Here is a 72089-nt window from a genome sequence, read left to right on the forward strand (position 1 = left end):
TAAGAGATGAAAAGGTTGACAGCTGTGTTTCCCCAACTATTTATGAGTCTTTTTACTCTAAGAGTCTTTATGAATAGAACAGATAGACCCAAAGCTTCTCTGTAATAATTCAAGTACACATGTACATCGTAATTTATCTCCTGATATTTTTTGTGTGTGTTCTTGATTTTTTTCTGCTATATGAATAAAAAAGAAATTGCAAGTATGATATAAGCAGGCATTTCTTCTTGCTCTATCTTTGTAATGTTTTAAATTAGATATGCGTGTTTTGACCTGTTGGGGAGATTCATTACTGGCACACTGATGAGGTTCTCTGGACAGCTGGAAGTTCAGAACGTTTATTAACGCAATTGCTTTGTGCAGAAAAAGTTTGGCTCCATGGTAGAGAAGATCCTCTCTGAAGAGACTGTGGAGACTAGGAACTTAATTATTAAGGAGGATGTTACAAAAACATACGTCAATAATGTTCAATATGTGGTTGGAAGATAATTGAAAAAATTATGTAGACTCTGACTTAAAAGGAGAGGGAGTCTCATGAACACACACTGTAATTCCTGGACAGAGAAGCAACAATTAACCTGACAATACAGTCTGACTGCAAAGTAATACTGATTAGCTGGAAAAAAGCCAAGCCAAGCCAATAAGGTATAGATTAAGCATGAAGGAAACTGTCAGGGAACTTTAGTTGTTTTTCACTTCTATCCTGCATTACTTGCACTGAAGAATAGGAGGCCATGGTTCACCAAAGCATTTCAATGCATGTTTAATCAATTCCTATTCAGAAATTATTTACATATGCACCTAACTTCATATTCCATTAAACCCTACACTTGAATACCCTACACCCTGCTAGCTGCCTGAGGTAGCTGGTCACTGTGTTCATTTTCGTGCATCTATTAGATGTGCCTAAGGGTCCTACAATGCTTAAATCTCACAACTACTTACAATCTTTTTAAAGCACATTTTAGTGTTTTTCTGAACAGAATTTGTGTGGCTAATCTGAGATTAACTACACATTTCTTGACTGAAATGATAAGTGAAGAAGATTCCCATAATCCAGTTCTGGGCACAAATGTCATCCAATACTTTCTTTCCCAGGTGAATGTAGAATTGAATCTATATTAATCTTAAATAAAAAAGGAAAGGTGATACTGATTTTGACTGTATAGGTCATTGCTATTTCGCTGGTTTGACCAAAGCTTTCACTTGTTTTTCCATCAAAGTGCCAGTGAAGGTGTCCTAAATCGAATTTGAACTGAAATGGATTTTTGAGTCCTCTAGAGAAAACTCAGTCTTTTCCATCCTCAAGGAGTAAAGTTGAAACCAAAAATTAAAGATTTTGTCTCCCAGAAAAATGAAGTAGTTGCAGAAGACTGAGGTAGACCTTTTCCCCAAATTCTTAAAGCGGCTTCAGTGCACTAGAATATATCCTGTCTATACAGGTTGCTTTACGTGAACTACCAGGAGTCTGACCTTACCTTTCTTTCTGCTAAACAGCTCATTTTGTAGAGGAGTGAGGCTGTTCTTGCTCTGTTTCATATCTATTTCACATCAATAGTATAGTAGTACAGAACAGTTTCTTTTCACTCTCTCTCAAGCATGGCACATCTTTGCAATCTGCTCAGCAAATCAACTTGCCACAGTCTTGGCTGAGTCTGCTATTTCGATGCAAGGCTCGAGGAAATAAGTACATTTTCTGCACAGTCATTCTGTTTTGCATTTCAGCTGGCTTGAGTTTACTGTGATTACTTGAAAAAATTCCAAATAGCCCTATGAGAATTTGGTAAATACTTATAGAAAGCATCTCTCTAAGTGTGTGAGACATTAAGTGCATTAAAAAAAAAGCTCAGCAGTTCAGCATGTTGTTCTGATTTTGTCAGCCTTACCACTATTTTCACAGAATGGTGGCTTTGAAACAAAATGACCATAATAAGCAGTAGTAATGCCTACTACAGGGAATAAAGTCTGAAGGTATAATCTCTTGCTCACATATTTAGGAGTCAGGATTTCTTTAACTTGGCTAGCCTAGGCAAGGAACACCTATCAATGTGCAGCACATTCACTCCCATATAACTGTTCTTGTAAATGCTAAGAGACTGTTTTCTTTCATTTTTATGTTGTCTCTGATCCTGAGAATATTCAAGCATAAGAGTAACAGACTCCTAACTTCAATCAGATTGTAACTGGGAGCAGAGTAGTTAGGCATGTGCAGCATCTAGTTGCACAATTAAGATCATTCATCTCTTGAGTCTTCTTAGGTAATCATAATATGAGATATGTGCGTATGGACTATAGGATTCATGCAATATTTTCATGCTCCTTTAATTGAGATGAGGAAATTAGTTTTCAACAAATAGAGCAGTTTCTGCAGAAAGTATGTCTGCTCCAAACAGCTGTCTTATTCACATACTATGGCATTTAGACAGATGAGGAAATACTCTAAATATATAAAGATCCATTAACCAGTTCAAACCAAATGTAGGCCTATGTGCTGCATCAAAAATAAAGATATTTTTCAAATCCCCCCAAAAGACAGTTACATCTGATATCTGACAGAGAACCATATCTCACAAGACCACTATTTATGTAGTTTTTCCCCATTGTCTTGATAAAAAATCTGTGACTTGTTTGATATCTGCTAATTCCATTAACAAGTGCATGGACTCATGACGTTAACATCTTTAGCACAATATGTCATATTAGAACTTAATTCCTCATGGATTATCACATGTATTTTTCTACTTCATATATTTCCAGCAGTAAAATCATATTACTATTTTTTACTTAATAAATTAAAATAATCTTAGATTATATTAATAATTAAATATCATAGGAGTTAGATATTCAAACTCCTTAGAACAGAGTTTTACTTTCTGAATATCAATAGTAATATCACATGATGGATTTTAAAAAAGAATCATTGTGGACTATATTAGAAGAGCTAAAAAATGTGAGCTTAATATGTTAAAATAATACATAAAGAGCAAAAGTTTCCTAAATTTTCCTAGAAGTTGTTTTTAGTATATGCAGTCATTAACGTGTTAAAACAAGTATGAAAATACATTAAAGGATCAGGAATATTTTCCTGCAGGTACTTAGCACCTAATAAATAATGAATGTGATGATTAACTACATGGGCATAAGTAGAGTGCATTACTTAGAAAAAAATACATAAAACCTGGCCTTTGAACAAGAGCACACTATTATATTTAATACATAAAAACACTTGAATATAGTCAGTTGTGTGTGAAGAGAAAACAGAAGTAAGCAAGCTTGAATTAACATTGTATTTTCAAATGAAACCGATTTAAATATTGCCAAGAGCAATCACGGCATCTGGAGTTTTGGTGGAACGGCAGCAAAATAAAGTGAGCGGAGCAACGACACCGTTTAGTGCTGTTTGAGCAGCCACAGAGGTTTGTGCAGGTCTAAAGAGCTGAAGTAAGACCACCACCAGGGCTTCTCCCTCGCCTGCGCCGATCCCCCTCGGGGCTCGGGCTGCGCGTGAGGGTCGAAGAGCTCCAGCGGGTCGTGCGGGTCGTACGCGTCCTCCATGGGCCTGCGGAGCAGCTTGCTAGGCCAAATTTCCACAGGTCGCAACACGAAGTCTACGCGGCCGGCCCGCTTCATCTTGCCGGGAAGGATGACCCGCTTCATCACCCGGCTGTAGCCCACAGCTTGGGCGCTGATTATGTACGTTCCTGGAGGCAGGAGTCTCCAATAATCCCCATCCGCAGCTTAAAAGAGGCAAACGTAATAAAACAAACCTTAGTTTTCCGTCTTGCATGCTTTACAGATACGTATCCGTACGCACCCGCGCGCACAGAGAGCACAAGCGCTCGAGGCAGACCTCAGGATCTAGGCAGGTCAGATTTTTTTTAAAAAAAGATCAGACATAAACCCTTGAACGATGAAAAGGGAATCCACCTGTGAAAATCCGGCTTTGGGGAGCTAATGCAGTAAAATCCACGTGCAAAATTTTCTGTAACTGCTGTGTCTGTACCGCAAGGAAGGGAAGCCTTCCTTCACGCTGCCTTCCCAGGGGTATTGTGAATAACTCCAAAGAAATCAAATGAATTAAAAACCAGGTGAAACTTAAGAAAGCACAAGAAGAATCCAATATGCAATATATATGTATCTAAGGACCTAAAAAGCCCTCTTTTTCTTATATTACATTCTATCACTTTGCAAATGTTATAGAGCATCTGACTACGGAGTCAGAGCTGCAGCTGGTATAAATTGCCATTAGTGTAAAACGGGTGTAAATTTTCACCAGCTGAAGATTAGAGCCTGCAGGCAAAAGTGGGGCATTTTAAAATGGAAAATGTATTCTTCATTTTCTGTTTCCTTTATTTTGAATGGTAAGCTTCTTAACTCAGTTAATGTTGCATTAACGTTATTTTCTCATGGAATTTCTCAGTCTTTTTTTACATTAAGATTAAAAGACATTTCAATTCTATGACATTCTTAACCCCACCTAAAATGAAAATAAATACTCCTTTTTCCTTCCTATGTAAACACATTTTTTAATTTCATTTCATTCATTTCAGTCCACCGCCAATGGAAAGCTATTGTCTGGGAAGGAGTTTGAAAGAGACCCTAATTCATGCCAGAGTCTCCCACCAACCTCAAGAATCTGTATCATCTCCACTATTGTGTCCCCTCTAATATTAGTTTTTTGAAAGCTGGAAAGCATCCACTGCATTATAAGCTGCTCTGACTTTCCGAATTGATTCAACAGCTACCATTAGAGTAAAATGCTACCATTCATGTCTTCTATTTTGCACTGCTATGGTATACCCTGTTCTCTCTGAAATCAATAATAAAATGAGAGCATTGATTTCAGTGAGAGCCTAAAAGCTCAGAACTTTATGACTGTGAAAATTAACGGTTGCATATGCATTGATACATGTTTATCAGCTGATGACAGGTATATGGTGAATTTAAGCCTATGTTCTAGTCTTTTAGCATTTGATATAAATATTGTCAACAAATCACTCATATTTATTTATACTTTTTCATATGAACAACAATAGTCATTGTCTTTCATGGCTAGCTGACTCTCTTGCCAGAAAAAGCTCATAATTTATTGTTGGTTCATGTAAAGTACAGTTATTTTTAGGTAATGTTGTAAAGCCCAGTGTAATTTAGTTATTTAATTAATTAAAAAAAAATGGGTGGGCATCCCGTTTTTTGTTAGGTAGCATGTTGTTCACATGTTGTCTGTTACAACTGGTAGTGTCTATGTGAGGCTCTTGAACAGTCATGCAGTGTTAGCCTCTGAAAACCACTTGTTGTGCTAGGAGATGATATGGATAAAATATCTTTTATCCAGGCCTAACAAAAAAAGCAAGAAGGGTCAGGAACGGTATTTTTTCCTGAGCACTCACAACCAACAGGGCAGTCCTTTGAAGATAAAAGAGACAACCGTTGAGTTTGTCTCATAGGAGCACGAGGCCACCACATCAGGCTTAAACCTTGAAGGTAGTGTATTGGTAAATCACCTTTACCTTACTCTACAAGGTAATAGGAAGGGACAATTATTTTCCCGTATTTGTTCTTTCTTTTAAAGAACAAAGAATTTCTTCTCTAGCTTGGTGTTAAGCCTATAAAAATCCTAAATTGATAAACACAAGAAATGAGGTGGGATTGTCACTGTGTTACTCTTTAAGCAGGAGGCTGATGAGGTTCAGGGCACATATATGACCCAAAGAGAAGATTATTCACAGCAATAAGGCTTCATTCACACGGTTTTAACATACTTACCGCAGAACGTGCGCAGATATATACGAAGAGAAAAATGGCAATAATATAAAGGTCTAATTTTAGTCTATGCAAAGGATATTTGGTTTAATTTGCAAGAAATGTTACATGCAGTTAGCAAAGCTCTAAAGCTAGGTGGCAAAAGGTGGGCTTAATTGTATGCATGAAGCTACATTAGTTCTGACAGATCTATATATGTATAACACTGTATATAAGATGTGCTTTGATGTGTCTTCTCTGCTGTTATTCTAGAAACAAACTCACAGTTGAGAGCTGAATTCTCCATTAATGTGATGTTCAGCTTTCAGTGCTTTCATCCTTATCACAGCAAAAAGCTCCAGCTAAATATATTACCTGTGGTGACATCGTGCTGGATGCCCCTGACCGAAATCCGAGCATTTTTTATCGGGTTGCCAAATTTATCGGACACAATTCCTTTTATCCCCCGATGAACCTGACAAAGCAAAGCAAAGTTAGATGGATGTTAATTTATTATGGTAGCTCCTCCTCATCTTCTACCAGGAAACCCATATAGAGAGGAAACTACTTTTGTGAAGTTTGACCCACTGGGGAGAGTCACAGGTACTAATGGCCCCTCCAGATCACATTTTTTAAGCTCTGCAATGGTTACTCCTTTTTGGAGAGAGTGGAGGAAAAGCAAGAGCTGAACAACTACTTTCTCAGACTAGGTATGTGACAAGCATCAAGGGCCTGTTCTGTGCACAGATCAACGGCACCTGATCATCCGACCCCTGTAGTTAAAGAATGTTTTTGAATGTCTGTCCTAGATCCAGAACCACAAATAAATGAAAAATTAGGGCTTTAAAAAACAGGCTGATTGTCTATACACAATAAAAAGGGATCGCTGGTGGTATGTTTGAAGTCGATTCGGCACCAAACGGTGGCCCTTTAATCTATGTAAAATGCAGCATTAAAAGATGTGTGAAATAAATCAAAATAAAGTAGAACTATTTGCTTTCAGACAGTACCATTTACCAAATAATACCCTGCCATCTTGGCAGTAGAAATAATTAATGCAGGTTGCATAAAGAAATTAGGTCTTTAGTAGCAGTTATAGTACCTACTTTTCATTTTCTTCTATCCCATATTAAAGGATCCCAAAATGCTTCAAGATAAAAAGACAAAATTGGTCAATTATCCTATGATAGACATGCTGTTATTTATTTAAGATAGAGCAGGAGCATAAGAATAAAATAAGAATAAAACAGACCCTTCAAAGTTAAGAGGTTAGAATAACAAGTGCTTACAAAACATCATATATCATTCAATTTTAATATTAATATTTAATATACAGTCTTTAAAATATGCATTAATCATTATCAAAGCATAACGGTTAATATTAATATATAATATTTAATGTAATTGTTAATATTAATCTGTTAATACTCTGATTTAATATTAGTGAATAGGAATGATGCAGTGAAATCTTCAGCTACTTTGGACTCCTCTTCATCTTTCTGTTGCTTGTGTGTCACTACATGTCAGACTGTCATGACTGTGATGTGCACAATATCCATCTTCCTCTCTCTGCAAGCAGAGACCTCAGCTGCTTGAACTGAGGAGAAAAGTGCTCGGTGACAAACTAAAGCACAAGGTGAATTCTGCCACATAAGAAAGTGTACAACCAGCTCGCTATATTTGTAGTTTGATTAAAAAAAAAAAAAAAAAAAAAGGAAAAAAGTTTTTAAAGACTAAATTTTTCTGCGTAACCTTCAGCAATGGAAAAGCTTTCTATTGGGAATTATATATGAACTTTTTAACGGGCTAGTAATTCCATTTCAGTTTTCTCCCTGAATCACTCTGACTCACTTGAGCTGTTCTCCTTTCCCTTCTTTTTTTTCCCCCCTTCTTTTTCTTATTCTCATTTTTCCTTCCTCATTTTCCTTTTAATATGTCACAGAAGGAGAAGAATGGGAAAAAAAGCAACAAAACAATAGAAAAAATATATATATTTACTTTTCTAGTGACAAATGGAAAAGTTTGAAATAAGTATTAAAATATCTAACTTTAGAGTAATTCTTAGTAAAAAGCTTGGAAAAAATCAATCATCTAGTCTAATGACAGCAGACTCTTAATTTAAGGTGAGACTGTGTATCACGACGCTTGTTAAATATTCATTCTGTATTGACTGGAGCTATTCATTGGAGGACTAAGGTAATACTCAATATAAAGACTTCAAAACTGTCCCTTAAGAACTATTATGATGAATAACTGCAATTTTCTTTTCAGCATGGACTTGAGGATTTATCATATGGATAGTGGGTAAATCTGGTCAGAAGAGTCATCTCAGACCCAAATTAAATTTATGGTGTAGACATACTCAAAGTGGAATGACCTCACCCAATTGCAATAATAATCTCACAATTACCACATGATTTTATAAAAATGACAAAATTGAAATTTCTTTAACTATGTTGGGTTTGTTTTGCTTTAGTTAATATAATTTTTGTTTTAGCCCCAGGTCTGCACCACAGAGGTTTGGGAGGGTGTTTTGATACCACTTCCAAAGGCAAGAAGAGTCAGCATTTATGAAAACGAATTCTACTTCTATGAGTTAAGCCAAGTAGATTTTTAAACACACTAAATATCCTGGTGTATATCAGAATAAGAAAAGTTTGAATTGGTTATGGCAGAGTTAATCCTTATCAGGAGTAATTCAGTCATCCTTATCTGCAAAGTTGTTTTGCCTACTGCTCTGCATTCACTCAAAAAGCTTTTCCAGCATAGACTTCTACAGTATCTCACACTACAAAAATCTTTACATCTTGAAGGCTTCAGCTGCAATATATATGGATTTAACCCAGCTCCATTTGGATTCACTAAAACTCATTTTCATCAGACAGCTGTAAAATGAAATGAGTTTGGTGGTCTGTACTGTAGACTTTATTGAATGATGATACTTACCACAAGTAGCAAGAGGTTGCCTAGAAAGGCCATAAAAACACTCCTAACAATTTTAAATTACTGCATACTCTATCAAAATAAGGCATGACAGAAAGCTAATCTACTAATGGCTGAGAGAAAGATGAGCAACTTGTGTTTCTGTGTTCACTTACTTATTGTCAATGAGGTATTTGTTTTTTCTAAGCTCAAACTTATTATTAAAAGTGACTCTTAAAAGAGATTTTCAGGCTCACATACATACAGTTGCTCCTGTAAAATATCAGGATTCAGACGACTGTTAACCACTTTTGTCCAAAAACTGAGCTGAAAACCATGGAAGCAGGATTTCTAATAAGATGCTTTGAACTTCCCGTTTCCAGCTGAATCTTTAAATCTCCCGTTGCCATATAGTGGGGGTTTGGGCCAAGAACATGGGATGTGAAAATCAGGAAGTTCCAAGAAGCTTCCGGAAAGTAAATCTCGTCAGTTTATTTGTCAAGAGAAAGGCTGATTCGTATTTTTCTGAATATATATATATATTTTGTGTGTGGTATTCAATTTGGAGGAGTGGATTCATAATGCTGCACAAAGTATTTACAGACAATTACTTTTTACACTGCTTCCAAGGCCTTTACAATCCTTAGGCTCCATCGTTTCTGCAGGATAGGGAAAATACTACCTGAATCACCTGTTTGACCAACTGAGGAACTGGGGCCCCTGGTGGAATGAGATCATTGATTTAGTGCTAACTTGGCGATGACTAAACGGAGAAACAATAAAGAAATGAATATTGACAAAGAATGAAGAAGAAAAAACATAAGTACTAAGGTTTGTAAAAGCAAAGCTGTACCATTTCCATGTAATTCAGAAGGGAGTCTCTGTTTTCATGCCAGATTGTAAACAATTCTTCCTCCAAAGGAAACTTTTCGCATCCTACCTCCACGGTAATTTCAAAACAATTTGTATGAAGGTAGTTAAAATCTGCCATACCTACATATTAAAAAAAGAAAGAAAGAAAGAGAGGGAGAGAGACCATGAACCACTAACTAGAACTTTGCTGTTGCACTTAGCTGAATGCAATCCCTGCAAGTGCAGCTAAATATACTACAAAAAGTGCATATGGCCAACATATTAAAAGTATTCAGCAAATTCAGAATGCTACAAGACTTAGTTTGCCTATGAGTTAATTAATGACCATGATGCTACTTTCAGGTGAAAAGCATCATTTTAAATTATTATTCACCAGACTCAGAAGAAGCAATAGAGAGATAAGGATTGATTAATCATAGTAATTGGATAATCAGCACTATCAGAGATCATTGCCTAAGGTTGCCAGCAAAGATGATGGCCTTTTGCGATTAGTATGCTCAAAGCTATTCCAACACAAAAGATATGTAATTTTCAGAAGAATGTAAGCCTAAGATGTTCAAATGTAATTCTCACTCATGCTCTAAAGCTTTCTAAATGCCTAGCTTCAACAGAATTGCTTTGGGTCCAGCTGAGTCCTTTTTGAAGATAGACAGAATTGCTTCTGAAAAATTTATGAGCATTGATATTTCATCTATGTCAGTATTTCAGAAATCCTGAAGAAAAAACAAGTAATACTAACGAGAAAATCGAATTAGCTACCTAAGCACAAATGAATGTGATATTCTTCTCTGTTGTTGTTTTCCTTAGCACTCTTAAGTAAAACTTTATTTCAAGAGCTCAAAAAGCAGCATGAGGGTGTAAAGCAGAATGTGAATCCAGAAGATGGATCAAAATTCATGCTGCTGTTAAGGAATAAGAGCACCATATTAAACATATATCTCCTTGTTTTGGATTATAAAACTAAGGTGATATTATATACAATAACAAATTCAGCTCCTGCATAACTTGTCAGCTTCTCTCAGCTTATATCAGGGCTGAATTTCTCCCATAGTATTTGAATACAAATGTTAACAACATACATTTTACTACTTAAATCCCTCTCAAGCTCTTTTTTCAGGGATCTGATCTAAAGTAAACTGTAATGAATAAAATTGCTTCTTTCAAACCCTTGTGTCTCATAAAGGTCATATAGAGGTTTTACCTCACTTGATATGACGGTAAAGTGGTTTTACCTCCAGTGAAGCTGTACCACTCAGCACCATTTATAATACCTCCACGTTTCACAAAATTTCCACCACAACGAAGTTCTGATCGGTCTGAGATGACTGGGTGTGCATCTGCATATGCCTTAGCCAGCATTTTAAACATCTGTAACAAAACAAAAGAGTTTGTCATATATTAAATTTTGCCAACTTTAAACACTTTAGTGTTCAGTCATTAATGTTGTGCCTAGTAACTCTCGCAAGACCAAACTTTGAGCCATCTTGCATCCTCGAGGGCTGTGAGCAGAGGTCAGCCTCCAGGCAGGTATATTCCTCCAGGGAGTGTTGAATTGTCTTCTCTGAGGTCTTTTTCTGCACTTCAACGTATCTAGCTAAGGATGATGTTAAATATGGATGGATTTTGTGGTGCTTGGGTTCAGGTTTGTCATTTGGGGAGGAAGAAGGTTTGTTTGGTCACACTTTAAGTCCTAGGCTTGAAAGTGGATATTAGCTCTCTCCATTATGTTGTAGTTCATGGGTTTTTTTACTCTTTCAGAAATATCTTACAGCAGCCTTAGCCCAACCTTACAAACCAACCTTTGTAAGGGCAGCTGGGGTTTAAAACAGACAGTGTCAATTTGCTTTGCACTTATCACTTGCACAGGACAACCTGTCAGTTTGATCTCAATGGCAGATGCTTCTTCACAGGGCAGAAAGCCTTCCTAAAAAGTGAAGGACTAGGATGTCATGATGGAGAACGGTACCACTGATTTCCTAAAGAGCATTAATACTGATGAAGAGCAGATGAGTCCCTACCCAAGCAAGAGAAGTGATGGATATATGCAGTGGAGACAGAGGAAACAGCAGTGATCTGCAGAGAGAATTTCCTTGATTGAGTTTCTTGCTATTTTCCTCTGATATTAATTACAAATTTGTACTGAACTTCCCCCTGCCCCCACCTTTTTGTTTTTAATCTAGACCTCTTCTACATAAACTATAATTTCAGACTTTAACACTAAAATAATGACAATTGTCAGATACTCCCGGTTCAGCTCAGCGATTTGCATATTGTTTAAGGAAACGTGCAAGAAGATGAGGAGTTTAAACAGTACTGTTATAAGAGATCCTAATAATAACATGCTGACATCAGAAGTGACTTGAGGAGCTGTGAGGCAAACCTCACAGTGCAGAAAACTGACTTAGAGGTTAAATCCAAACACTTAGCCTCCTAAATCAAATGCTAGATTAAAAAAAGGGAAATTTTAAAAACTTGCAATGCATCTATCTATCACTTAGCAGCTAAGGTAGGAATAGCTATAGACCTCAGAAAACTTACATATTTTGGCATAATGCAGAGGAACAAAAAGGGAGAAAATAAATCAAAAGCAAAGCCTTTTTTTGATTTTGGAAGCATGATGCTTCATTTGGTAAAATGAGGTAAACTCTATTACCTCGGGCAGCACTTTTACCTCGCTGACTTTCATACATTGGGTTTTTTTTCACGAGGCAGAGGGAAGGGAGCATTTCCACTCAGCGAAGGAAGTGAACTCACCACGGTCGGTAGCTTTCTGCTCTGGTGTACACGGTCATTGGTGAAACCTCACAAGAATCACAAGGCAAGAGGAGCCCGCTAAAAAATCCATCTCCACAGAAGCCAAAAAATGGGAAAGTTCTGAATTAGGTGAGCTGGACTGGACACAAGAACATGAGGGTAAAGACATGGGCCAGCTGTGAGACTCGTTCATCCCAGCAGGTACCAGCCTAGGCTGTGACGCAGGTTAAAAAGGCCTGAAACCTGCCATATCTTGGACCAGCTGCCAAGTGCCACCACACATACGCTGTGAGGACCATAAGGAGGTGGCATGCAGGTGCATCTGCAAACAGTGCATTCTGCCAAGGGGAGCCATCACTGTTTAAATCAGATTTGAATGTACTTTGCCAAATTCAAGTCTTTAATTTCTAGCCACTACCTGCACTGTGGCATTTTACCCTGGGCTGCAGCCAAGGGTGCAGATTTGCCTTGTTCTCCTTCCAGGGTTGCATCCACAGGTCAGCAGGCAGAACAAGGGTTACAGCCAATACAGCAGCAGCTGAAACAAGCAGCAGTATTTTGGGATGCAGGTTTCCCAGCAGCAGCAACTGCAGATGAGATCAGTTAAATTCAGGTCACTTTTAACCAGTACAGGTTTTATAACTTTCTGGGCAAAATTGATATTGGTAGCATCATTAAGTTTCCTGTGCTGACTCCTTTGAAAAGCTGGATTTAATTATGGAGATCCACTGCCCACCCCAATGTATTTTAAACTTCAAAGTTTGTAGTTTGTTTCCTCAGTTTTACAACTACATATTATATGTAGCAGCCACTTGTGTGAAGTCCTGTCTTCCACTGTCCCAAACCAGCGGCACACCTTGGGGCTCACCCAGCAGCACATGGGATTGGGGTGGAGCACTTTGCATGTACGACCACATCTCTTCTTTCAAAGCGAACATGCTGTCACTGCCTGGAGAGAGCAGAGGGACTGCAATCCTTCAAGTCCCACAAGTAAATGACTTGGTAAGACAAATTTAGCCACACTCCTCTGCCAGCTAAGTGTAAATCACTGTGCCTCTGGCACAGGCTATGAGTAGAAAAAATGCAGGGGAAAATATAATTCATATATGTGAATGTACTTGTTACTGATTTCTGTAGTCCTCACCAAGACCTTCTGTAGCTTTCATTACCACCCGCTAAATATTCGCTCTGCGTGCTCGTTACTGTGACGTCTGGCCTCCTTTACTGCTAAATCACTGTTATGCACACATAATCAGTAGATATTGTATAGCTCAGAAGAAACATGTTGATATAGGAATTACTTAATAGTGATAAATACTGAAATACTTAATAGTTCCTGGTGAGAACTGCCTCTTCATAAGAGACGAGCCAAAAGATGTGCTCAAAGGTAACTGGTATATCAAGTTAAAGATCAACTGCTGTCTATTTTCAACTGCTGTTTGACTACATAAAGAATCGCTTTCTCTTAAAAGGCCAGAAACATTTTAACATACGCTACAAGGCTAAAGAGCTAGCTGGTCTCCTAGTGGACATGTTGACAATGAATACTAGACTGAGAAAATCAAAGGGAGACAGGAAAGATGGCAAAAAATTTCACAGAAAATTTACAGTGAGTCCCAAATGAGGAACTTCCCAGGGACAGAGAAACAGGAAACCCACTCGAGTTAACTGACCTGGAATAAATGTTACAACGCTGCCACCATATGGCAGCCAATCTTTTTATTTCTACAGCCCTGGATTGCAGCAGAAAATAACACTGCTGGTCAGGCTTGTTCCACTTCTCCTGGCAATCAGTAGTAAAAATATCAGACCCTTGGCTCTTTAAATGTAAGAGCCTGCATTTTACCTAACCTGTGCCTTGTGGAATCATGTTTGGCATCATAAAATGTCTGTAAATCATTACAGATCAGGTTATGTAAATGATCATATATTTGAAAGTATATTAAATAGACATAAATCATATATCTATATATACATACATACATACATATATATATATATATGCATGCATGTATAAAATCTAAAGTTTGTTTCTTGTTAAAAGAAAATGTTCTCATGGTTCCACATGCACAAAACGGAATGCTCATCCTACAAAAAGAACATATTACCTTCTCATCAGGCGTAGGGGAGAACATTTTTTCTTCCAGAGGATGCCTTGAATAGTCGTAAGGATAGGTCACAACCAGCTCACCCCCGTGGAGGCTGGCAGAAAGCACAAAGGGGATAGACCTCATCCACTTCATCACCGCTTTCGTCTCAGGGGCCACCTGAAGCATGGGGGGAAAAAAAAAGGTATAAGTGGCCACATAATTTGGAAATGATTCAGTGCAGGGCAGGACAAAACCCAGTGGCGAAGGGAGGGTGTTAGAAAGGAGACTGAGGAAGATCCTTAGCAGCTCAGTCCCAAAGGTCAATGGTCAAAGGAGCAGGGATTTGCTCCCTTTTTTGCTCCTATTTCCAGGGAATAAACCAGTTACACTGTTTCCAGATACCCATAAACTAGAGGAGAGGCAACCATCAGGGATAAACTGAGAAAAGAAACTTTGACAAAAGAGTAACTTCTTATTGCAATGACATTTTCAGTAGTTCAACATGATGATGACATCTTTTTTAAACTGGAAAAAATGGTGGCATCATACCATTGCTTGCAAGCCAGTTACTTCCTTCTCTAGTTTCATTTCTGAATTGGTGGGATTGACCTTGAATGTATAAGCTGAACACAGATATCAGTTTCTAATGCTTAGCACTTGCTGGAGATGCACCATCTCATTCACTATCATTGATACAGTATGGAAATGTATAGAAAACTTAGAAATGGCTGCATTTCACTTGTAGTGAACAGCTACAGATAAGGCGCAGAATTTGTCACGTTGACCGTCCACACTGAGTAACAGCTGTGGCGGGAGCGGGGACCAGACTCCCAAAGATAATCAGGTAACCAACCCGTGAAACGCAGGCTCTACTCTTTTTCCGGAGGAGTAATTTCACAGTCCTGCTTCGGTATTAGTTAATTCTTAGGGGCAACAGTGTCATCTGGTGGCCAGTCCTTGCAAGCCCAGACACTGGACCAGGTGCCCTTGTGCGAGGTGATGCTCTGTTAACTTGCAATTTATGGAGTTACCAGCGGACAAGCGAGTGAATGCACGGTGCTGCCAGTCTGGACTGCTTTGCACAAATACAGATATTAAGGTTTAAGAAAAACCAAAAAGCAAGGTTTATTCTGATGGACTCAGTGCACAACTGCTGACATTACCTATTTGCCATTGCTTTAATTCCACCAGCCATTAGAAAATTAACCAGTCAGGATCCTAGAGAGGCTAGTAACCAGTAAGAGTGAGTTGAGTGCTGCCAAAGTTTAAACAGTGTAGCTCGAACAGCAACGTGTAGAAAAAAATAAAGCAAAAAAACCTAAAGACCTGTAGATTAGGGTTGTGACAATAGTAATTCCTATTTTCTTTGGATCAGTCTTCAATCTGTTCCATAAATAAATCACAGCTTTGGGAATGCTGTAAGTAGCACAAAGTTAGGTGTGGAGTAGAAACACTCCTGTGGAGCAATGGCACACCACTGATATAACTCCCCAGAACAGAGTAAGAGAGCAAAGGATCTCAGGGAAAGGGCATATCTAGATAGAATTTTACATACACTAGTGTAATTACATCCAGACTAAAAAGTCACCCCTCTCTACAGCTACTCATTTGACAGATGAACACAGCTCCACATTCATCTGCAGATACGTGGAGTGGGTTAGAGCTTTTCCACCCTTAGCAGCTGATCGCCACATGCCTGCCGCATATTGCCCCCATGGCAGCAAAGCTGGCAGCAAATCCAGTGGAATCACTCATCTTCTGCTACAGGGCAGAGCCTGCTAGTCTGGATGAAAACAGCTTCATCGTCCCCCAGCACGAATATCTGGAATGCTTTTAGGAGTTATCCACCTGCTCATTTCTGACTAGCAGGTTACTAGAGTTCAGATGCCATAACTATTAACTCTTTTACTCTGTCCTCACAGCTTTCAGGTTTTCTTAGCTCTCTGGTTGTTAAGTTGAACTCATGTCTCCAGCCACAGCAGCTGTGCCATCTGAAAAGGCTGTACCTTGCATTTGGGTAGAAACAGGAATCTGAGACATCTGCAATGCTGTAAGGTGAATCATTAATAAATTAGTAGTTTGTGGTGATAGTGGCAGACACTTTGCATTTTGTATGCCTACCAGAAGCTGGTCTCCTAAAAACAGAGCTAACATACTCTATCCTGGATTTCATGTAGAACATCACACAGTGAGTCACAGGATTCAGAAAGTGTCATGTATTGCTGTGACATACACACATATTCAATGGACAGATCTGAAACCTGCAGACAAAGAGCAGCCTTATCAGGGGCCCAGAACATGTACATGGGAGTTTGTCCTTAAAAGCTGATAGGTATTCAGAAATCCTGGCAAGTATAGACTATCATAAAAATACCAAGTGGATACTTTTAGTCTCATATTTTCATGAGAAGGTTTCTATTGAAATAGCTTCCACAATTCATTAGGCAAGGGCAATAGGCAGTTTTACTCAGAGTGCTCCTAAAATCAGCCTCTCCCCCTCATTAGCCTGCTTCCCTGCTAGATACCTGCATAACCCACAAGTCACGGCTATGTCACAGAGCCAACATCTTATTGAAGTGAATGTTGTGGAAAATCAGTAATTTCAATGTCACTATTTTTATCTTAATAGCATTTCAGTGACATCACATACAGTGATTAAGGCTTTGAAATCTGCACATCCCTTCTTATTCTGGTTCAGCCCCATGAGAAGATATCAAATGCTATTTGTGTCACTCTGGCCTTTGACGATTCAGAGATTTTTCCTTTAATGTGAGTTTGTTTTGTTTGTTTGTTTGTTTTCACTAGAACTCTTGCTTTTTAGTCAGAGGACATCAATCTTAAATCATCTATTTCACAAGAGCAATTTAGGACACAACTTGAGAGCAGCTAAATTACTTGGCCATAAATACAATGTAAGGCCATTATCATTTTTAAACCTGAATCTCATTTCTGTTGATTATACTGTATTTAGGCACCATCTCCATGGTTTCCAAAGATATATTTTTTTCCCTTTTAAAAACAACTGGACTCATTTTCTTAAAGACTATGCCAGCCTCCAGTGTCAGCCCCCAAATCCTGTTTGAATCAAGCCAATTTAACTGATCTTATTTTAGCCCTCAGACCAGCTACGACAATTCATGATAATAGAGAACAAAATATGTTGTACAACAGGAGTTAGGGGGAGGCAAGGAGCTCTCCTAAGTTTATGAGACTGGCCAGGAGCTCACTTTTTATTTTCTAGTCTTTGTACAATGCCTTGTAATAGCCAGATAATTACTTTAATACGGCAGGTTATAAACACTACTAAGAAAATGGTAGGTGAGAGCCTGATGCTGAGGTTCCCTGCCTCCTTTGGTGCTGTGAGGAGTGATTCCTCACTGTATTTCTATTTCCTCCACTAAGGCAAAGAATGGATGTGCTCTGCCCCCAACTGAGGCAGAGCTCAGGCTGATTGAATGTCTTTACTCATCGGTGCTCAGGCCTTCAACCCTGCACCTCAGGATGCAGAAAGAACTTCTATGAGGGCTAAAAAGAATGGCTGTAAAAGTAAATATCTGCCTATCACTGACCATCACAAAGACCTTTAAAAGGACTGGAACAGAAGCAGAACCCAGAGGAGGAAGCCAGTGGTGTTAGAGCCAGTAAATCAGAGGAGTTATGGAGAGTTTGGGCCACACAGCAAGCAAAGGCAGCTTGGGATAAGCTGCACAGCTGGCACCAGGCGTTGGCATACTGGGGGTTCAAAGCTGCATTTGTTCTTACTCACTGGTGCCCAGGCCTTCAACCTTGCATCTCAGGACGCAGAAAGAGCATGCACAAGGCTGAAGTGCCCATCCATCCCCTCCTTAGTCACAACTCAGGAGAAGGTACAGCCCATGATAGCGTTCCCAGAAGACTGGCACTCTCAATACCGATGCTGCAAAGGACTGTACAGAGAAAGGACCCTCTCTGATAAGTAAGACATTACGGCACCGTTTGAGTCATCAGCCATCCCCACCGCGGACTAGCAGATGATTGCACCTCATGGCTGAGCTAAGCAATGGTAGCAAGAACTGAGGTGGGTGTTAGCAAGAAGTTCATGTCTCTGTGGCAAGGAACAAGTCCTTGCAGCCATCTCCCCCAGGTAATCACATACATCACTGTGATGTGGCTCAAAAGGCTGGGTAGATAAAAGACCTGCAATTACACAGCATGACCAGTCTAAATGAGAATAGACAGCACTTGCTCTCAAACCAGGAGCCCAGCAAGAAACCGTTGCCAAGAGAAACAGGATCAACGAGAGGGTCTGAAATACCACAGTGACTCCTAGTAAGCTATATATATATCTGTGTAAAATGACAGTTGTTTTATGACGTATTTTTCATTTAACGTTCTTCTGAGTAAACATTACATTATGTTGCAAAAGCAGGTAGGTTCCTGACTGACTAAATAATCCTATGATTGCCCTGAGGAAACAGGACGGCAGCTACTGAACTCAGGTGAGCCATGTGCAGACAGCTACTGTGAAACACAGGCATCACCAGTCAAAGCGGATATTTAGAGGGAGGGGATGAAGGTCTCCTAAAAAAGGAACAGGGGTAGCTCTAAGTCTCAGTCCTACATGGGAGTCCTACAAACTCCAGTTTCACACCAGGCTGGAGTCAGCCCAAGCCATCAGCAGGGCTGAGCCTCACCCTGCGCCCAGGATTCTTCATATCCTCTCATAAACCTTTTATTTGTCAAATAAATTTGACAATTTGATATCCACACATGGTTCTTAGATGTAGAGCCATGAAAACCACCGTGCACAGGTGGGATGAACTGAACACATAACCTCACTAGACTTTTCTGCTGACATCTCCTTTTTTGGGGCTGCTTTCATTGGGCTTCTGGCTCTGCTTTGCACACTCTCATACCTGCTTTCATGACCGAGGCTCTTCACTGTCCTTACATTTACCATCTCACTATTAGCAGGCATTATTCAGTCAAAAGTTGGAAATTTTTAAGCCAATGATTTTATATAGAAAACCAGTGGCATGAGCTGGGAACTGTATGATAAGAAGTATAAAATAAAATAAATTTCTTAAGCTGAGACATTGAAAATCAGCTTTTCTCAGCTCTTCTTATCTGTGACATTGTTCTGAGACAGTGTGGTGTTTTTATGCAGATTTTATTGCTGTAAAACAGGGTACTAAGGCACTGGAGCAGCATCAGAGAGGCCTTTGGGATGTAGACCTGGCCTTATCTGAGGTCACCTGGAGCAGAGTCAAAAACTTACTCCCAAATCTTCTGCTAAGACACTAACTACTGAAACTATCCCATTGTCCAGATATTTAAGGCTTGGTGCTAATTAGCAGAATTGAACTGGAAAAAAAGTTTAAAACCATGATTTCACAGGAGAAGTAAAGAAAAGAAATATTCTCAATACCAGAGCTACTAATTTGGCTCCTTGTGTTTCTTATTTTTACAGGAACTAAGGTCCCATGTGAGTTGCCAGCATCAAGGGATGCCAGGAGGCCTGAGCTGAGCATCCCTGGGCATCATGTAATGCAAAGCTTAGTGGGGATGAGTGTGAGCCCCAGCAGTACCGCTTCTGTGCTGCTCCTCAGGATGGGAGGTGGCAGCAGCTCTCCTGTCACCCTTCCAGCACTGCAGGAGCCTGAACAGCTGTTTCCGTTGCTCCAGCTATTTATGAGCACTTATAACCATCCTTTTTGTGGAAAGCTGAGGGCACATTACTTCACAGGAAGCCTTTGCACAGTTTCAAGGACAAGATACACTATTGCATCAAACCTGTACAGAGCTTAGTGTAATGAGATCTAAGTCCATAAACGATCTTTCAAGGTACGACCACCATGTAAATCATTAGTGATAAATCATTACAATTGATGACCCCTCCAAACAGTCACTATTTTTTATCTAAAATAGCAGACTCCAGATTTTCCACAAATTTTCCCAATGACCTGTGACCCCTGTCTCTTTGGCCAGATCTACTAGAGGATTTTTTCATGTCAATCCTGAGTCTGTCTGGTTTAGTCCTACTTATAAAACCTGCTTACCAGAGAATAACTTCAGATCAAGTAATCTCAGGTTATTAATTTCTGAGCTGCTCTGTAGCATATGTGATTTATAAAATGTGTAATTCATACCTTACCCCACCAGTAGGATTGTGGAATGGGGATATGATCGAGGCGTGCCCCACGAATCCCAGCTCTTCTGTAAGCCTCAGAGGTCAAATCTGGGAAGTTTCTGTTCAGGTCCAAGTTCTGAGCTGTCTGTCGTCCGATGACCCATCCATTGTAACCAGCTCCCTAATTTACAACACAGAAGTTAACCTTAGTATATTCTCCCTTCTCAAAATATCTCTTTTGGGAAAAAAAAAAAAAAGAGGTATTCAAAATGTAATTTTATAATCACCAAGGGGAAGTTTTGAAGTAATAATAAGTTTTGAAGGGCATCAGAGATTTGATAAGAATGTTTACACAGTTGAAAAAAAAACATAATAATTGAACATTTTTACCCCAATGTCACTAAAGCACTTACTAGTGTACAGGAACCATTTCACTCACCAGTGATGTGACTCACGAGAGGAACTCAGCAGTTTCTTACCAGCACAGAGCAACATGCAGAGTGTGTTAGAGAAGAAGAAAAAATAAAAAGAAAAAAAAAAGAGAAAGAGAGCTGACACTCAAAGAAAAGATCAGGCAGAATGCAATAACCTCAAACTCATTCTAATAGATATCACTCATCACATCAGCAAGCTCAGAAAGAAAAAGGCCCTGTTTCCTGCTAATGCTGCAAATGATAAAAGTGAGGTGAAAAGAAGAATGTGAGCTAACACATAAAAGAAATACTGCTTTCATGTGTCCTCTTCAAACACAAGCTGGGCTCTGAAAACTGCCTTCCATGAGGAGAGCTTGGTAGCAGAGAAAATATTAGTATCTTCTGCAGAAGGAAAAATATCTATTCTGTGGTATTAAACCACATTTCCTTATAAAGTCATTAAAAAAGTCATTAAAAGTGAGTCAGAGGGCATTTTGTTCTAGAGCTAACCGCACAGACTACTAAATGTGAAAAGGTAACACAGGCATTCTCATGTCACAGCATGCAAGGAGCAATATGTGCAAGGGCAAATGTGGCTTCAGTTTCCTATTTGCTCTGCTCACATCACGACTGGGAAGCAACCTGCCATCAGATCAGACTGGGATTTTAGCTGCCGATTATCAGCACTCCCTCCCACACACGACACATCCCCTCTCCCTTTGTCCTTTTCCATGGGGAATTTTAGCAATAGGAAGGATTGAATATTTCTTTATAAAAAAGTCTTTTACCTCTTCTGCAGCCAGTTCATACCCATCTGGGTTGAGTGATGGTAAGAGATGAATCCTGGTGTTATTAATCAAGTTCTGGATGCGAGGATTCCCGAGAAGATATTCTGAACACAAATACTGCGCAAGGTATATTAGCAGCTCTTTCCCAACAACTTCATTTCCGTGCATATTGCCAATGTACTTAAATTCTGGCTTGACTGTGAAATATGAAGTAATAAGATGCTTTAATTTGATTACACCTGGATGACTTCCAAAAGCAGAGTAATCCAGCTAGCTTACTGATGTGTCAGAAAGTTTTATTTACACTAATTTAACACATACGTTCCTGTAAATAGCACGCCAATTCCAGATGAATTTTCCTCCATTTCAGGTAAGTTCAGCAACAATTTAAATAGCTTTCTGGATGTTTGAAATAAAATAAATCCATACTTTCAGGACCAAAAACCACATGAAGCAATCATTGCAGTTAGCTTCAGCTTAACTCACTAATCGTAAGCAGAAAATGCTTCGAACAGAAATATTAAGGCATGACTGGGAAGGAACAAAATACACCCCTGGCACCTGACACTTACCTACGGTTTCAACACCTTCTCTTGTCACAGATTCTAGAAATCACCTGCAGATGAGTAATCTCTGCATTTGGAGCAGAAATTAGGTCATGCATGGAAAGCAGATTTCAGGCTGAATAGCCTTGGAAGATGACTATTAGAAACATACGACCTCAGGATTCCCTGCAATCATTCTCTCAATTTCTGTTGTTCCTTAGAGACCGATGGAAAGTAGAAAATGGCTTTGCAGACACCCTTTTCTGTATGCTCCTTCATCTCCATCTTTGATCCTGGCCAGCCTGGAGCACTGGACACTGGAGCAAAGCTGGCACAGAGCAATTTTACGCCAGCTTGCTCAGGCAGGCAAAAGCTCTGGCTCTAGAACTATTTCCACCTTTTCTTCTGCTGAACAGAGCAGCATGAAGCTCTGAATGATTTAGAATGAGATGCTAGGTAACGTGTTAAAATATTATATTTCATCATGCCATATTAGAGTTTTAATGAAAGGTATTACTGATTCATAGTGCTTTACTGTGTAATAGAGTATCACCTGATAAAGACACCTACAATTCTGTTCTTTACACAGGAAAGGAAGAATTAGGGGCCAGGAAATATGAATGCTAATGCCTGCCCTGTTAAAAACTTCTGGGAATCTGGTCGATTTTAAAAGCATCTCCAAATATCTCTACCCCAGTCAGGACAGTGTGGCCAAGAGTAAACAAAGCCATCATCAGTCTCTCCCCAGCAGCATAGCATAGGAACAACCGGAGCAGCAAGCTTGACCTCAGAAAATGAGCTCAAAAACGTCAGGTTTAGTTCTGTTCTGTTACACTGCTGAGACTGCTTTGATTCTGGAGCTGGTTTGATTGGAAGTAACCTGGGGCTCTCGGTATATAGCAATGGCCCCAAAAAGTCCACCTGGTTTTAGGAAGGTACTGTATTCGAGATAGGAGCTGGTAACTGGAAAATAACACCTAATTATCACCAAGAAAATTATCTGCATTTTGAAGGATCTAGTACATTTAAAAAATTTGGCTTTTGCTATCTCAGTAATGAATCTGCAAAATCAAAGAATAATGCTATTCCTCTTTACAGAAGAGTTGCAAGGACTCCTATCCTAAAGATAGTCAGGTGGTGTGATAACAAATTCCTGATATTTATACGACAGGTATTGTATTGACCTGAAGCTCTGTTCCAGAGAATTGTTTTCTGTGCTGCATTATCATTTTTTATGTCAGTGTCCTTCTGTATATGTAGCCTTCTAACAAGTTCTAAATGATTTAGGATTTGAAGTATGTAGGTTCAGACTAGGCACAAGCATGAATAGTGGGAAGTATGTAGGATCTGACAGTATAGTGACAAATAAAAGGAGATTGCAGAAGTGATAAATGATGTAGAGGACAGGTGGCTAGCACAAAACAATCCAAACTTCTTTATATGCTGGACAGAACAAGGAATGTCAACCATGCTTGAAAGTGAGCTATTCTGGGAAACTGCAGCTGGGTAATAATTGGTACAGTTAATCATCAGATATCACTATAATTCAAGAATGCAAAAGAGGACAATGTTGAATGTCCTCTTGCAAAGCAATGTTGAATCAATGCTTTTTGCGGTTTAAGCAATACCCCAGTAAAAGAATCTGTTTTCATTCAGATGGATAATCTCCTGGAATTCCTTCAAGCAATCTACCTGATCAACACTGATATAACTCACGCAGTTCATGGTGTCCAGGCTTGGTTGAAAACTCAATCACAAAAAGATCCTTCCCTTCAAAACTACGACCAATGCTGTAAGTTGTTGCAATATGGGAGCATCTAGAAGCAGTCTTCTTCAAAATGCTCACCATTTGGGAATATGAATGGTGTTTGAACTGAATAAAGGTTGCTGGCAAGTTTGAAGGCAAATCTTCCTCAACTTCTGGTTCTCCTACAAAAAAAATTATAAAATAGTGTTTAAAAACCATGGTGCTCAGAAAGAGGACTGTTTGAATGCATGTACTTTTCCATGAAATATGTTTTTCCAATAGTGGAATTAAAGGAATTGCAGCTGCAAACAAAATCTTAAATCTATGTAATACCTTCTACACTTCACAGTGATATGTTTTGCTTGCAAAAAAACACAGTAATATATATGCACAATGACAAATATTTTGTGCAACCTCTAGCTGTAATTTGGCCCTTGCTGCATTAAAATAAAATGCCTAGTGCATTTCAGTCAAAAATGTACAGATTTTTGCCTTTGAATCCAGTGGAATAAATTTATTCATAATATGATTTAACGGTCTTCAGTTATCTAGACCTTCTTCCTCTAAATAAAAATCTGCAATAATCTCACATGAGATTATTTTAATGAGCTATTAAGCTTGTTAAGCTGTCACAAATTTATGAGCACCTTAAAATTTCAGTTTCTAAATAAAATATTTTAATTATTTTATACAGCAGTCACAGAGGTTAGAGTTTATCTAACTGCATACAGGTATCAACAGTTTAAGTATCTGGATCTGAGCAGGCCACCTTGATACTGTGTGTGCACATTTTAGGGAGAGAAACAGGCACATCATGAGTACAGTTTAAATAAGCATCTCAAATAGATAAGACAAAATGAATAGCGCCTTACAGGTGTCCATAAAAATGACGAGCTTGACGTAGACACGTCAAGTTCAGTGAGACAAGACCTTCCCAGCTAGTCAAGTAAGAGGTGTCAGCCAAGCCTCCATTCTCACCTCGCAGCTTTGCCAGCGGGTCAAAACATCCTTCTTCTTCCCCAGCAAAAAAGCGATCGCAGTCTAAGAAGTAGGGCCAAGCCATGTCTATTGCATCAAAAGCAGCGAGGCAATTTTTTTTCAGTTGTTCACAGACATGCCTGCAGGGCTTTATAACTTTGTCCTTTTCACACTGGGGGGCCAGCACTGAGCAGCCCAGGAGTCTCAGATCTGGATTACATTCTCCCTGAAGCAAGTTGTGGAGGACACTTATGAGAATATACTCAGAGCTATATTCTATCACTTGTCGAGACTTCTGATCCAGTAAATTAGGGTACATTGTCTGAGTATAAGCAACATCAGTACAAGAACTTAAGGAGATGTCCACACATTTTGCTATGAAAAGGAAGAGAAGAAAAACATGAAAAATAACTTGCTCCATCAACACCCTGAATGCAAGAGTTAGTTCAAAGACAACCTAACAAATAATACAATCAATGAACTTCTTTTTCCTTCTGTTCATAGATAGACTGCAGACAGTTTGCTATATTCCCAAATGAATCTGATGCCCTAAACCATTTATAAAAAGATCCTAGACAATATTCTTAGTGTGGAGATTGACTGTGAACAGTTTGATGCAAGCAGATATCACTCAGAATTCAAACAATATCTGGAAATTTTATGGAGCACAAGGGATTTTCAATTTGATTAACACAACTCCCAAAATAAAATTATTTTGTTAATCTCATGCCTGAACATCACTGAAAGGCCAGATCCCTTGCCAGAAAACACAGGTAGACCTGACCCACATGAAAATTCATTTAACATGTAGCTTGGAGAGCAGAAAAATGAATGAATCTTGGTGTCCAATGCCTTCCTATTTCATGCTCAATTAAATCTTGTCTAATTTAAATTAAGAGTACAGTATGAGCTTATTAAATATCAGAGAATCTGCAAGAAAGAAAAATCCCTTGTTGGGGTGTGAATTTGCTTGTGTCTGATACATTAAAAACTCAGATTCTGAATAAAGTGTATTTGTCTTATCATTCTCTCCCCTTCCCCTGCATTTTAGTAGGGGTTCTCTAATAAGGCGTGAGATCACACTGATGCCTTTTCCTTACTGGGGAATGTATCATTAGGATATCTGTCTTCTTTGCTTGTCTGCACAAAATTTGTAAGAATTTAATATCTCTGAAACTTCGGCCCCTCTATGAAGTTTGAAAATGCCCAAAGAGTTCAAAAGGTAGAGTGAGACTTGACTTTTAAATAAGTAGGTCTGTGTGCTTACCCATGTATTCTCATAAATATAGTTTACTTCAAAAAACCAGATTAAGAGCCATTAGGAACAAAATACGTTTATAATACTTTCAACCAGCTCAAAGGTGAAAAGAAAGTAATAGAGATATGTCTCTTTTTGCAAAATAACTAGATATTACAGTAGTGGGCCTTGCTAATGTCTTTGGCTGGTAATAAATGATACTAATGTCACAACAACAAAATCCTACCTTGTGGTAGGAAGAACATCTCTCTAGTGACTAGACCTGCTAGAGCATCAACATTAGAAAACTTGGCAGGAAATAATGAAGAAATACTTAAGATTTCAAGATTTCCCAAGGAGAGAGAGAAAGTCACATCATACCTTTCTGCACAGTTTGGCATTGCCCTGCAAATAAAAATAAAACAAAAGCATTATGGTACAGCAATATCCATGATGTCTCACGCCAGGGGTTGCCCAGTCCTGCAGCCCAGCAGAGGCTAGGCTGCCGCAGCTCCGTGTCCCCAGGTCCAGCCAGCAGCGTGGCTCAGCACGTGTTCCCAGTAGGCACACGCACACAACCAGCCACACAGAGAGGAAACCGCACTCACAAGAACACGAACAGCACCAAAAGCGTCATCCTGTTCCCCTCTCTGGCTTATCAAGATAAAAGCCCTTTGGTGGAAATTGTATACAAATACATATTCATACGTAAAATGTGGATCCCTCCAGCCGCTGGGCTCAGACACTCCCTCTGTCCAAGAGCTGCCCCAGTTGCCTCACGTACTGACACATACACACACACATGATGGTCTCTCTGGTAGTTGGTCCAGACCTACAGTCTCACCACTAAATGACCCTACGGTCTCTCCAGTGGCTTCCTTGGACCTCCCAGTCCCTCCAGTAGCCAACTATCAGACCACTTTGGTCTTTCCAGTAGCTGGCCCAGACTTAGGGCTGCTGTAATACTGGGCTCCCAACCTCTTGTCTTACTCACTAGCTAATCTAGCTTGATGTTCACTAGTGGTTGCATACCTGACATACACACTCACATGTGCTTGCACTCTGGTCTCTCCAGCTGCTGGCACTGAAGCCTCCATACACATGCCTGACATACACATGCACCCAAACTCACCCAGAAAAACAGTTAAAAAAGGAATTTGGTGAGAAGATAGGGCATACTGTGCTGACCAGGGGCAGGGCATGGCCAGACAAATGTAATGACTGTTTACAGTGTAACACTTGTTTACACATGACCAACCCCTTTTCTCACCTTATCCCTCTGCTTTCCCAAGCTTGCTCTTCTCCAAATCACCTTGATCCAGTCCTTTCCCCACCTTTGGCGCTTCCCCTAAACATCCCATTGTAAGTCTTGTAGAATCCCCAAATGCTCTTCTCACCATCCCATAATGAGTCCCATACACCAGTGGGCAGGAACGTCCTTCAGCCTCTACAGCGGCCTGGGGAGCCTCTACACTCTTACCTTAATGGGTGTCACCACCAGCCCGTGGGGCTGATCGGCCTCCTGCGACAGCTGGGGCAGGGTGCTCCCTTTCCTCTCATTAGGTTATCGGGGTTCCCCTGCCTGCCATTGCTCCTCCGTTCTCCTTTGCATTTATGGAAATCACATGACCTAACTCCTCGGTTCTTGTCATGTACTGAATGTTTGGAAATTGCATTAAATGCAATCCAAGAGAAAAGGCTATTAGCCAGTAGATTTGAATAAGAAAGGAAAAATAACTGAAATATTATTTTGATACATAGAGCAAAAGAAAAGTTTCCGGTGTCCTGTTTATCAAATCTGAACCCTGTTATATGCAACTGGTGTCACTGAAATTGCACAGGAGTGGGTTTGGCCGCTCCTCATAATCATTTCTGTTGTGTATGAACACCCTGGTGACAGAGGCCTGAATCCAGCAGAGACTTTAGGCACAAGGATGCTGAGATAAAAGCCTTCAGTCCGGGTGACAGAGGTCTATTCTCTCCGACTCAGAACACCTTGAATCATTCTTCCAAAATGGCTCAATCTCCACAGGCAAGTTGGAAGCTGGGTTCCTCTCCGCTACCCTGAGCAGCTTCAAAAGAGGTATTGAGGTAATGGTGATATGTCAGAAGTCCTTTGGCTGAAGGACAATCTAAAAACTATAGTAAATGAAAACTCTAATATTACAAAGGAACTAAATGTCCTTCTCTAATCATGTTATTTCTCTGTTAAAAAAAAAAAAGAGAGAGAGAGAGAGGAACTGGCACACCTTAAAAAAGGGGCACTTTACAACATATCTACAGTGTAGCTGTTTGAAGAACCAGTCCTGTGTTTGAGAAAGAGAGAGAGCTGCCCAGCACTGCTAATGGGAGGGACATTTCTAGGCATACTTCAAAGCTGTAAGTTAGCTGCCTAGGAAAATTCACTAATGAGAATGTAAGTCTTCAGGAAAATAGTTTAATCAAAAAGTACACCTGAGTCCTCTGGCACATGCCAACATGCTTTATGGATCTTGGCCTAACAAATCTATCAGTTCCATGTAATGCTGTATGTGTCTTTTCCCCAAAGCAATTAGGCCTTTGGTGGATATGATGGGACATATTTCTTCCCCATTCCATTTCATCCTTCCTCTAGTAACTGCATTTCATAATCCTTTTAATATCATTAAAGCTAATTTTTCCCTCCCCAACGACTCTCATGGGAAAGCTTTTCCAAAAGCTCACTCCCCTAATAGCTAGAAATTGCCTTTTAATTTCCTGCCTAGAAGTATTCATGGCCAGTATAAATCCATGTGTTGTACCAACACTGTCCTTTAGCTTAAGTAGCCCTCTGAACTCCCTGGTGCACATCCTGTTTTACATGCTGCAGAGAGCAATCAGATCCCCTTAGCCTTTTATTTACTAGGCCAAATAGAGCAAGCTCTTTTCATTTTAAAGGAACTCGATCTGATGACTCAGGAGAGGCCTCTTTTACTCCTGCAGCCAGTGATTCTATATTGTCTTTCTCTAATTCTGGCAACTAATATATTATTATATATTAGTTGCCAGAAAAATACTGCTGCTAAAATAAATATTGAGCTCTTCTTATCAATGCCTTATTGGAGCTAAACAGTTATGTGCAATCTTTTTAAACACCAAAGGGTCTGTTTTGCTTGTGATGTATTGAAGATCTAGCTATACTGTGATTCCTAAAGACTCTTACTGGAGAGACAGGCAGCCAGCTTCTTACTCAGTGAATGGAGCATTTGTTCTCAGAAAACCACATTTATTATGCTTTCCTTTTTTTTTTGCACTACAGAAAGTTTAAACTTCTAGTCCCAACATATTTGTTTAAATGTAATCATCTGCATATCTATTGCTAATGAGTTGATCATTCTTTAGCCAAAATAAAACCATTACAATGGGAACAAATTTAACCTTGGAACCTTATCTTGGAGAGAGATGTTTAACTGGAAGGGAGTCTGGTTCTATATTCTGCATTGTCATTGATCCATATTACCTCATAAAATATACGAGGGATCAGAACTGTCAGAAACATCCCATCTCCGACACCAGTGGGTGCTGGTAACAAGCAAGCTGGAAAGAATTATATCCATACACATTTCTTTTCTGGCATGGTACATCATGCTAACGGTAATAAACGTAGTTCATTAGAGAAATAATATGTAGTTCATTAATAGTGCTTTCCATCATAAGATTTGAATGTGTTTCCCTTAGGCACAATCCCTTCAGTGAGTTAGTCATTAAAGTCAGAGCATTTCTAAAAAGGCCTCAACGCTGACAGATACTGTATTTACTTTTACACTGAGGATAATCAGGGAATAACATTTTGTAGCACTAGCTTGGAAACGGAAAGGAGTGATCACCTATTAGTAAGAGTTCCTCCAATTATTCCTGCTCATAAATGGATGTCACTCTCTCCCTAGATCTGGCTATGGCTATACTATCACAACTACAACCACTTCATAGTGTCTTGGCCACAGGCTTGGAGACAACCAGATGTTTCATACAGAGAGGAAAAACTGGTGTGGGTGGGACTGGCTTGAGCTGAGCCAAATCCCAACAATTAAGGTGACATTGTCTCTGGGTATAATCAGGGTTGTTAGCAATAAATCCCCTTCATGACTTTGAAGGATGGCTAAGAAATGTTTAATGCTTTTTTTCTCCTCAACAGAAAATGACAATATTGTAGCTGCTCTACTTTAGACTAGAGGGTTATGTGCTTTGAGTGAAGTTCTCCATGGGTTCATTTGGGGAGTATTTCAAGGGTCTTTCTGTGACTGTTCACATTTCCTCAAAGATAAGAGCCACCTTTGCCTCTTGCTCTGTGACTCAGCTACAAATGTCCTTTTTGTTCATCTTTCTGAGATACAATGATCCAATAACGAAAGTGAGGCATGCACAATTTTCCAGACTCCTGTTATTGTACAGGAGTGCTATACCCATCAGTCAGTTTGATACGTGGCATAAACCTATTCCCAATGGTGTCTCAGTACTCTTCTTATTCAGCTAGAAGAAAACATATTCCAGCAACATCTGGAACAAGCAGAGAAAACCAAAGGGAAAATACAGTAAGCTGGAACTGGGCATGGTGCTGCTGCTTCCCTCTGCTCTGGCCCTCCAAAAGCAGCAGTCTTGCTGCGTTTAGCAGATGCCTTATTCTGCCCAGCTGGCTAGAAGGAAAGGTGCCATGAAGGAATGGACAGCTGATGGAAGAGACACGCAAAAATTTACTAGGTCATATCCTCCAACTGGATTCACTAGAGAACGAGATCATTTTGTGGGCAGGAATAGATGTTAACGTAAAAGTGGTAAAAACAGCTCTGGTTTCAGATTGTCTGCTACCTATCCTCTACACTTTATTTTTACAATATCTATAAAGAGAAGCAATTCATTAGGCAATATGGCTATTACTTACTAACAACACCTTGACTGGAGATGATAGATTTATTTTTCAGATGAGGAACTGAAATTCATACTCAGTTCCACAGATGTCCTTCCCGTAGCAACTTAAGTTGTATATCTCAGCATGCAATAAGCATATACAACTCTACCAAAGTCAAAGGATAAAGCTTTGCCATTTACTTTGGCCTGGGATGTTCCTCATAAGCTTAGAGATAGTAAGTCTCACTTGTTTATTAGCTGGAAAAATTGACTCTTTCCCTGCAATACTAAATCTCTAAGCCCTGCGTATTTTCAACATGCCACCCTGTTATCCCCTATGTCTAGTCTGTGGCCTCAAAGATCAAGAGAGAAGCTTTGGTACCATACCTCTGCTCAGACATGGCTCCTACCTGCGCCCCAAACTCAGAGGAAACCTGTGAGAAAGCACATCTCTTCCACAGCCGTGTACAAGCTGCTGTGACCCTTACATGAGACACATCTCTGCCATGTAAACATGCAGAACTGAAATAACGTGAGCTTCCAGGATATCAGGAGTTAATGCACATAAAAGCAAGAGAGAAAAGCTCTGCTATAAAGCAGATCTTAAATGTATTGTGTGCTGATGTAGTGTTTGGACATTTCCTGTTTCCTAATGCCAATGCTCACATATGTCCTGCAGGGTGCGGCTCTGCAAGGGCCAAAGATAATTCTCCAGTGCCTGTACTTATTTATAAGCGTGGATGCACGTAACTGGGCCAGCGCCTGCCTGCCTGTACAGCAGACATCAGGGACTCTGCGAGGCCAGCTTCTCAGAGCTGCAGCTGCATGCTCACCTCCTGCAGCCCTGGAGCCAGCGAAACAACAGCAACCCCCTGTGCCCACTGGTGCTGTCAAAGCTCCAGCAATACCTGCAGCAAGAATTTCATCCTGCCCTTCTCTTTTTCATAAGAGAAACAGCAGGCAATGATATACAGAGAGTTTCTCAGACCTTCAGATTACCTTGACAAGCTTAAATTCCTGCTTCTGGTGTGCTTGACAGAACCTAAAACTCTTCCATTTTTTGAGCAGAGACTTCCCTGGGCTCAGGGAAGACAATGCTGGTTCCTCATAGTCACATCCATGGATAGGTTCATACAGAGAGAACTTTTTTCCTCTGATGCAGAACAGTTTTTCATTTTTTATACTCTATCTATTCCACCAGAAGTACAAAAGTCCTTTCAGCAGTACAGCTTCTATTTAAGATCATGGATAAAAATCACTTCTTGAAGAGGAGAAAAGCCGTTTCAAGCTTTCTGAGCCCTCTCTATAATATATGCTTCTGGTTTTAATTTGCAAAGGCAAGCTTGAAAATCTACAATGCAGGACATACATATTTTACTGCCAAGCTTAGATTTTTTCCCCTTGATGATTCAGCACTGAAAGAACCAGGCTGCCGTGATTAACCCTAAATCAGACAACGGAGCTCAACAGCTACTTGCAGTGCCATGACTTGGCTGGTAGCCATTTTCAGAGCAAAGCCAAGAGCGACTTGAGTGCCGGAGGATATGGCATCAGCCCAAGGGCTAGTCTTCAATTCAAAATATCTAAACCATTCAGTGAGGCTTACACAGTTGCACTGTTAGGACTAACAGATCGAACAAAATTAGATAATCTATGTTGTACAAACACACCTCCTAGCAGATTCCTGGGTTTCTTACGGTGCTGTGTTAATCTGGAAGACATATGTATTCATTTTAGATTATTTATAGACAAAACTTCTGCTTTTCCAAACAAAGCATTTCAATTTTTGATTCTATTAGTATTTCTCTCTCTCTACTGTTCTGTATAGTTCATTGAATCAGTCTTTGCAATGAAAATCTACCTTGTCACTGAAGAGACAAAACTTGCTATAAGTGACAACATGCAATACTCCTCTGTTGCCCTCCTCTGCAAAATGTTGCGACAGCACCTCCGCACAGCAAAGCAGAGCCTGCCTCCAGAACTTGCTCCTGGCCACGGCACAAGCACAAGCACGACGAGCACAGGGAACACTTTGGTGGATCCGAACCTCCGGCTGGAGGTGCAGCAGCAGTGGACAAGAGAAATGGCGAAAGGCAGAGAAACAACGCAGTAGGGTAGTCCAGTGAGGGAGGAAATGGTAATGCAGAATCCCCAGGGGAGAAGGCAGCTAGGAAATGCAAACACATGTGCAGGGGCAGAGGTGGAGAAGATCCACAGCCACACAGAGGAGGAGGGGAGATTGCAAAAAGCAGCCCATGTGATTAACTCCTTTTTATGGGCACATCAAAAACTTTGTGAGTATGGGATTGTGCTCCTATTACTAATCTTCCACTTCAGCAATTGCTGTAACTGCCCCAAGGAAGTGATGTGATTGCAAACAGGGACATAAGTGATATGCAGGATCCTGATGTGCGAGCAGTGAGACAAGACCCCTTTTTGCCCTGCTCCTTTACAAGAGGAAGTCTGAAAGCACCTGAAACAGATTAACGTCTGATGTGCTTTTTCTTTGAAGAGCAAGATCACAGTGGGAAGAGAGAAGCCAATGTTTGTTATTAATCATCCTTCTTTCTAATGCACCTGCTTCCTGCCACTCTGTTGAACACCCATTTTTATCGAGTCTCTGATTTCCCTAAAGCTGTTCCTGCAACAATGACAGCAGCAACAGTCTGGATCTTCTAGGAACATTTCCCTTGCTGGGCCAGTCTCAGGGCTCACGAGAAGGCGGTGAAGCTTTTCTTGTGGGTGGTGGGAGTTCATGCAACCTGCAGACTTTGGGGCCAAAATCTGTGACAATTTACAGACACTCAGCAACAGATTAAAGCCAACCTCAGAGAAATTCTGCATTATTTCTAACTGTCTGGATGAAACGAGCAGTTCTAGAGCCTGCAAAGAGCAAAGGAATAATGCTGCTGCCTGCCTGCCTCCTCACCAACTGTCTTGGTGCTTCTAGCAACAGGGTTGCCCAGTGCCACCTCAAATGTGTTTTTAATTTGTAAGTCCCACTCCAGGGAGTCCTCACAGTGGAAAGATCTGAACAAAAAAAAAAAAAAAAAAAAAAAAAACCCACACAACAAAATGCTTTTTTTTGGCCTCAGCTGAGATGTATTCCAAGTTGTGAGGGGAAAACTACCAGGTGGGAAAGCAAAACATAAAAAAAAATGAAAACAATAGAATCACCCTGAAATTGCCAAATTAGCTGAAGGCTGTTTCTGGGCTGCACATGTGGCTGAGATGCTTTTGAATATGGTTTTATTGTGAACCAAGATGTTGTGGAGGCATGTACAAACCATCTTTCAGTGTCTGGTCTGAGAGGAAAGGAGAAATCAGCTCTGCTCTGGGAGATGCTAGGGTTAGGAGAGCGGCTGGGAATGAGGAGGTTGAGGAGGTCAAGAAACCTCTACAGCTATCATCTCTAAAGGACTGAATTTTTACTAGGGTAACTGGAGAAGAAGAATGAATTTACCATCCTGGCCTGGGATCTGGAGTGGTGATTTCAGCACAGCTTTACTCTGTGACCATATATTCTCTGTGGCTCAATGCCCACTCTCTAAGGATGCTGTATTGAGACATTTATCTTTGGCCATAGGGTCACCTTTGGCTATTTTGTCTGTTAAATCTCACAAGACAGAGGCTCATGTCGTTGAGGATTTTATCTTAGATGCTACAGTCCTCCCACACCCTTTACCAAAAGTCCATTCCATCCTCTGTAAGCATAGTCCATGTAGCTAGCCCTCTATCATAACCTTATCTTTTCATTTGTCTAGACGTATGCAAGATGTTGTAATTAATATCACACCTGGTCCTTCTGCAGGCATTTGGTTTTCAGCCAAATGTGGTATTTTTATGTTACAAAAGACTGACAGGCCAACAGCCTTGACTTAAGATCTTAACAGCACTGGAAATTTTAAATCCATGCCTTAATCCCATATTGTCTCTTAGAGACAAATTTCTTGCTATATCCCTGTAGAACTGAAATAGTGCCAACTAAATCAATGGAGTTACAACAGCATTTAAAAAGGGGGTTAAATTTATGTTTTAACTCTTGCAACATAAACTCCATTGACCTAGAACAGCAGTGTCCAGCTGGGAGAGCAACTCTGTCCCAACAAGAATGAGCAGTCATAAGAGGCACCAGAGCATGGAGATGATAGACCAGGATGCAGCTCACCAGCCTCAAACTCCACGTTCATGTCAGGCATCAGGGGTGAAATCAGGTAAAGCTGTCTTGGAGATGACTTCCCAGCACACCTTCCTCATGCAGTGGTAGCCACGACATTTATCCAAGCTTGAGGAGGGAATTGTTTTCATGTGACACTAGATAGCCCGAAGGGGAGTATTTATACATCCATGTGTCCAAAAGTGACTGAGCAAGTGTCCTGAAGAAAAGTTTTCCTTCATATTACAATCATGCATAAACTGTGGTAAAAAGGGGATACCTGACTATTATTTTTCAACATAAACTTACTTTCCCCACATAAGTGGTGGTTTCTTATGCTATTTCCCTCGTTAAATGCAGCTTAGGATCAATGTTGCTGAAATAATAATTACACAGAAATGTTAGGGTAAGCTCTCCTTTTAGTCAGTGATGGGAATACAGAACAACTCACATGACGGGGATGAAAGCCGAGTTTACAAGAGTTTGGCCTCACGTCCTTGGAATTTCTTGTCTTGTGAGCGTGTATATTGCAGACACTAATTTTGCCTTTTTTTTTCTTTTCTTTTCCTCCCTTTTTTTTTTTTTTTTTTGACAAGACTTGGACATGCATCTCAGGCACGGCAGGAAATATTCCCACAGCTTGAGCTTTCCCACACAGCGCTGTGACCTCCTGTCCTTTCTGCACCCCCAGTGCCAGCCCTGCGGCGAGAGGGACCCACCCCAGCACAGCAGGCCGCGGAGGCAGAGGAGCAGCCTCAGCTCTGCGTTCCCCGAGGGATGTCACTGAGAGCAGCTGGAGAGGCTCTGCCTGATTATGTGTGTGCACAGACATGGGTTTTTCCACCAGAAACAAGCATTAAAAATGTGTATGTAACATGCTTATGTCCTATGAAGATAGGGCCAGCCTGAAGGTCCCATGCCGTGGAAGACAACAGTTTTTCCTTTTCTTGCTCGGCAATAAGCCATTGCACAGTGTGGAAATGGGATCATTGGAGGAGGGGCAGGGGAAACGTACAGTGTCTATATGTGAGGCCAGTTCTTCGGTCATTCTGGCTTTCCAGTATATAATCTTGCACAATACTGTAGCTTAGAATAAACAGTGCCACAAAAGCTATTTTAGGTCCCAGAGGAAATAAAGTATCTGTCCTCTGCCTTGACACTAGTGATTTTTCCCTCTCCAGCTTTTTCCTTATATTTTGCTACTGCAACCCCACTCTCTCCAGACCCCCCCCCCCCTTCTGTTAGGCTTGGAGACACTATGGCAGCCGTGGGAGGTGGCAATCTCCAGCTAAGGAGCAGAGGGAGAGCAGACATGGGAGAGTGCATGGGAGGAGGAGGAGGCATGGAGCAAAGAGGGGTGTCCACAAAGAGGGGAGCCGTAGGCACAGCGCTCTCCCCAGACTGCTCTCCTCATCACAGCGGCCCTCCTGAAGAAACAGCCTACAGCCCTCAGAAGTGACCTCTGATGGGATATCCCATTTACCTGGAACGCCTTGCAAATGCTCCAACAGGGAGCCGGGAATTAATTTATATTGAAAGCATCTTTTGCATGCATTGGGCATCCCTTTAACCACTAAAACCCTTCAGCTTTGTCTCTGCAAAAGCCATCTGTGCAAGCCAGCAAGCCCACACGGTGGCACCACAGACGGCAGCGAGGCGCTGGTCCGAGTTCGTCGCATAGGCACGGGCTGTCCCTGCACTAACATGTGCAATATCCCTCACTGCCTCTCCGCTCCGCAGAGACAAGGCCATGTGCTGCAGAAAAACTGCCACACTGTCAGCTCCTTGCTCACCCACTAAATAGCCAGGGTGGATTCGTGTACGCACTTTAACACTGTCATCTCTCTCTTCCTCGGAAGTCCACTATAAACCTCTCTCTCTCATCAATTGGGGCAGCCACAGAAATTGTTGAATATGAGTAATTGGGAAATATTTTGTTATCTCCATTATGTTGCAAGCTTAGCCTGACTGCTGGTAGTGTCTCAATAGTAGAGCTGGCCCCAACTGCAAAGAAAATCATCTGCTTTTAGTATTTTAAGATTTCAGCCTGCTTGTACTTTTCTGTTGTTGCTGTTGGTAAAGTGCTACATTTAACTCATTACTGCTGAAATGCATCAGTCAGCAGCAGAGACATGCACGTAAAACAAACAAGCTTTGAGGTTGGAGGTGGAACCTGTGCCATTAGCTCCCCTGCTGAAGGCTAGCCACCTCTCACAGGCAGCATGCCAAGTCGTACTTCTCTTTCCCAAACTAGAGGCTGAAGAGGCCAGTAAAACTCAGCAGGAGCTGGAACATGCTACCTCCCAACAGGGCAAAGTAGCATTTTATTTGGGTTGGGCAGTGGCTTACTGGCTCCCATGGGATACACAGCACATGGAGTTGAAGAGAAGGAAGCTGCCCTCTCTCGCAGGGCAATGGTTCCTAGCTGCCGTCCAAAAGGCTTCCCACATACTGTCTGATGCTTGTGCCATACATTGGTGACTGCCCACTGGGGCTGGATTATAGGGATTGTCTCTTTATATAGCTTGTCAGGAAAGCACAAAGCATTTTGAAAGGGTGTTGGTATCATTAGCCCTGTTTTGTTTTGTGTTTTTATTGAAATGACAAGGAAACTGTGGCACAGCAGAGCAAGCAACCCTCAGAGGGCCAGAAGCCTTTAGAAACTAGCTCCAGACTTGCGGGGTGTCAGACATTGACACTTCCCCTTCCCTCATGCCTGAGAGAAGCTCACGGCTTCTCTCCTACTCCAGGACCCCTTAGCTCTTGTGAGCCGCTGAAATCTATTCCACAACTGCATTTGGCAGCAGGGATCCTAAAGCATGGGACAAACTTTCATTGCTGCAGCTGCAGTCATAACCTATTGCCACCTGTCATTGAGAGGAGACCCCCTACAAAGTTATCCACGAACATGTTTGGCACAACAGTCTCCTCTCTTTTCATGTGACCTGAAATTATCTCCCTTTTACTAAAGGAAGATCCTTGAGAGGTCTGGCAGGTGTCTGATTTTGCAGGCCAATACTTTATTCCCTGGCCCACAGCCTTCAGGAGGATAGGTGCCCCTTCCTCACCCTGCACTACACATAAAAACAGACATGCATTGGCAGATCATTCTTCCTACCATCAGCCATCTCTCTAGGGCTATATTCGGGGGTCCAGCCCTTCCACACACAAGATATATTTGTATTGCCTGCCTTTCCTCAAGTCCTTCTGTAAAGCTAGCACAGTTGTAGGCACATACAGGACATTTTGCAACACCAGAATTACCTCAATTATCTATACATTCGTGGCTTCCAGAACTAATCCCTTAAAGCAAAACTATAATCAGCTTGAACTGGACTAGAATCAGACCTCACAGAGAAAGGGCATGTGGCAAACTGCAAAGCCTCTTCCTGTAATTGGCTGTAAATAGCCTACAACACTTCTCTTTATGCAGCATTATCCAAAAATAAAATTCCTTCAGGCTGTGGTAGACCTCGCTTTGATGTTCATGGGAACAGTGCTCCCAAACTGCATGCAGTACATGGCACATGGATTGCATTGTGTAGAAGTTTCATGCCAGCGACAATCTATGGCTTATACTTAAATACTCAAGCACTGCTGAACTTCCTTGAGTAACATTAAGGTCAAATTCAGGTTAACTTTTCCCTTCCTATATTCCTATAAATCTTTTTTCCAAATCATTTTGAATTTGAACCCTCTGAAAATAATTTTCCTCTCTCTTACTGTTTTCCTGGAATTGACCTGGAATTACTCTGGATTTCTCTCTCCACTGTCCCCATGTAAATGAGATCTGAATTAAGCCCCCTTTATAAAAAGAATTACATATTTTTAATAGATTTTTTTAAGAGTCAGCTGGTTAGTGAACCAAAAACTTTTAATCCACATATCAAAGTGTTCCTATTCGGCCCTTTATTCTAATAGGTAAATCTATCTTTCCAGCTAATCAGTTCATATACATTCCATATTGCTTATAGCAAGCTAAAACACACCCTACAGCTGTCAGATCCTGATAAATCGTCTCATACTTTGGACTTGAAATAAGTGACCTAAAGCTGAATGTAAGGAGAAGATTTTCTTAAACAGAAAACATGCGCAAGGTCGAAAGTTCACCTTCTAGCAATCCGGCTACCACATTCCTAGAAGGACAGGCCAGAGACTGGGACAGCCTACTGCATTCCCAAGCTAGCAAGGGGGGATCCTATGGGTGGGAAACTCCAACTGACAGACAGACACATCCTGATGTGGCCTTAAAAGACAACGATGGGAAAGCATTGCGTCCCCTTGCATTGTAGATTCATTTTTTCTGTTACAGAGTCACCCCACTGCCTTCCTTCCAGTCCATGCTTCCCAAACACAACCCCGACCCCTTCCCTTGCGGTTTGTAGTTTTCCAAAGACCTCATCCCTCATCTCCAGGGGAGGGCTAGAGCTCTTGCCTCACTCTCCTCAAAGCTGGAGCCCTTTTCTCTGTTCATCTCTAGGGGAAAGGAGGAAAACGAAGTGAGGCTTTTGGGGTCATCAGCCTTACCTAGGGTCTCCTGGCCAGGTTCACAGCGGGGGGCCGGCTCGGTGACCCTAAGCAGCCCACTGAGGAGGAGCAGGATCCTCAGGACCATGCTGGAGCCCCTTGCACAGGCAACCCAGTGATGTGGCACTTGCTGCCTGGTGGAGCAGCTCCTCCACTTGGAGCCGCAGCACGGCTCTGGCTCTCCAAGCCGCGGAGGAAACCGGTACACTGCAAGGGCATGCCCACGTCTCACAGCATATGCAGTCCAGGCATCAGATTTCAGCAAACATTTGAGCTTGGAAAGCAAAAGGATTTGAGACAGAGCAGAGGGAGGAGGAACGAGCTCTCCCTCCCCTCTGCCTCCCGCCTGCCTCCTCACTGCAGCCTGGTTTGTAATTGCATTAAAACTTGGAGTGAAGAGAGGTCCCCGCAGGGATCTCCCTACTCTTCCACCAAGGGTCTGACGCACTTGGTCTTTGTGCTGCAGTTTTTCTAAGGGAAACAGGAGCGTCCTTAAAATGTGTCTCATGCTAGAGCCTCCTGAAGCAGACAGAGGGTGACTGCCTGGAGAAAACGGGGGGGAAACGGAGCACGAGAACCAGAGAAAAGCAGACGGTGAAAAGCAACTTTCCGCGTGAAGAATGGTATTTCACAACCAGCTTAACTGTGAGTTTAAAACACAACACAGTAGTGCAGCAACTCGGAGCTGCCGCCCCTCCAACACGACAAGAACAGGAGCCCACAGCACAGCCACCAGGTTCCCCCTCCACATACTCCCCCCAGGCATGCCATTCTACTGAAAAATAAGATTCGGTTTGCACAAGAAAACTTGGAGAGCTAATAATATTTTCTGTCTGTTTAAAAAAGAGAAATCACAAAAACCTGGAGAAGATTCCAAAACAACAACGTGTGTATTAACTGAATGCTAGATCTGTATTAAATTTATCTTAAATTTACCTTCTTATCCCTCTGCAAAAGGTATTGTGAGATTTGCTTTCCTTTGGCAGAATGCGAACTCTTCCTTACCTACATATAGAAAAAATTTCCTTTTTTTCTGTGCATATCACAAGAAAGGGCTTTTTTCTTTGTTTTTTTTTTTTTCTTTTCTTTTCTTTTTTCTTTTTTTTTCTTAAGAGATCAAAACAGACCAAAGCACGCTGCCTTTCCGGGTAGTACATGTTGCTTTGAGGACAGATACCTGCTTAGACATCTTCCAAGTGCTGTGCTGGCAGGACCCCGGGAGCAGAGAGTCTGTCCTTGTAGTCGTAACACATTGGCTCATGCTGATCACTGTCACATAGACTGGTAGGGAAGCTCTGCGCTTTATGGTAATGTAAGCGAATAAACCCCCCTGCAGGGAAACACAAAACAGGCTGACAGGGCAGGAGAATGCTGTATGAATCTCCAAAAAGCAACCAGTTCCTCGCTGTATTTGGAAGGGGTTACACTGCTACATGGATTGGGAACCCCAGCAGAAAGGAGTCCTCTGCTGCCAGGATCTGCGAAAGGAGTGACTTCTCTCATGCCTATTAATTTCTACTAGATCAGCAGACTTCAGGGTCCATCTCACGTGTAATAGTGACGGCAAACAGTACCCAAGTTCATCAGGAGTCAAAAATAAAATTCTCAGGAGAAGGGTATAATTTGGCTGCCTTGCTTTTCCTGATCACACAGGAGCAAGCCTAGACTTTCAGTAAAAAGACAGTACAAACACACGTCTGCGAGGGCAGGATGTACCTCCCCTTCTGCCCAGCTCCCCGGCAGGCTGGGCATGGCCGTGCTGTGACCTCGGGTACCTCTGAGGGTGCGTTCTGGCTGCACTTAGCCCCAAGCCCTGGTGTGCGCCTGGGCAATGCATTTTGCATTAAAGGGGAAAAAAGTGAGGCTTACAGGCCGCCCTCAGCAGTAAACACCCAGATATTACCTAAGTGATAAGGATAAATTCCTTACATTGAAAAAGGCTGTGCAGGTTCTACCTAAAAACAGGAGCTGATCCACGTTCCCAAGAAATGTTGATTTCTTCCTTGAAATTATTCGCAGCCCTTATGAGTATGCAATGATATATCTCATCCACCATATACCCCGTTGAAATGAGCTCCACCTCAGAACTAACTCTTCAGTGCCTGTAATCCAATAAGCTTTCCTCTTTTCTGTCTTTTTCTTGTTGTTAGGTTTTTGTTTGTGCCTGTGACTTTTCACTCGCTGTCTCCTATCCTTCAGCCTAGACACTATATCCTGTGCTTCATCCCCTTCACTATAACTCAGGCCACCAGTCCTAGTTTAGATGACAGGTACTTTAGGATCATATCTTTAGAATAGCAGCAAACTTAAGCCCACTTTGCCAGGCTCCCCCAAAATGTTCTGCAAACCGTGGCCACCTGCTTTCAGCAGCTCCATTAGCCCTACTAGGCAATGGTACTGTGCCCATACTGAGTTTCAAATACTGATGAGACAAAGTATAGTCAATTCATCACACTGGGAACAGTGATTTGGATTTTTATGGGAATAGCTGTTCGTTATTTCCCTGAATGAAATGAGTTGCATAGACATTATATTAGGTCATTTCCCTTTTTCAAGGTTATTGTATCCATTTAATATTAATTGTAGCTTGTCTATGCATTGATTTTTTTCCTCAGTTCAACAGACTTTTGTGCTTTGACATCATATTCATCAGAATGATGCTGAGACAATGTTTTGTCTACTCTGTGCAAGGCAGCTCCACGTCAAGACTAACTGGGGTGAGTGCTGGAACAAGAAGTGCATGAGTCACATCAGCATGGCCAGATATCCAGCTGAGGTCCAGGACTCGGCCCCGGTGCAGGGCGCCCAGGACCAGAGCAGCACCTTTATGCCCTGCTGCAACGTGGTGCACATGCACCTTTGAGCCACCTCGCATTTCTGAGTGGCACTACTTACAGCTACGTAGGGCCTTTAAGGGTCCACGGGCTTAGGTGACAGGAGCAGAACTCTTCCTATTTATTCTTCCTTCCAATCTGAATCTTACCCCACACCAAAATCACACACATTGAGCCCTTTTCAGGATCTTGTCTCTTGCAATATTTCTTGCTTCCTTAAGGAAAGAGTGGCAGATGTAGCAGCATCAGCTGGGTTTAATCATTTGCACTTGAATCACTACAATAACATAAGTACAGTAATTTTACAAGCTCGTGTTATGGATTAGCCCTCTCCTGGTTAACAACCTTTCTGCTGCTCTACAGTCCATGTCACAACAGCCGTCCAGAAATCCTCAGACAGGATTAAATACCAAAACTCTTTTTATGTCTTTTTGGCAGGTACTCAAATTAGGATTAGATATTGTACATTGATCCTACTTGTGTTCTCAGGATCCTTACAACTGCCAGAGAGATTTAGTACAGAGATCTCAGAGGTCTGCCAGATCCAGACCAGATTTCATTACTTGGGTTTTGTTGTTGTCGGGTTTTTTTGTTTGTTTGTTTGTTTCATTTCGAATCTCCTTCACTGCAGACTCCACTCACAGGAGACAGAATAATAAACCAAAGTCGTGCTGCCTGAATAACAGCTTTCCAAGGGCATAAACTGCAAGTCCAAATGCCCCTTCGTAGCTTGTGTTCCGCCCCACTAGGTGTTAGTTCCTGCACAGGGAAGCTGGCACAGTGGAATATCCGAGCTCATCGCATCTGTTTCAGTGTAAAGTCAGCAGGTATAATTTTAAGAGACTTTACTGTAATTTAAATTAATCCAGGAGATTTTGCACTACCGAACTTGTTTAAAAACAAAACAAAACAAAAAAAAAAAAACAATTCTACCTATCTTTGCGAGAGCTCATCCCCCTATGGCTTGACGGCGCTTCGTGCATGAGCAGAGGTGTGAGGAAGGCTCACCAGGTCTCCTGTTTCAGCTTCCAAGTGTTAAATTCTGTTCACATAAATTAGAAGGCTACAAAACACTCCTTTTCTAAAATATATTTCTAATACAAATTAACATACACGCAGATAAAAGTTTATTTTGCTGTAAAAATACACATTCATGTTCAGAGCTCTCCATTTGTTAAGAAGAATAGACATTTGGGGAAAATTTCTTTCTCTGTCTTTTGGAACCATCTAAAATATACTTGTGGAGCTTTTAACTTTCTTGCAGAGAAGATTTTCAGCAGTGCTTTTTATCTCAACATTCAATTTGTTCCTCTTATGACCCACAAGACCAACCAACTTCAGAAGCTACTGCACATAAACACCCAGAGGCAGAAATTAGGTGGAGAAACGAAAAAGAGGGTGGTAGAAAAAGACCATACAAGATTTTTCTTATATTTTACTACACTGAACCCTAAGAGTTTATCCTAAAATAGATCCTGGACTAAAACTTTCTGTATGTCTCAGATACTCCACGGACTGCATGTGGCTTCTAGCAGTTATTTTTGATCATTATGGACCTAAGGTCGTACTAGTACACTAGGGGGAAAGGCCTGGTAGCCCCCCAGAGCAATTCAGTCTAGCTATGCTCCAAAAACTAAATTTCCTGCAATTGCTCCACAATTGGACTCAGACTCTTCTTTTTCGATTTCTTTTCCTCTATTTTTTTTCATCTGCTTGAAACCAAAGCAAGCAGTAAACAAGAAGGTGGTTTTTTGCCCTGTTAATATTACAGTCACAGATTTTTCTTTCCTCCCTGGTAAAATACACTAAATGTAAAAAAAAAAAAAAAAAAAAAAAAAAAAAAAAAAAAAAAAAAAAAGTAATACATAGATACACACATACACATATATATATTTTTATATAATATATGTATATATATATTAAAAAAATCAGTACATTTAAATTCAATAAAAGTACTCCCAATGATAATTAAATTTTGTTTTCATCTTATGTCTGACTTGCATTAGATTGACTAAGCCATGAACCCACAAAATTAGTTCCTTGTACCACTTCCAAGTGATTTGCAGAACTGATCCTATCTTACTGTAAAGGAGTGTAATTAAAACAGGAGGAGGCCTTACCATCCAGAAAGATTCAACTGAATACGTGCTTTTCTTTTACTAAACACTTCATGTGACCTTTGCGCTTGCTCAGGCTAATCAGTAAGAAATTAAGCCATTTGAAAAGTTTCTTCTGGTCACGGAGAAAATATTGTGTAGTTAAAATTCAGCCATGATCAAAGGTACAAGTGACAGCAAATCTAGAAAGGAAACTAGCACCAGATGGTAGAACAAGACCGCAAGGGATGAAGGTAGTAATAAATACAATCCTATATGCAGAAAAAAACATGCAAAATAGCATGCACTGGTCGCCAAATCTTACCATCAGCATGTATTATTGTTTAAACATAAGCAGTAAAAAGGCAGAACTGACATGAGAATCTTGCTATTCTCTCAAAGTCTCCAAAGTGAATTCTCTTATTACTCCTGCAAATAAAGTAGCCAAGCAGGATTACTGATGAGGGGCTGCTGGTAATGCATTTTGTGGTCTTAGTTCAAGATAAGGCCAAAGAGTGGCTCCTTTGAACTGTCATAAAGCAAGGAAAATAATACAAATAAGTCTGTGAATCACAGAAGTGAATATATAATGTCTGCAATGAAAAATAAGTGTGCTCAAAAAAGATTTGCGCTGAGAACTAAAGGTCTTTCTTTTCTTCTGATCACAGATGGAGTATTAAAAATTAATATCAGCTCTACCAGAAGAGAACTTGATGGTCCTATTTTGAGACGGATTTCACTTTGTCTCTTTTCCCTGTCTCACAGAACATTGAAGCCACAAGACTGAAAAGAAGTCTTTCGGGGTTTGCTTTGCACATCTGCAGAGGTGCTAGGCAGCATTTTGGAAAGGTGGCTTTGAGTGCTTCAGTTTGTAGATACTTCACAGGGGAACACTTAACAGATTTCTAGAAGGCAGATCCTCAGCATTTTCTGAGAAATCGGGCCCTTCCAGGCTGACGCTCTCCAGAAAACTGGGTGTTAATTTTGAACGGAAAGGATAGGTAGCCATTTCAAGTAACAGTGTCCTGAGAGCACTCAGAATTTCACCTTCACTTTCAGAAATAAACTCCTGATTCAAATCAAAACCCAAGTCTTGCTGAAAGCCAGGAAAAATATTCTTAAATTGATTAACACAGGATATTTTTAAGAGCATTTAGGCCCTTTGAAATTACACATCAGTCTACTAAGGTCCTAAATCCAACAAAAACTTTGGGTTATGATTGTTTTAAAAAAGTGTCTTAAAGATCCTATTTCTACATTAAGGTTCCCAGTCTTTAGAGTTGTGCAGCCACACAATGCTGCAGTAATTCTCCCCAAGTAGGGAGTCTTTTAAATCATGAGGAGCTTCGGTCCTGTTTTGATTTTTTCCTATCATTCAGAGATTTTACAAACTATCAGTGGAAACCACAGAGAGCTTATCTGGATAAAAATAAATGAATTGGTTGCTGTAAGGTCTATTTTTTTAGGTCACTTTTGGAAGATATTGGCATTGCATTTGTCTACTGTATTCAGGGGAACCTTGCCACTAGCCACCCTCAGATCATCCTTTGTGGGTAATTCAGCTCGTCTCCAGGGGTGCTGTATAGGGCTAGTGAAGGTGAAGACCAGCTTGGAGACCATCCTTGGGATGATACAGGATCCCACACAGCCAGCACCTTCAGTAGCACAAGGCACAGTGCCATGGTGCCATCTGAAAAAGCGGTCTGCACTATGGCAGACAAGCTGGCCACAGCCCGTGCTGAGCTCAGAGCTGTTCTCCCAGCTGTCTATCAAAGTCCATGAGGACACAACTGATGAGCTTTTAGCCAAACTCATATACCACAACTCTGCCACACAAAGCTGTGACGTGTGTAATGTCCCCCTGACTCAGACTCTCTATTTATAAGAAACTCATTGGTTCCTGGATAAGGATACGTAGTCTGTGACAGTGTCTGGATCACTGGCTCAGAGATGCCACCATGTGATTCATTCCAGAGTTCAGCTACAGTCCTGCACAGCACTGCTCCGTGCCGTGCTTAGGTCACATTACTCTGTCTCCAATGGCATCGAAAGCACCAGTGTTTTAATTTCAGGAAGTTAAATTGGAAGGATTTTGGAGAGAGCTTACAAATAGGATGGAGGGGGGTGAAGCACTGACTCATCATGAGAAATAATTTGAGTTACTGACTATGGGTTTTTCCTGGCCAAGTAATGACTAATTGGATACGCAAGAGTACAAGCATTTCAATCATACAAGACACTTTTGAAAAAATAAGTTTTATACTACAGGCCAAGCCACAGTCATGAAGGATCAAAAGATCAAGAACAGGACAGGCAGGAGGAATAAAAGAAAAGCTATAGAGTCTGCAATACCAGCCATGGACTAATCTCTGGCTCTGACTCTAATCAAATCCCTCTTCTTGCTTTTTGCAAAGCCCAGTATTTTGGATTAAAACCTCTGCCAACGTATATTCATCCAGTAATACTGATATCACGAGGTTCCTCTGGTTAAAGATCTGATCCAGAACTGCTAAGTTTTGTATTAAGATGAGAAATGCTGCATCATCCACATATGAGACTAAACTCCATGAGGGAGGTTACTTTTCCACTCCTGCACCCTAGAAGGCTTCAGAATAAAACCCCAGTGGCTGAAAAGCTGTCAGCAGTGATTCAGCCTTTTCATACCTAGTCTTGCTATTAGCTCCCTGACCTACTGTGACAGTGAACTCCTTGTGACAAGCAGAGACTTGTATTTTTCTAATTTCCCTCTGACATTCACATCACTGAGTTGTGTCTGCTCTTTTACTGCAAGTGGAGAACAAAAAGGAACCACTGACCCATCCAAATGGCTAACTTCTCCTGACAGAATTCTGAGTAGTCAAGCCATTCCTTTAAACCACTGCTCAGCAGGACACTTCTGCAGCACAGACATCCAAAGAAATATCTGGAGGAGCTGATTTTTTTCCCTTTCCTACAGATGATTGTGTCAGGCACAATCTCAAGAGCTCCTTCTTTTGCCCTGAGGGAAAGCCATATTGCACCAGCAGACAAGTCTGACCTCCAGCTTACCTCTGTGAGGAAGGTATCAGGATGTCAAGAAACCTTACTGCTAAGAGCAAGCCATTTACATCCTCCACCTGAGGTTGGACATGTTTAGCTTCATGTTGCCAAGCAACAGCCACCTTCAAGACCGATCAAATCGGCACAGTAGCCTACTGTATGGGAAATTACAAGGCAGAAGGTCCTGGGATCCATTTCTCTGCTTTTTACAGTTTCAGATCATGCATAATTGAAAGCCACCAGGTGACTAGCTGTCTGAGAGCTAAACCTGAGAGCACCAGCATTAAAAATATAGAGAAGATTAGCTGCTCAGGCAAAAGCAGACCCTCAGCCATTGCCAAACAAGCCCAGAGGAACACACTGTACATCCTCACTTTGTGGAGGTTACTTTTCCACCCAACCTTCCTTTCACAAAGCCTACGGGTACAGTAGGTAGGAAGTCTTCTCACAGCTCCTAAAATATGAATTTTACCCTTATATGGAATTCATGCTGAACACCATTTCCTTCTTGACTCAGCCATAAATGGATATCTAAGTGTATATCTTCAATCTGAAGATTAAAATACAGTTAGATGTGATAGTAGCCGTGTTACTCCCTTGTGTGCTACTGGCTATAGAAATTGGCAGGCTTAAATCTCAAGGGACAAAAGAGATTCAGTGGAATAAATTCTTGGTTTGATTTCTTTACATATTTTCATTGTCAAATATGAAAAAATAGTGAAAGTCACTGCTTTTTTTCTAGTTTATTTAGTTAATTTGCATGTTACAACCCTATTCAGTTGCACAAAATGAAGAACTAAATGAAACTGTAGGTGGAAAACTAATTAAAAAAGCAGAAAACCAAATCCATAGAAAAAGAGTCAGTAACAACACAGTAGTCTGAGGGAATACATCAAAGAAAGAAGGAAAAAGTCACTAGTGAGAAGTCATAGTGTATGGAATAGGGATCTCTTGTCTCAGATGGAGAGAGAGAAGGGAGAGCGGGGAGATACTTTAAAAGCTGATAAAGGGAGGGGAAAAAAAAGAAAGGGGGGGATAGGGACTGAATGAGCTTCCAGTAACTGCAAGGGAAACATATTAGCAGAGATGTGAAGAGAAAATGCTGCTGTTCCTTTCTCTGTCAAGTGCTCTGTAAACCCAACTGTGAAGGTAACTAGGCAAAAACGAGTTCATTAGTGCTTACAAGGAAAGCCTACGGATAAAATATGCAGGTAGAGGAGGTACTATTCCTCATTTTGTGTAATATGTATCTTTCAAAGAATAAACAAGATTTTTAAGGAGGAGAGGAAAAAAACAGTTTGAAACACTCTTCAGCACAGCGGTTACAGTACTCCTGTTTCTAGAGGAAAGAAGCTTACTCATGCCAAAGAGAGTTGGTGGAAGAGACTGTGGCTCTGAGGCAAGCCCAAGTATTCAGTAAGAGAGAGGACTCCACAGTTGCACCTGGAGGGGTGTGAGAAATCTTAAGAGTAACAAGCCTCAGAGACAGGTGTGCACGACTGTCAGAGGACTGGAGGGCAGCTTGCCCAATAGCCACACCATCCGCATTTTCAGTATGCTAAATAGCTTTATGTTATCATTTGAAGAAAAACCTAGACCTCACAGATTACATCTCAGTGCCATAGGATATCCTAGAATCCAAGGATTTTCTTTTCTTTAATAATTATGATTAATTCAGTGAATAGACTTCCTTACTGAGATGGTCTTAAATGGTCTTTTGGAAGGATTTCTGCAAATTCAGAATTTTTCTGTAACGATGAAAAGCTTAAAGTAGAATCTTGGCTCACTTTTCCCTGAGGTCAATGGGGCTAGGATCTTGCCTGTAACATATTTTACTTCCAGAAATGCTCTTCACCCAAAAAAGCGATATATGTACAGTGTCTTACATAAATCAGATATAAATAGCCCTCAGAAGAGGAACAGGAGCATCACCCCACCTTTCTAGCATGTGTCCACAGAGCCCCAGCACCACACACACGGAGCCCTTTGATTTCTCCCAGCTGGTATCTCCAATTCACTTCTACATGATGAAACCACTAACTGGAAAAGGAGAGCAGGACATCCTTATCTGCAGCCTCCAGCTCAGCCACTGTGGCTTTCTCCAACGAGGTGAGAGACCTCAGACTGAGCTCTCCAATACACAGGAGATGTTGGAAGCTTATAGTCTCAGAGAGTGAAATAGAAAGGGATACATAGATAGGAAGGGGAGCCACAATGTAAACACACGCGGCTGTGTTTCAAGAAAAGAGCGATAGGCATCCCTTTCTACACGGAGCTGGCTGTGCAAACGCCTCAGGATGGGCAGAGGAACTTGTCCTGAATGGCTTTGTGTGAATTCAGCTCCACTCTCAACACCGAGGTATCCCTGACCATGAAAAGCAGCACATTTTTAAATGCCCTAGAAACTCTGAGCAGTAGATCAGCAGATGCATTCAGGATGAAAGCTTTTGTCTTCCATTCTTAGGTGTCTTACAAAGTGCCCTTCGTGGAATTCAGTCCTCTCTTCGCTCTGCAGTCTTTCATCTGTCTATGCCTCAGGTCTCCTAGGAAAAGCAGTTTTAGTACTAGCTTCCAGTAAGGTGGTAAGAATAAAAAGATAATGGAGCATTCAATCTACCGTGTGGGGAGCCCGGAGAAATATTTAATACTCCTAAAACTGGCTTTATCAGGAGGAGGGAAGAGGGGAGAGGAAATCTTTGATTAGCTGAAAAGTCAGATTGAAAGAGAGCCTGAACTATGTACCTATAAGGAGGGACCAGCAGTCCTACAGAACAAAGGTCATGTATTACCAATTAACATTTTGTTTTAATAGGAATAAGGAGAATATACAAAACAGAAGACCTAAAACACATTTAAATATTCCATTGTAAATACACACATAGACCCATTCTCCAGTCCCAGGCCGTTAACAAGAGCATTGAGCTGTATTTGGGGTTTCAGTAAAACATCCTGAAAATGTGCCTCAGGTTTGACAGCTGCAAGCAAGGAGACTAGAGGGTTGGATATGTAAAGACAAGAATTATAAAAGTGAAAGGAAGGTGGTAATGAGTCTGCCACTTAAGGTCAGGCTTCGCTGGAATACAATTAGAGTGTTAAGCCTTGAGTTAAGGGAAAAACAGAAAGTGTGAGAAAACCATTTAAGTGAAGCTACTTCAGAGACAGGCATGAGGAAAAGGAGTCTGTTTAGAAAGTGTTTCAATATTTTACCCATTTTGGTTTAGGAATGGAAACCTGGAAACTTCATTGAACACAGACAGATTGCTCCATGGACCTGAATACAAATCTGTGTGTGTCATACACAAAGAGCAAGATGCACTGAAATGGATTACATATGCAGAACAAAAAGCTTAGGCTATGTCCCAAAGAGGACTTTTTTTTTTTGTTTGGAGGCTGCTCAGCAGCTTGCACAGGCAATACATGATAGTAGATAGCAGACTGGGTTCAGTGATGAAGAAGCTTTAGTTACTGTCCATAATATATCTGAAGGTATCTCGTTAAAAAAAAAAAAAAAAAAAGGTAGCAGGAGTGGTCCAATAGTTCTTGACACTCAAAAATGCCTCTTGCCAAATGGGCTTCGTGACATTTAAACATACGTGCTCTACAATATGTTTAATTTGTACTGGAAGTATACAAGCAGACTGACTGTGAGCCACTCATGCAGTGCTCACCCAAAAAAAGAGCAGACGGCACCTAGTTTCCATTATGCACGCTCAGGGACCTTCATGCACCCTCAGATTCTAGTAAGGAAAACCTTTGGTGAAAGAAAGAGAGCCAGGGATATCAGAAATGAGACCTGTCATTTGGCCTGTGTCACATTCATAAGCCATGGGGAAAAGCAGCTTCAGTTCAGAGCAGAATCCGGTTGCACATGTTGTGTCAGGTGACATTTTGCTCTCTAAAGCTTTTGGCACTGAAAAATATTCATATATTTACAACCTCTCTTAAGGTCATCTCTGCTGTGTCTCCAGCTGAGCTATTAAATATTAATTGGACCTTCTTTCCAAAAATAAAAAGCAGAACCTTTATTTTACTTGTGCAATTAACACCTCACACAAGCCAGGTGTCCTCCTAAACTAGACCCAACAAGCTATTTGCACTTGACAATTCTGAAAGTGCTTTTGAGACAGATGCATAGCTGATTATTCATTCTGCATGCACAACTGCACACAAGTTATTTGGGGGGAAAAATGTCTTAAATACAACAAAAAAAACATGTCCTCCATGGGTTCTAGTCAAACTCACCACTGTAAAGAGCAAGATCACTTTCTGCAGTGTAAGAACAGTTCTATTTAATAGAAGAATTTTGATCCTCACCTGCCTAATCCTTCAGTAATCTTAAATTGCAAATAGCTCTGAAAGTTCAGTTCAGCATCACCATTACTCATGTTAAAGTAGGCTAAATTTGTATTTAGTAATCAGTGATCAGATTATTCACAAGGTGTTTATTAGGTGCTAATTTATCCAGATGAAGTATATGCCCCTCTGCATTGGGGCTAAGGAATCTGCAGAGCGAAAATTCACAGGCTGAGGTCCTTAATCAAACAGCATCTTAAAATCACTAAAGTGGATTAAGAGGAATGTAGACGTTTAACAACAAAGTTATGATTCTGGAGCTCCTTGCTCAGCTGCCATCCAATCATAGACACGCATTCTCAATATCAAACAACTCAGAAAACCTGGTTTAATTTTTGTACTTGGACCAAAGCACATTTGTCTTGCCAAGACTGAACAGGTTGGGATCCAACTCATAACCAACCTTTTGGGAATCTATGGTCCAGCTACTGCTTTAACTCTATGTCTCCAGAAACTCAATCTGAGGAACTCGGAGTTTACCTGCAATATCGGCACATTACGGAATAAAACGTTCCTATTTGAAAGAGATGGTAAGTAAGTGTTAGAGCACTCACTTAGGAAATGGAGCATGTGGGTTTGCTTCTTTCTTCTGCAAAAAGTGGATTAAATACTCCATCCTGGATCTTGTCAGGAAACGTCCTAACCATCAGGCTTAGAAATATTTCAGTGGAGGTGCATTAAGACAGAAAGGTTTTAGCTGAATGTCTCCTCAACTAGGCCAGTTCATATGGACTATTAGAGGTTTACTGTGCTGCAGAGTTTATACTCAGACTGCTGATATGGACAGTACCCAGGGAAGATGCAGTTCTGAATTCCAGTCTTTGTGGCTGGAATACCTGTTTAGAGATGAGGAGAAAACATTTTCACTGAATCTTGAATACAGCTTGAAACATCACAACCTAGGACCTTGCTGAGGCATGTAGGGGCTGCTCTGCAGAAATGTGTATTTCTCAAGTTCTCTTCTAATAATTTGCATTATTTTCACTAAGCAGCTGCAGGAGGGTCACAGCTCAGGGAAGTCATAGTATCAAGCAGTTCCTGTGGATCCATATGACAGTTCTACCAGACAGCCAAATCTCAGAATTTTTAGCTCCACAGCAGACCTATTGGGCATTTGCCAATCCCTGATCTCTTAGAACAAAAAGCATCCTAGATCCCAGGACTGCCTGGCATGAAATCCAGGCAAAGCTTCCTGGAACGCTACCTTTGAGTCAGCCACAACGTGCCAATGACAAGATGCTGTTTTGGATACCGCACATTTCAGCTTTTCTGGAAATCTTCTGAATAGACCGAAACCATGTCAGGGCTTTGTATCTAGTAGCTGTTTTAAATAAAAACAGCAGTAAGAGTGAATCCACAGCACTGGCCCCTCTCGTGAATTTTTCCTTCAGTTAAGATCTCCGATAGCCCAGTAATCTTTTGAACCTTTTTGAAGCATTTCAAAAGCTGGAGGCATAATGTGTCCCCTTATTCCCTCCTATCCCATAACAACTCAGAGCACTGGACAAAACACTGAGGTGAGACACAGGAGCTCTTCCTGCATCAGGAAAGCCAGGGAGTGAAGCCAAGGCCCCACACCTGGCTCTTCCTGATAGATTACAAAAGTAGAGCAAATCGTTTTCTGGCATGGGGTGGGGGGTCATGAGGAAAAGAGAAAGAAAAGCTCACCTGCAGAACTGACCTTGTATACTGAGCAGAGAAAGATGTCTTTTAGCAGTGCTAAGTAAAGCATTTCATTGCAGACCAAAATTGGGAGAGAAGAATCAGGATAGAGAAGAATACAGCATTCCTTCCTCTTCCTTACATGCCAGTATCTCTACTTTTCATTCAGAGCATGCTATAGGGCTTAGCAGCCTAATTCTCTATGGGAATTAAGCCCTAAAGAAATACTGCAACACCCAGAATGGGCTTAAAATACTACTTCCCCCCCCCCTTCATTTTCATCTAGATTTAAGCACTTCCAGAAATGCTCTATGCTCTTCAGGGTTGGGTTGTAATTGTAATGTGTGCACGACAATGCCCACAACTGGCACAAATCAGCTTAATTAATTAACTTAATAGCAGATGTATCGGTTTAACTGTTTTGTAACTTTTAAATGTGACTTCAGAAGTTTGATGGCTTCAGGAATTTATTGCAATGCATTTCTTTCTTCTCTACTACTTTCTTAGTGCTTAAAAAGATGAACATAGAGTAAAGCTTTATTTGGCTTGAGTGTCTTGGAGTTGACAGTTTAAGACATTTGACAACATTAACATATTCCTTTATTAAAGTGAGCAATATTTTGTTTAGAAAACTATAGATCATCTTACTAATGTAGGCATCATTAAGCTCATGTTTATTTACAGATGAATATTATAGTCCATCAAAACTTTTTGGCATAGAATTGACTGTAAAATAACTGAAAATTTAGCATTCCTCCCCCCACAAAGATATCTGATGCTTATGCTGCAGCTGACATGAGAGACTGAAGCATCAGGTTTTTGCAGCAGCAAGGCAGTAGGGGGGAAGTATGTGTAGGCAGAAAGGAAGACAATAAAGCTGGGAAGATTCCACATATATATTTTTTTCTGAAATATTGTATTTACACAAAATTGGAGAGAGTACAAATACTTTACTAAGAAGACAAAACCGTTGTAGTACGTTCAGTTTTAACAACACAGGCAGAACTATAGATGCAAAACAGAGAGGCTTAAGGTACTCACATGGCAAAAAAGAAAAGAAAAAAAAAAAGCATCGGAAAGGCCTCAGAGATTAAAAGCTGGAGATAAGAGATTTGTATTTACTATGCGCATCACTCTTTCCTTAGCTTCAATGGGCCTGTAATAGGACTATCCTTCTTTATTGTGGATGGTGGGAACAGCCCCTCTCGATGTGCTGAGCACTCAAATATTGATCTTACAAAACAGTTAAGAGTGTGCTTAATTTTCAGCATGGGAGTAGGGGCCATTAACTTCAAAGTAAATTATATCTGTCCCTAATCACGTGCTTATACACTTAGTTGGACGAGGAAGAGCCTTCTCAATGCTTAATAGGGTCAAGCCTATTGTTACATAAAAATAAGTGTTCTTTACTATCGTATTTCTTTATTTTTAAAATATATTTTAGAATTGCTTTATTTTTTCTCTTATGTACTTGTTTAGAAAATAGTAGCTTATTGAATGTCATAGAATATTTTGATTCATGTCTTATACAATCAAACAAATATTATTCAAAAATAATTCCACCATTTTTTCCAATGCCTGTTTAGATTTAAAAATAAATGAAAGAGAAAAATACATGTAGTAATAAAGCAACTTTGTGTTTCTGGGAATTTGACAGCAGGTCTGTTACAATAACTCCCAGACATCTCTTGGTATCAGTTAAAATCACCAGATTAATTGATCAATAAAAAAGAAAAGATTGTACAATATTATTACAATCCACCAAATGTAGCCATTGCATTAAATATTTTACACGTTATATCTCCCTTAAAATTAATTAACATATTTTAGCCTGTTCTTTGAAAACAGATAGCTTCTGAAGTAATATATCTTAAATACAGTGGTATCTGTCACTTCTACTGTCTAACTTTTTTTTTCTGAATAAAAGCTTGTTTGAATAGGACTAGCTCAGTGATGGAACTACAGCACTATTTAACGAAACTCCATATATATCTTTGTTACTGCTGCTGCAATTACTGTAATGACATACCACTGAAGTGCTAAATATTAGTAACTCAGATATGTGGACTTTGGTTAGGCTTGATAAAATACTGGCATATTGAATATATGTACCACTTCCTAAAGGCTATATTACAATCATGATGCCTAATAATAAATAATAATAATAACAATCTCATATTCAAAATGCTGATCCATATCACTCACTTGAGGCACCAATACAATAAATCAATCGAATAAAAGACTTATTTTTAATGTTCAAAACTAACAGCGCAAATCCAGGGCTACCAAGGTACATGTGCAGCAATCAATCCATTAAAAGACTTAAATCTGATGTCCAAAACTAGCAGAGCAAACCTATGGCTGCCAAGGTACACCTGCAGCTCAGAGGACTCTGAACTTCTCCTTCCAATTTGGAGATTCCTATGGTCCCAGATTCTTCTATCTAAGCCGGCCGGATACCACGTGGGACGCTCAGTAAAATAGCAAGTCTTCATACACGAGACATTAAAGGTTCTCTAAGCTTCTCTAAAGGCTCGCTAAGCCTCTAAACCCCTCAAACCTACTCCATCCATTCAGGGCAATGCTTAGCCATATCTTATGCTGTCTGAAGACCACAGAAGGACTTTTCATGAAAGTCCACAATTATACTGCATTAATGCAGCTTTCACATGCCGGAGACTCTGTCGCTGTCCTTGTCTACTCAGCATGAGAGGAAAAAGGCAACTTTCCAGCAGCAGCAACTGCCTGTCTTACTCAGAGGGGAATGATTGTCATGTTGTTAGTTTGTTCTGTGCAAGCAGTAATCATTTTCAGTGTCGAGAGAGCTGTTGTAGCCTGACGAAGGATACAGATCCCTCTTAAGTATCCTATTGACAATGTTGATCAGAACTTTCTTGTATTGTTGACGTAAAAGTGAGTAAACAAATGGATCTGACGCAGCCTTACTGTAGGTGAGGCACTTGCTTATAATTCCCCAGTAGTAGTTTATGGTAACGAAAGGAAGGAGCTCTATCAACCTGTTAAACATCAACGAGAGAGGAAAATACTTGAGTATTATATTCACATGGAGCCCAGTGCTCAACTCATTCTTCAGGAAACACTAAAGTAACAATTATTTTCTTATAGTAAATGATCCCTGCAGAAAAAGACCCTGTACTTACTTACCACTTGCATCTTTCCTTGCATTCAATAAAGGCAAAGGTAACTCTCCTAGCAAGATCACCAAGAGACAACAATAACTCCCTCTACAGAGTGAGAGAAAAAGTATGCTTCCAATATTAATTCTCTCATATCGCAGAGATAAGAAAGTGCTGCAGCTTATTGCAACACTTTCTGAAGTTAGGGAGTTGCGTTGTTAAATGACAATAGTTAAAATCTTGGTGACATACTGATTACCCCTTTCCCATGGCAAAACTGAGACAGACGTGCAATTTTGGCTATAGGGGCTCACTCAACTAAGTTGCCTAAATACAGCTGCCTAGTGACATTTCGGCATATCCCTGCTTCCCATCAAACTGCTGCCCCTAGAATTTGTGGGTCTCATCTGCTGGTCTTCGTAGAGGTTTTGGATACCATACAGCACCTCAAATGAAGCCAGAAACCTGTTTCGTATGACTGGACTCCCCCTCAGATACAAAAGAATGAACCCTCATTGTACCACTGCTGTGAAATATCACATATGCAAAGAGAATCCATGTTAGTCGTTGTAGCTGTAGTACAAAGCACATCATGGCAGTATCTCAGAGAGATTTGAGTGGCATCTGCCATCCCACTGTATGCTCAGGAGCACAATTGCATCTACTTACCTGTGAAACTATTTGTGTGTACTTGGCTGACCACTAATTTGGCCAGGAAAAACAAGAAGACAACACTTTTATCATTGTTATATGGTCAGCCAGCTGTCTCCAGGCCATTGGCTGTGCTTCCCAGATGCAGCACCTCAGTTGACATGAGTGCATTAATCATGAGTGGAGAAACTGCAACTAAGTTAAAAAATTTTTCCACAGAAGTGAGAGGAACCAGACTATTCCAGCAAGTGCCTGGCACAGAGCACAGTGGCAGAGGGCAACCTCTCCAGGAAGGCGGAAAGAAAAGGGTGAGAGTTTTTATTACCTGTATGACTTCCGTGCAACATTTTGCATATATAAGAAAATACTATTTTGCCTTCATCAGAACCAGACAGCTCTCAATTAAAAGATAACTATGGTTATTTTATTACACAGATATAAGATAGGAAAAGTATTACCATGAGTTAAAATAGCACCATTTATACCCTAAAAAAATCACAGTTTGAAGATGTAAGATCAGAAGCTTTCAAAAGACTTGAAGTAACCTTTTGGCCTCTTCTCTTTCCAAAGTACAGAGTTCTCATTTTGTAAAGTGATGAATTTTATAGCTCTTCTGATCCCTCTGTATAGAAAAGCTGGCTTACCACTGCTAGTACTGAACTTTGCAACAGGTAATTGAACACTGACAGAAAGAAATCTGTTTTGTTTGTGTAAAAGTGAAATAATTCCTGTGGTAAATACATCTAAAAATCGGACAACTCCTACTTGAAGCTACTTGGAAAAAAATGCAGTAAATTCAAAATAGAGAGCATGTGAAGATACAAAATCCAAGGAATAGATAAATTTACCATAAATGACACCTGATGTGGTTTCTAAGTTTATCCCATCATGGATATCACCTTAATATAGGAAATATACACTTGATCTTTACAAACAATTTATGTTTTAATAAATATAATAAATAGCAAAGTAGGATTTCTTTCAGCTATGGAAATAGATGTGTTTTTGTGTGTTTCCTTTAATGTATTATGAGCCCAAATGTAATCTCATTGAAGCCAATAGAAAAGAAAATAGACTGATTTTAATAAGATAAGAGTCTTGGCCAAATCAAGTCCACCTTAGATGCATCTGAATGCATCTTAGTGTCATTTTCTTGATATCACTGATGTTGCAGCAAAGATGAAATTCATCTGTTGGCTTTTAGTGAACAGATGAATATGTTGCTAATGATCATAATCTCATCCACATTTCTGAAATTAGGAGCAACTGTCAAGCTCATAGCACAACCTGAGTCAGCAGGCCAAAGAGCAGGAAATACAGGAGGAGATCTGTCTCACTATCCCCACAGAGACTGCGGCAGTGGAACCCCCTAAAAAGCTGACTGAATGGAGTGTGAAGAAATGGGTATTCCAGTAAGTCCTGAGTCTCACTTCACCCCTCCCCCCCTAATTCTATCTAGTGGTGCCTGGACACTGCCTTGCCTTTGAGGCAAAGAGTCTTTGAGGATGTGCTCCCCAAATACCTCCCATTTTGCTGTCACTGAAATATTTCAGTCCTTGTAACCGAGACAGAAGCTGCACCTTGATACATGTATTTGCATAAACCAAGCCTCAGTGCTCTCTCTATTGATATATGCAGTGCCAGATCTGGGTTATCACACCCAGAAAATGTACCATCTCACATTTACCAAATGCAGGGTGTGGAGAACAAAGTAGTTTTTACTTCAGAAGTTTATAAAAAAATATCTCCACCTGGAAAAGTACTACAGTACTGGAATTTGCTGAGCAGGATAAAATTCAGATGGAAAGAAGATGGAAAAATCCATCCTTATCTTGATACAGAGGTAGATTCTCATCATGGAAAAAATGAACATAAAATGACTCATAATGTACTGAACAGTAATCAATTAACCTTTTAACTCTGCGATGTAATGCTAATATTTGTAACAATCCCTTCAACTGCAGGAAAAATGCAGTTATCCAGGCAATCTGTCAGCAAGCCTTTTCAATATATAAATGGAACTGAAAAATGTCATCCTTAAGATTAAAAAGCACCGTCATTTTTGCGCACTGATATGTTAATCTGTCCTTCTACCCCTGTAAGTAAAGGACAGTGACAATGGTCATATATGATTAATTCGTATGTGATTATGTAAAATCAATCTGCTAAAGCTGTCCAATTTTTGTAAGCCAGTGTTTCTGAAGACCCTGCCAGCTTGGCAGCAAACTTGAGAAAGCCCTCACCAGCATGGTTGTGCAGAATCATGGAATGATAAGGTTGGAAGGGACCTCTGGAGATCATCTAGTCCAACCCTCAGCATAGCCCATTTTGCAAGGCTAATGCACCTTACCAGATGGAAGTCAGTTCTCTCTTAAGTCAGTTTGCTCTTAAATGCACTGTGAAATGGTACAACATTTTAAAAAATCAATTGTGAAAACCATAGCTCATTTTAGTTTATAATGAAAGGCTAGATCCTGACGTGCTGCAACTCAGTATAGATACGTTGGCTTCCAACTTGCTGATTTATGCAAGCTTTAAAAATAATAACCATATGTTGTATAAAGACTATGCAAGTATGGAATGAGAATGCTGTGCGACTATTTAAAAAAGTATAAATCACCAAGGTGGAAGCCAAAGATTCTGACTGGCTGGGAGTCATGGTGTTTCATACACATTTTTAAAGTTTAAATATTACATTTCCTGGGAAATTACTATCACATCTCATCACAGGGCCGTGCAACGCCATTAGCGATATATTTACAAACAGTAATGTTTCCAGACAAAAAGCTTATCTATCAAGTTATCAGCTTGGACAATTTAAAATTCTCTCACTTCAGCTTCCAGTAGCAGTGAGCTTGGACTTATGCCTTGGATGAAAAAGAGCTGAGCTAATCAGGAAAAGCTGTCTGCCTTCCTCACCATTGCTTGGATTCTGCTAATAAGGTGGGGTGGTGAATCTTTAAACTGCCTTAATCTCCCACTGGCAGGTAATTAATTCCTGGTACTTGTCCTAAAAGCCTCTTGCTCTTGGCAGAGGCGCTCAGACCTAGTTGCAATGAGGAAAGGAGAGCTGGAGCCTGCCAAGACTCAGTATGAGCAGCGCTCGCAAGCCTTAGCTTGGCTTGCAGACGGGGTCAGCGTGTATGTGGTGGGTATGGTGTGTGTGCGTGTGAGTGTGCGTGTGTGTGCGCGCGTCTGCGCTGCACAGACCCGGGGCTCTGTCAGCCCAAATTTAGTCGGACCCCCCCAGGGCACCGGATCCTGCACCTCACAGGGCACGTCGATCCTGGAAAGTCTCCCACTCCACCCCGTCCCACCCCAGTAGGAGCTACTAACCTGGTGATAATGTAAGGACCAAAACAGATCACGAAAGACCCTATAAAAATACTGATTTTCTTGGTTGCCCGCTGCCTTCTCCGCTTCTGCTCATTAAGACAGCGCTGTTTCACACTGCAAAGGGAAAAAGCAATGGGTTAAGTCAGGAAGCGAGGCGAGCTCGCCCCAGTCAAGCTGAGAGGGGAAGGACCCGCAGCCCCGGTGCCGGCGAGGGCAGCCCTGGCCTCGCTGTGCCCGGAGGAGATCGCTGTCACCGAAGCAGCAGCTCTCTGTTAAAAGGGAGCTCGAGCACCTGGGAGTACCCGGCTTCCGGGACTAACATTCAAACAAAGACGTCTATACAAATGCACAAGACATTATCTACAGGCAAATTAGCAGCCTTTGAAATTGGAGACGGGAGGGTTCGCCGTGTGCCGGGGACGGGCAGGACCGCATGTAAGGGTGCTGCGGAGGCAGGACACCCTTTCCACCCTGGGATTCTGCAAGAGTCCCGAGACCGTGAATATGAACATGCACACGTTACCTGGGGTGGATGTCCACCAGCAAAACCAGAGTCTGCATGGTGATAATGTCTATCCGTTTGCAGTGGAACCGGGCGACTTTCAACACCTTTAAATAGGTGAAACACAAGATCACCAGTGATAGCATGAAACTGGTGGCGTGAAAGACGATGGTGAACACTGTAAACCTTCTCCGTTCCGTCTCTTCCTTCAGGTGCAAGGTGCAAGAGGCATAAACGCTGCTGTAATCTACCCACGAGTAAAATAAGGATACCAAGGGGAAGGTTAGGGAGTGGAGCCACGAGTAGCCCATGAGTATCACAGCGTCCTTATACCTCATTTTGCTGGTGTAGCTTAGGGGGAACACCACGGCAATCCACTTGTCGATGCTGAGCGCTGCCATGCTCAGCATCGTGTTGGAAGTGAGGAAAGTTTCCAGGAAACCCACTGCTTTGCAGACGCAGCCCCCGAGGGGTTGCTGGTTCCTCAGGATCCCCAGCAAAGTGAAAGGCATGTTCAGGACGGTGAGGAGCAGGTTGCAAAAAGACAAGTTCACCAGGAAAACCCCGGCGACTTGCTTGCGGATCTCCGTACTGTAGACGAAGCATAGCAGCACCAGGAGGTTGGAGAGCAGCGAGACAACCAGGACCAGCACGAGGAGCAACGCCAGCAGCACGCCTGCCAAGTCCATCTCTCAGCGGGCCGCCTGGAGCGGGCGAGGGCAGGAGGAAGGGGGCATCCGAGCCGGCACCGCAGCCTCGCCTGCCGCCGCCCGCGGCCGCCCGCGCATGTTGCCGGCGGCGCGGTGCGGGGCAGCGGCGAGCAGAGCCGGGGGAGCGGAGCCGGGAGGGCAGCGGCGAGCAGAGCCGGCGAGGGGAAAGGGGCCGCGGGGCGCGGGGCCGGGGCCGGGCCGCGGGGCTCGGTGCGCGCTGTCCGCGGTGCTGAAGCGGCCGCTGCCCCGACGGCTTCAGGCCGCGGGGCGCGGTGCCCCCCCGGCGGGCGCGGGCGCCCTCGCCATCGCCCGCCGCTGCGCTGCGCTGCGCTGCGCTGCGCTGCGCTCCGCCGGGCGCACGGCCTCCTTCAGGCACTGAGCATCTTCCCCAGGTGCCCAGCCCCTGAAATACTCCAGCCCCGGAGCCTCCCGCGGCGACTCATGCGCAGACCAGCGGCGGCGAGGCACAGGCTCAGCTAGGGATCGCGGAGTCGGGCTGATCCACTCCCGGACCAAAGGCGAGAGCAACAGGAAGCCCAACTTTTCCGCTAATGCGCAGCTCAAGAAGGATCTGAGCCGGCGACGAGTTGCTAATAGTTTAATCCTTGTGCTATGCCCAGGCGCATCCTGAGTGCGCCGATCGGATCCAGCAATCCTGCATCTTTTAGCAAAGCTGGCGCCTATGGCTCTTGGAAGGTATTTTTCCCCTCTCCGTCTGAGGGCTTCCTTGCCCCCCCTCTTTGATTTTCTAGAGGAACTGCGGCCCTCCGGGTATTTACACCGTCCCATCGACCAGCAATAAGGTGAAGGAAGCTGTTTGTTTGGAGACTTCTCTTTTGCCACTCAGACTGGCACTTTTATTGCCCCGGCTGACTGAATAAGTACCTACATTAGGGCAGTGCTGGCAGGTTCTTTGAAAACCTAAAGTCTCTTAGCGTTTTCTGTTACACTGTTAGCATGACACCGAGGTGATAAGAAAGGGTCTTTATCAGATCGTAGCAAGAGCCGAAATGACAGACATGAAAGACTCTAGAAATTCACCTTCGCCACCTGTCAAAAAGGTGGATCACACGGCTAATGCCCAAATGTGTCATAAATCTGCCTTAGGTTTAAAAAGGGGGGGGGGAGGGGGATAAGTTTTGTGGCATCAAAGCACTGGTACAGAAATAAGATGTCATGTCTAATCACTGTCAGATTTTACAGCTGATTGCCAGAAATGACTTGAAGAAAATGAAGAAAAAGTAGTTTGCCTTCCATCAGAAATGACCATTAATATCCCAAGAAAATGCTTCATTACATATATTGTGCTTACCTTGTAGCCTTGTCACGCAAGTGTGGCCACTGTGTGAACAACTGTGCATAAAACTGCTTTAGAAGGCCTGAAGGCAAAGGGTTCTTTTTCCATCAGCAGCTATAAGTTTTAGACTGAGCTCTAATTTAAAAGGTTGCCATGGTAAGTTATATGTTTTAAAGAAAGAGCAAAGCAACAAGACATAAGATGTATTATTTGGAAAAGAACCAGTACAGTATTATTCCTCAGGACAAGATGGAAACAAGGGAAATGTTTTCTCTAATTAGAAAGATGTTATTTCCAAAGTCACTCACAGTGGATACTTTGACTGTGTTTACACTTGACAAATAAAAATCTAATATATAGCTGTATAAGCATTTGAGAAAAAACAATCTGTAAAAGCGTGCTAATACTAGTTCTCTCAGAGTTTGCTTATTTCTGTCTTCAAGGAATAAACATTGAAGAACCTGAAACTGCACAGAGGGCCAGGAACTCTGGATCATCATATCAGAAGCTTGTTTTATCCATGCAGAAGAGAGGCCCTATAATTACTCCCTCTCCTACAGCAGCAATTATTAGGGTTCCCATCTTGTTAGAACCCATCTATAGCCTACCTCTTATTTAATATTACTGCAATGTTATGGAGCTTTTCTGTTAGCCATCTGGGATCAGAGGTTCTCTGTTCAGTGATATTAGGTGGACAGATGCTATATTATTTTAACGTAGAGCCAACCTAGATGTGCTGTTTTCTTGCTGTGATAACTACCTGAGAAGCTGTTTCCTGATGGATCCAGACAGAAAGCAATCTCTATCTCTCTCTTTTCTACACATACACAGGCTTATAATTTCTCTAATATAGCCTTTTCATCTGAAGAATGAATTGTTTCTGAAAACTAATGGAAAAAGAACACATCAAAACATTATCAGGAAAAAAAATGGTGACAGGCAGTAGAAAACCAGGAAAAGCAGATTCTGGGGTTTATCATAGCTACTGTGAGCTGTACGGTCCCCTTCAGCAATGTCCAGGCTCAAAGAGCCCACTAGAGAAGACACTGTCAGATTTCCCCTGTTGGTTTTGGTGGACTTTTGCCACTGCAGAAAGTTAAGCATGTTCATAACTTCCTGTGGGATGCGAGTCCTGCGTTGACCCTTTCCTATTTACATACAGCAAGCCATAACACATCACATCAACAGCCTTTTAGTCTGATGATCAAGTACTGTTTTGTAGCTTACTTGACTGAAGGCAGTCTCCCATGTGAGTTCAGAAGGTTTGAACTTGCCCCTGGAGGACTGCAGCAGTATGCAATCTGTCACTGTAATCCCTGAAAACACATATATTCATTCATATTACCTTTATTCGTATAAGCAGTCATATGTAAATCCAAAACATTGGAGATTCTCATATATGTATGTGTATAAGTAAGATCAAGATCTTAGAGTATTTACTTTCATAATCAAGCAGACTGAAACTGGGGACTCCGGAGACTGCTGTAATACAAATAAGAAGTAGGGAGAGAAGAACTTGCAATTAATTATTATTTAATAGATATAGACTGTGTAGTTAACACGGATTAGGTACATACTTGAGCCTTTTATTCTAATAGATACATCATTCATTAAATCTACACATCAATCTGTTCTAAATATTGACCACAACTTATTGGATTTAATGGTTAATGGACTGTATTAATTGGAAAGGAGTAGGGAATGGTTCAGATTCCCTTTTAGTTTCACTCCAGGAGAGATGTGTCATGCAAATTCCAATACAGATCACAGCTGAGCATAATTCAGCTCTAATCAATGTATTTTGCAATGGCTAGGAACACATTTACTTTGGTCCAAAATTTAAGAACACACCATGGAAGAAAGAGATCTCAAGCAAATTACCTGAAATAATTTGCAAGTACAAAAAAGAGCAACCCTTTCCCCCAGCCTGTTTTATGATAGGCTGGGGGGGGGGGGGAGAGAAATTAATTTATGCTAACCAATATAGGGGGAAATGGAGTGACTCATACAATTGATATTAAGAACAAAGCTTTTCATTTCTATGTCACTAGCTAAAAAGTGATGCATAACAAAAGTGGGCAAGAGTGGTTAGCACCTATCAGACTTTTCAGTATGCTCTGTGAACTGCCTTGGTATTCATAGTTCCCACAAGCGTGTGGAAATATCTTCTTACCATTGCAACAGCAGCAGCATGTTATTGTTGTCAGGTTACCTTGGACCGCTTGAGTGAAGCCATGGTCTTTCAACCTGCCAATACTCAGCAACAACTTCACAATTTTATTTTATTCTCTGTTTTCAGAGTTCTGCTTTATGATGATTGGAAGTATAAGGTCTTTGAGCAAGTAGTGCATCCTTACCCACTAGGTAATTCTTTATGCCACAGCAAAACAAACAAGCAAATAGATAATAGTAATACAATAACCGACATGCAGTTAGTCTCTTCAGAAAAGATGCAAGACCTGACTCATCAGTTTAATATCATTCTATTACAGTGTTCCTGTGGCAAAATTCCAGTGGGCACATTTACTACCTGTGTATTATCTTTCTCATAAAGTTGTTCCTAAAATGGAATAAAGCCAAATTGAAAGTTCTGTAGAACGATGCTTTGCAGGAAAAAATATGTGTATTTATCACAAATATCTGGGAAGGGAGAAAAGCAAAAGAAATATGAAGCTTAACAAAGAAGTAGTTCTGCAGAATGAATTTACTTCAGAAATACGTAAATATTATAGTGAGGACTGGCTTAAATATTATAGTGAGGACTCTCATAGTTCAACAGAAATCTTTCTGCTGTTTTAAAATTAAACACTATGCAAAAACCTTTCAGTTCATGTTTCCATTAATGCAAACTTGACATATTTCTAGAGTGTACAACATTGACCTCAAAATAATTCAAGTAGAAAATATTTGATTTTGGAAAATGGAGTTAAGGTTTCAAGAAAGTCGTAAAAATACCACAAGAATAATCTATTTAATTATTTTTCTTAATGGAAAAGTAGGTACATAGATATTGGAGGATGAAAGGAAAGCAATATTCTCAGAATTCCAACTAGTTTTAGCTGAGATACCATTATAAAAATAAATATGTAGGTATATGCGTCAGCATCTTCTTTTTCTCCCACCAATTCATTTTGTCTTTATTTCACCATACGAGGAATTAGGTAGAACCAAAATTCTGGACTGCAAGATTCAGTTTCGAACTAAAGCTGTCTGGAATTTTTCCTAGAGTACTGGAAAAATATCCTGTTCTACTGAGTAGCAAAATATATTGGCTTCTGTGAAGTTCTTGTCAGGAGGTAAACAGATACTAACTAGTTTTTGCACCCAACAACTTTATGGCTGTGGTGCAGGTCTGAGATATTGATGGAGGAATACTGTGCCCTGAAACGAACAGAGCAGGAACTTGAGCCTCTCTCTTTACAACACAATGTCACAGCCTTCAAAAATACACAAGCCAGACCAATTCTTTTCTCAAAATAGTTTTGCAGTAAAGTTGCTTCTGATTTAATGGAATATTCAGGACTTGGGCTATAACTGGCATTTTTCATTTTACAGAGGTACCTTTCTTCTGGAGTCAGTAGAAAAAAATAGGACAGTCAGTGGATTTCTATTAAATTCCATAGAGAAGATATGAGAGAATACATATCTTGCCTTCATTTTCATTTGTTTTGTCCAATAGCATATTTTCTGAGCATATGATATGCAACATATGATAGATTTTAAATCTGATAGGAATAAAGATTAAAGTACTTTTTTCCTGCTATTTTGTCACAGTGCCTCACAAATACAGTGGTTCATACTATACCAGCCTGTTATAAAACTTATCAAAGCTGCAGGCATGTGGATGGAATTCCCAGGAGTCTTTTACTGGCATTTTCTACAAATGTTACAATGTTTAGCGCTCCCAGGGGCCAGCAAACACTAAATGGCATTTTTTTTCAGAAACTGCTGTGGCAATTTATTTGCCAGTGAAGTTCCAGGAGCCAGTCTATGGAAAAACACACGCACACACACACAAAAACACAGCATGTGTTCTTCTTTGCTGTAGAAATTCTCATTTTTCTGCCTTATTTCTTCTAAATTCCCCACACATCTTGCACAGAAGGTTTGATTCTGCTTTCCTCAAGTCAGTGCAAACCCAAGGCAAGTCCCTTCATGCCACTGGGGAAACCAAAGCGGTGTAAATGGAAGCAATAAAATGCAAGGCTAAGATGAAGCTTCAACTCTGGGGGCCATTTTGGCTACAACTATTTACGTACGGAGCACCCTCAGCAAACACGTCAACAAAAATTTAACCCCCACGCTCTGCTGTTTGAGGGCTGGTTTGACAGAGATGAGTGCCGAGCCGCACGGGGACAGAGAGGGGCAGACAACTCGCCCTTTGCTTGGCTGCGGAGGAAGGCTGCACGCGCGGCGTTAGCAGCTGTTTGCTGAGCTGTGTGCCCGGGAAGGGTTGAAAGCAGCCCTATGAACGAGGAGCGGAGAGAGCCGGGCTCGCAGGGTGGACAAGCCCCAGTGGGTTGAGCTGGGTGGGCTCGGAGTAGCCACAGCGGGGCAAATTGCTCCTGGGCAATGGCCGAGCGAGCGCCTCTGGGCAGCACAGCCCTGCAAGTTCCCTCCTGCGGGACCACTGCGTCGCGTAGCTTATCCCTCGTAAGACATGCAGCAGTCTAGTGCTCATAATGCAGGGCAACTAAACCACTGCTCTGCACCGTACAGAACTAACCCTGCTTCTGCTGCAGCCCTTTAGCCTTCACACATCAACCTTTCTGTGGTAGGCTCTTGCCCAAGTGCCTTCAGCAATAGTTTGCCTTCCCCTAAGCTATCACTGCAGAGTGGTTTCTTCACACCCCCGCTAACAGGTACAGCTTCTGTTGGAGAAAGTAATCAACTAGCACCATCTGCTCTGAGGAATAAATAGCAAGATATCTTCTATAACAATTCTGTAATATCTAGGTACTGTCCTCCCATCACATCCATCCTCTTCCCCTGCCCACCCACCCATCTTCCACCCCCACATCCATGCACAGGAACATGCTCTTGTGGAAAAGCTCAGGCTCAGAAGTGACTTCACTCAAAGAAATTGGAATTGACAGGTAATAAATAGGTCTGTGCTATGCTACTTTCATAAAAATACTCTCTGTGGCTAACACATTTAAATGTGAACGTGGGTTATTGTGCACGCACAGCTATCTCTATTATCATGCACCTTTCACTGTGTGTTTCACTGAGTGTATTAAAAAAAAACACACAACAAAAAGCCCCCTTTCATTAGTGTAAAGACAGAAAAATCAAGGAACTGCCAGGACAAAGGTGACTCTCTGCACACAGCAAACTCCGTGCACTGGCATAGCAGTGGCTCCCAGAGCAAGTGACGTTGCTTAGGAACAACAACAACATGTAGCCCCAAATCACCCCCTCCAAGCTTGCTGGAAGAGAGACTCAGTCTCCCCCAAGAAGTGTAGGAGTGAAGAGCATAGCTCCCTTTTGTGGGTTTTGCTCTCACCCTTCCCTGGAATGGAGATTCATCTGGAGGATGTGGGACAACTTAGTCCCCAGTTGTGCCTGGAGCCCTACCACAAACACTGCCAGGGTCAGTAGGACGTTCAGCCTCACAGAAGTGGGGAACTGAGCCATATCCAGGGGGATGATGATCCTCTAATGCCACCTCTCGCCCAGCTGTACACCTGCATTTGCCTTCCTATGCAGAAGACCACAGGAAAAGCTCCCTTCCCCAAATGCTATATTCGAATAACTGCACTGACCCATCATGTGTCTATGGGAGTAGGGACTGGGTGACCTTGGCCTGGCCTCCCAGTTATTTGCCATGTACTGTTTTTGCATGTTGCTTCCTCAGACCTTGGTCATGAAGGAAGGTAATAGGTGTATGTGGTTTTCTTAGATAGCAAAGTAAGAAATGCCACATGTTCCTTCTCTCAGCAAGGGTCTAGGAAATCACACACTGCTGAGGGACCTCCCTGGAGTCAAAACGCCTTCCACTTCACTCTCCGTTCTGCCTGGCTAGGCGGCACAACTGCTCCAAGAGTCCTGGAAAACTTACCCCATGCTCTGTTTGACCTCCAGTTTGGCACTTGATACAAATCAGCTATTCTCAGAGTGGCATTTTTTTTCCAGATCATGCTAATAAAATCCCTTGAGTTTTGTAGCCGAGAAACTTTTGCAATTTCTTTGGAGGTACCCTGCAGATTATGAATTTATTCTGAATTATTATTTTATGTAATCACATTTATTTTTTGTTCCTTCTGCAGGTCTTTTTAAGGTATTTTCTCCTTCTTCAGTCTCCAGCCTTTGACTGCTGCACCTGACAGCAGGTGAGGGCAGGGGCAGACCTCCCGCAGGAGTCCTAGTGGTCTACAGAGAGTACAGCTCTACTGCAGAGCTGCTACCACTGATCTTGACAACGTATTGACCTTCCAAATTGCTGGCCTCAATAACCAAGACACGATCAGTATTTCTTATTGTTTATGAATTGATATATCTAGTAAAAGTGTGTCAGCAGCAGCTCTTTAAGTTGTTTGTATAAAGCCTTCTCTATTCTTTAAGATTATGTATGTACCATATCTTTCTAACTGCCTTGCATAATTGCATTTGAAAACAAGCTGTTTTTAACTTTAAACCACTTTAATGCTTAATAGCATAAAAGACAGCCTTGCTCTGAAAGCTGTATTGTACTCTTTAAATTAGCTAGTGTTAAAAATCAATAGTCAAGGTATATTAAGTAGATTTATAGATCATAAAAACAAATAAAGGGAACTGTTGTGATCATTTATTATGACATTCTGTCAAAGAATGGCTATGGTATTATTTTGTTTGGACTACAGCATAAATTAAAAAAGAAAAAAAAAATCAATCGATGGACAAAAAAGTCTTACGCACGGAATCTATAGCAGAGATTCTACCGAATTTGTCCTGGGTTATTGCTCTCCTAGTTAAACAGTGCAGAGCTCATTTCTGAACTGAGCGTGTGCAGCTTAAGCTTCATCTTTTGCCTTTCTTTGCCAGATTGAAGAGTTTACCTAAAATCTACTACTGCAAATTAACAGATTAATCCACAATCCTTAATTTGAGCCCTCTCCTGCTCAGTATGCATCTTCAACAGTGAAATCAGCACAGCCTCCCACTTAGACTGCCTGTAATACCCACTACATTTATTCTGGAGAAGCCTTATTAGATCCTGAAGACTTATATGAAACTACATCATACTGTGCCATCACATATAGCTGATTTTCAATTGTGACCCCCAAATCCTTTTTACAGTACTCTCTTCCCAAGTCCAGAGGAATCCTTCTTGTAAACGTAAGCTGATGGAATTTGCATACAGGTATGATTTTTATCTTGGCTGTTTAAAAGCATACAGTGTTTACTGCTTTTCATTTAAGTGAGTGATCTAGATCAGCCCAGGTCATAGACCTCTCCTCTTTGTTGTTTACTTATCTCCATCTTCCTTTTGTCAGTGATCTTCTGTTGTCTCCCAAGTCCCTGACCAAAATATTAAATATCACAGACCAAAGCCAATTCCCCATGACATTCTCTAAGAAAAATACTTGTTTGATGGTATTTCTCAGTTCAGACTTGGACTTTATGTAAATTGATTTTTAGAGTAGCTAGCTCACAAATAAAAATTGACAACCTTATTTCATTGCTGGACAAAAAATATATTTTTATGAAACCAGTCTGAGATCTGGCCATTTATACATTCAGAATCTCCAAATGATATTTTTGAATATAAGCGACACATAACATGATTCTAGCAGGTTATAAGGAGTAATCTTGTAACAGAAGCGAGAACTGTAATCTCATAAAATGATGCATGCTATTGCATAAGACTAACATTTTAAAAAGAATTTCTGTGGCTGCTGGAAGCACGGCTAGGCCTAGTGCACTGTAAGTGTTATGCTTTTTTCTTCTGGTATTTTGTATGGATACAATTTTGCATGTTTTAATTGGGTGAAACTCCTGAGGATTCCAGTTTACAAGAAGACAATGTGCAGATCTGAGAGTGATGTTTTCTCCTCTTCAAAAGACAGTTGATGATTGACTCATAATAATTCTCTTTTCTTGTTTCAGCCTCCGCTGGCTGTGCTCCTTGCTGGTCGTGCTTAGGCCAGCAGCTCTGCTGATGCCTCAGTTTCCTCATTCCCAAAGGCACTCAGAAAGATTAAATCGGAGTGACTAAGCATGTATCCTGCTTCTCCAAACAGGTCTACAAACAAGGACAATCCATCATTTCTAGCTAAATTATAGTGCTTTCCTCTGGTATAAATAACAAAACAAAAAACATAAAACCAAAATAAAACAAAATTTGTTTACAATTAAAATGCTAGAAATGAAAGAATAATCTCAGTTAACTTGGCAAAAAATAACACCTAGGTGATGCAGTTTAAGGGTGTTTTGTTTTAGGGTTTTTTTTTTTGTTTGTTTTTTTTTTTGCATTTTTTTTGCATTTTGTTTCCCTCTCTCTGGTTTGGTTTATACTCTGTTTTGTTAGCTCTGTCCTTGGAACTGATTTTAGTAACAGGAAAAGCTTTCAGAAGAGTAAGTCCTTCCCCCTCCCCAGCCTCTTCTCCCCCTTGGGGCAGGTATATATTTGGCCACATTGAGAATAAACTGCAACTTCCCAGCATCTCATCATTGATTGCCTTTAATTATTTTCAATTTATAGCAGTAGTGCTAGAAAGCAAGGGGTGTCATAATCAGTGTTCTTTTC

At 41.2% G+C, this 72089-nt stretch overlaps 2 protein-coding genes across 2 annotated transcripts; both read right to left on the minus strand.

The window, feature by feature from the left end:
* Positions 1-3230: 3230 nt before the first annotated feature.
* CPZ (carboxypeptidase Z) lies at positions 3231-39895 on the minus strand. The gene is made up of 11 exons (XM_062574559.1): positions 39745-39895; positions 26580-26603; positions 24962-25336; positions 23953-24165; positions 21692-21888; positions 20510-20671; positions 14400-14558; positions 10770-10905; positions 9518-9657; positions 6118-6217; positions 3231-3737 (listed from the first exon to the last, which is right to left on the minus strand). The coding sequence occupies exons 1-11, from the start codon at positions 39830-39832 to the stop codon at positions 3391-3393; spliced, it is 1941 nt and encodes a 646-aa protein (XP_062430543.1). The 5' UTR covers positions 39833-39895; the 3' UTR covers positions 3231-3390.
* A 16612-nt stretch (positions 39896-56507) lies between these two features.
* Positions 56508-62043, minus strand: GPR78 (G protein-coupled receptor 78). The gene is made up of 3 exons (XM_062574777.1): positions 61376-62043; positions 60853-60966; positions 56508-56745 (listed from the first exon to the last, which is right to left on the minus strand). The coding sequence occupies exons 1-3, from the start codon at positions 62041-62043 to the stop codon at positions 56508-56510; spliced, it is 1020 nt and encodes a 339-aa protein (XP_062430761.1).
* Between the last annotated feature and the right edge of the window lie 10046 nt (positions 62044-72089).

The sequence above is a fragment of the Rhea pennata genome, chromosome 4 (genome assembly GCF_028389875.1).
Source record: "Rhea pennata isolate bPtePen1 chromosome 4, bPtePen1.pri, whole genome shotgun sequence".
Lineage (NCBI taxonomy): Eukaryota > Metazoa > Chordata > Aves > Rheiformes > Rheidae > Rhea > Rhea pennata.

What these genes read in the sequence shown, in the direction of transcription:
- CPZ (XM_062574559.1), bottom strand. Translation starts at nt 39,832, where the DNA reads ATGGTCCTGAGGATCCTGCTCCTCCTCAGTGGGCTGCTTAGGGTCACC. An exon ending in GTGGTACAGCTTCACTGGAG is followed by an intron (nt 9,658 to 10,769) that starts GTAAAACCACTT and finishes TTTAATATGTAG; the next exon opens with GTATGGCAGATTTTAACTAC. An exon ending in TTCTGAATTACATGGAAATG is followed by an intron (nt 6,218 to 9,517) that starts GTACAGCTTTGC and finishes TTGCTTTGTCAG; the next exon opens with GTTCATCGGGGGATAAAAGG.
- GPR78 (XM_062574777.1), bottom strand. Translation starts at nt 62,043, where the DNA reads ATGGACTTGGCAGGCGTGCTGCTGGCGTTGCTCCTCGTGCTGGTCCTG. An exon ending in CTGGTGGACATCCACCCCAG is followed by an intron (nt 60,967 to 61,375) that starts GTAACGTGTGCA and finishes TTCCCTTTGCAG; the next exon opens with TGTGAAACAGCGCTGTCTTA. An exon ending in GGTCCTTACATTATCACCAG is followed by an intron (nt 56,746 to 60,852) that starts GTTAGTAGCTCC and finishes GATGTTTAACAG; the next exon opens with GTTGATAGAGCTCCTTCCTT.